The sequence below is a fragment of the Impatiens glandulifera genome, chromosome 3 (genome assembly GCF_907164915.1).
Source record: "Impatiens glandulifera chromosome 3, dImpGla2.1, whole genome shotgun sequence".
NCBI classification, from domain to species: domain Eukaryota; kingdom Viridiplantae; phylum Streptophyta; class Magnoliopsida; order Ericales; family Balsaminaceae; genus Impatiens; species Impatiens glandulifera.
Window position 1 is genome coordinate 45,252,301 of NC_061864.1, and position 72,089 is coordinate 45,324,389.

At 33.8% G+C, this 72,089-nt stretch overlaps 11 non-coding genes and 1 pseudogene across 11 annotated transcripts; all 12 read left to right on the forward strand.

Annotated features, from left to right (window-relative positions):
* The first annotated feature begins 4,155 nt into the window (after positions 1 to 4,155).
* Positions 4,156 to 4,274, forward strand: LOC124933169. Its single transcript, XR_007098880.1, has one exon. It is a non-coding gene; the product is annotated as a 5S ribosomal RNA (ribosomal RNA).
* Positions 4,275 to 5,888: 1,614 nt separating this feature from the next.
* Positions 5,889 to 6,007, forward strand: LOC124933111. Its single transcript, XR_007098827.1, has one exon. It is a non-coding gene; the product is annotated as a 5S ribosomal RNA (ribosomal RNA).
* Positions 6,008 to 10,834: 4,827 nt separating this feature from the next.
* LOC124933211 lies at positions 10,835 to 10,953 on the forward strand. Its single transcript, XR_007098917.1, has one exon. It is a non-coding gene; the product is annotated as a 5S ribosomal RNA (ribosomal RNA).
* Positions 10,954 to 11,737: 784 nt separating this feature from the next.
* On the forward strand, positions 11,738 to 11,855 carry LOC124933204 (annotated as a pseudogene).
* A 1,144-nt stretch (positions 11,856 to 12,999) lies between these two features.
* LOC124933193 lies at positions 13,000 to 13,118 on the forward strand. Its single transcript, XR_007098902.1, has one exon. It is a non-coding gene; the product is annotated as a 5S ribosomal RNA (ribosomal RNA).
* Positions 13,119 to 14,263: 1,145 nt separating this feature from the next.
* On the forward strand, positions 14,264 to 14,382 carry LOC124933265. The gene has a single exon (XR_007098962.1). It is a non-coding gene; the product is annotated as a 5S ribosomal RNA (ribosomal RNA).
* A 784-nt stretch (positions 14,383 to 15,166) lies between these two features.
* On the forward strand, positions 15,167 to 15,285 carry LOC124933100. The gene has a single exon (XR_007098816.1). It is a non-coding gene; the product is annotated as a 5S ribosomal RNA (ribosomal RNA).
* A 784-nt stretch (positions 15,286 to 16,069) lies between these two features.
* Positions 16,070 to 16,188, forward strand: LOC124933243. The gene has a single exon (XR_007098940.1). It is a non-coding gene; the product is annotated as a 5S ribosomal RNA (ribosomal RNA).
* A 1,145-nt stretch (positions 16,189 to 17,333) lies between these two features.
* On the forward strand, positions 17,334 to 17,451 carry LOC124933147. The gene has a single exon (XR_007098858.1). It is a non-coding gene; the product is annotated as a 5S ribosomal RNA (ribosomal RNA).
* A 788-nt stretch (positions 17,452 to 18,239) lies between these two features.
* Positions 18,240 to 18,358, forward strand: LOC124933254. The gene has a single exon (XR_007098951.1). It is a non-coding gene; the product is annotated as a 5S ribosomal RNA (ribosomal RNA).
* A 785-nt stretch (positions 18,359 to 19,143) lies between these two features.
* LOC124933123 lies at positions 19,144 to 19,263 on the forward strand. The gene has a single exon (XR_007098838.1). It is a non-coding gene; the product is annotated as a 5S ribosomal RNA (ribosomal RNA).
* A 14,586-nt stretch (positions 19,264 to 33,849) lies between these two features.
* On the forward strand, positions 33,850 to 33,968 carry LOC124933135. The gene has a single exon (XR_007098846.1). It is a non-coding gene; the product is annotated as a 5S ribosomal RNA (ribosomal RNA).
* The last annotated feature ends 38,121 nt before the right edge of the window (positions 33,969 to 72,089 follow it).

Here is a 72,089-nt window from a genome sequence, read left to right on the forward strand (position 1 = left end):
TTTTGTACGAGAAAAACACAAAATAAACGCGTGAAAACATATGATTTTAAAAAAAACGAATTTTGTGTTTTTATATAAGACAAAATATCATGAAAACGGAATTTATATAAGACAAAATATTAGATTTTGTGTTTTTATATTAGACAAAATACAAAATATCATGAAAACGGATCGATTTGAAGATTTTTTGTCGTTTTGTACGAGAAAAACACAAAATAAACGCGTGAAAACGTATTATTTAAAAAAAACACACGTTAATTTCGTATTTTTATTGGATTTTGTTTTTTATATAAGACAAAAAACAAAATATCATGAAAACGGATCGATTTGAAATTTTTTCATCGTTTTGTACGAGAAAAACACAAAATAAACGCATGAAAACGTATGATTTAAAAAAAACACGTTGATTTCCAACATTTTAATTGATTTTTAATGTTTTTACGAAAAAACACAAAATAAACGCATTAAAACGTACGATTTTAAAACAACACGTTAAATTCGAACTTCCTAATTTATTTTTGATGTTTTTAAGAAAAAAACACAAAATAATGGTGTGAAAACGAACGATTTAAGAAAAAACGTTAAGTTCGTACTTTTTATTTGATTTTGTGTTTTTATATATGACAAAATACAAAATATTATGAAAACGGATCGATTTGAAGATTTTTTGTCATTTTGACGAGAAAAACACAAAATAAACGCGTGAAAATGTATAATTTAAAAAAATGAATTTTGTGTTTTTATATAAGACAAAATATCATGGAAACGAAATTTATATAAGACAAATATTGGACTTTGTGTTTTTATATAATTCAAAATATAAAATATCATGAAAACGGATCGATTTGAAGATTTTTTGTCGTTTTGTACGAGAAAAACACAAAATAAACGCGTGAAAACATATGATTTACAAAAAAAACGAATTTTGTGTTTTTATATAAGACAAAATATCATGAAAACGGAATTTATATAAGACAAAATATTAGATTTTGTGTTTTTATATTAGACAAAATACAAAATATCATGAAAACGGATCGTTTTGAAGATTTTTTGTCGTTTTGTACGAGAAAAACACAAAATAAACGCGTGAAAACGTATTATTTAAAAAAAACACACGTTAATTTCGTACTTTTTATTGGATTTTGTGTTTTATATAAAACAAATAAAAATATCATGAAAACGGATCGATTTGAAATTTTTTCATCGTTTTGTACGAGAAAAACACAAAATAAACGCATGAAAACGTATGATTTAAAAAAACACACGTTGATTTCCAACAATTTAATTGATTTTTAATGTTTTTACGAAAAAACACAAAATAAACGCATGAAAACGTACGATTTTAAAACAACACGTTAAATTCGAACTTCCTAATTTATTTTTGATGTTTTTAAGAAAAAAACAAAAAATAATGGTGTGAAAAGGAACGATTTAAGAAAAAACGTTAAGTTCGTACTTTTTATTTGATTTTGTGTTTTTATATATGACAAAATACAAAATATTATGAAAACGGATCGATTTGAAGATTTTTTGTCATTTTGACGAGAAAAACACAAAATAAACGCGTGAAAATGTATAATTTAAAAAAATGAATTTTGTGTTTTTATATAAGACAAAATATCATGGAAACGAAATTTATATAAGACAAATATTGGACTTTGTGTTTTTATATAATTCAAAATATAAAATATCATGAAAACGGATCGATTTAAAGATTTTTTGTCGTTTTGTACGAGAAAAACACAAAATAAACGCGTGAAAACATATGATTTAAAAAAAAAACGAATTTTGTGTTTTTATATAAGACAAAATATCATGAAAACGGAATTTATATAAGACAAAATATTAGATTTTGTGTTTTTATATTAGACAAAATACAAAATATCATGAAAACGGATCGATTTGAAGATTTTTTGTCGTTTTGTACGAGAAAAACACAAAATAAACGCCTGAAAACGTATTATTTAAAAAAAAACACACGTTAATTTTGTACTTTTTATTGGATTTTGTGTTTTATATAAGACAAAAAACAAAATATCATGAAAACGGATCGATTTGAAATTTTTTCATCGTTTTGTACGAGAAAAACACAAAGTAAACGCATGAAAACGTATGATTTAAAAAAACACACGTTGATTTCCAACATTTTAATTGATTTTTAATGTTTTTACGAAATAACACAAAATAAACGCATGAAAACGTACGATTTTAAAACAACACGTTAAATTCGAACTTCCTAATTTATTTTTGATGTTTTTAAGAAAAAAAACACAAAATAATGGTGTGAAAACGAACGATTTAAGAAAAAACGTTAAGTTCGTACTTTTTATTTAATTTTGTGTTTTTATATATGACAAAATACAAAATATTATGAAAACGGATCGATTTGAAGATTTTTTGTCATTTTGACGAGAAAAACACAAAATAAACGCGTGAAAATGTATAATTTAAAAAAATAAATTTTGTGTTTTTATATAAGACAAAATATCATGGAAACGAAATTTATATAAGACAAATATTGGACTTTGTGTTTTTATATAATTCAAAATATAAAATATCATGAAAACGGATCGATTTGAAGATTTTTTGTCGTTTTGTACGAGAAAAACACAAAATAAATGCGTGAAAACATATGATTTAAAAAAAAACGAATTTTGTGTTTTTATATAAGACAAAATATCATGAAAACGGAATTTATATAAGAAAAAATATTAGATTTTGTGTTTTTATATTAGACAAAATACAAAATATCATGAAAACGGATCGATTTGATGATTTTTTGTCGTTTTGTACGAGAAAAACACAAAATAAACGCGTGAAAACGTATGATTTAAAAAAATGGATTTTGTATTTTTATATAAGACAAAATATCATGAAAACGAAATTTATATAAGACAAAATGTTGGATTTTGTATTTTTATATAAAAAAATATAAAATATCATGAAAACGGATCGATTTGAAGACTTTTTGTCGTTTTGTACGAGAAAAACACAAAATAAACGCGTGAAAACGTATTATTTAAAAAACACACGTTAATTTCGTACTTTTTATTGGATTTTGTGTTTTTATATAAGAAAATATAAAATATCATGAAAACGGATCGATTTGAAGACTTTTTGTCATTTTGTACGAGAAAAACATAAAATAAACGCGTGAAAACGTATTATTTAAAAAAAACACACGTTAATTTCGTACTTTTTATTGGATTTTGTGTTTTTATATAAGACAAAATACAAAATATCATGAAAACGGATTGATTTGAAGATTTTTTGTCGTTTTGTACGAGAAAAACACAAAATAAACGCGTGAAAACGTATGATTTAAAAAAAATTGGATTTTGTATTTTTATATAAAACAAAATATAATGAAAACGAAATTTATATAAGCGAAAATAATGGATTTTGTGTTTTTATATAAGACAAAATATAAAATATCATGAAAACAGATCGATTTGAAGATTTTTTGTCGTTTTGTACGAGAAAAACACAAAATAAACGCGTGAAAACGTATTATTTATAAAAAACACACGTTAATTTCGAATATTTTAATTGATTTTTAATGTTTTTATGAAAAAACACAAAATAAACCCGTGAAAACGTACGATTTAAAAAAAACATTTTAATTTCAAACTTACTAATTGAGTTTTGATATTTTTACGAAAAAACACAAAATAAAGGCGTGAAAACGAACGATTTAAGAAAAAACGTTAATTTCATACTTCTTATTTAATTTTTTTGTTTTTATATATGACAAAATATAAAATATCATGAAAACGGATCGATTTGAAGATTTTTTGTCGTTTTGTACAAGAAAAACACATAATAAACGCCTGAAAACGTACGATTTTAAAAAAACAACACGTTAAATTCGAACTTCCTAATTTATTTTTGATGTTTTTAAGAAAAAAAACACAAAATAAAGGCGTGAAAATGAACGATTTAAGAAAAAACGTTAATTTCGTACTTCTTATTGAATTTTTGATGTATTTACGAAAAAACACAAAATAAAAGCATGAAAACGGAACGATTTGAAGAAACCGTGGTTGTAAACGGCCTTTGGTTGTTTAAAACTAGTCCGTTTCGAATTACATGAAAAAATTATTTTTTTAAATGAAATTATGAAGTATCAAATGAATAAATTGTTTATCATATGACATGTGCGATCATACCAGCACTAATGTACCGGATCCCATCAGAACTCCGCAGTTAAGCGTGCTTGGACGAGAGTTATACTAGGAAGGGTGACCCCCCGGGAATGCCTCGTGTCACACTCCTTCTTATATATTTTTTTTTAAAACAACCCAATTAACGATTAAAATAACGAAATTGAATAAATGTTAATGTCACACTCAATTTCAAAATTTTCTACGAAAAAAAACACAAAATAAAAGTATGTAAACGAACAATTGAAGAAAAAACGTTAATTTTATATTTTTTATTGGATTTTGTGTTTTTATATATGACAATATAAAATATCATGAAAACGGATCGATTTGAAGTTTTTTTGTCGTTTTGTACGAGAAAAACACAGAATAAAAGCGTGAAAACGTATGATTTAAAAAAAACACGTTAATTTTGATTATTTTAATTGATTTTTAATGTTTTTACGTAAAAACACAAAATAAATGCGTGAAAACGTACGATTTTTAAAAAACACGTTAATTTTGAACTTCCTAATTCATTTAATGTTTTTATGAAAAAAATATAAAATAAAAGCGTGAAAACGAACGAGTTAAGAAAAACGTTAATTTCGTACTTTTTATTTGATTTTTGTGTTTTTATATAAGACAAAATAAAAAATATCATGAAAACGGATTTATTTGAAGATTTTTTGTCGTTTTTATAAGAAAAAACGCATAATAAACACGTGAAAACGTACGATTTAAAAAAAACAAGTTAATTTCGAACCTTCTAATTGATTTTTGATGTATTTATGAAGTAAAACACAAAATAAAAGCGTGAAAACGAACGATTTATGAAAAAACGTTAATTTCGTACTTTTAATTGGATTTTTGATGTATTTACAAGAAAACACAAAATAAAAGCGTGAAAATGTATGATTTAAAAAAAACGAATTTTGTGTTTTTATATAAGACAAAATATCATGAAAACGAAATTTATATAAGACAAAATATTGGATTTTGTGTTTTTATATAAGACAAAATACAAAATATCATGAAAACGAATCAATTTGAAGTTTTTTTATCGTTTTGTACGAGAAAAAACATAAAATAAACGCATGAAAACGTATGATTTAAAAAAAACACACGTTAATTTCGAATATTTTAATTGATTTTTAATGTTTTTACGTCAAAACACAAATTAAACGCGTGAAAACGTACGATTGAAAAAAAACACGTTAATTTCAAACTTCCTAATTGATTTTTGATGTTTTTACGAAAAAACACAAAATAAAAGCGTGAAAACGAACGATTTAAGAAAAAACGTTATTTTCGTACTTTTTATTTGATTTTTTTGTTTTTATATAATACAAAATACAAAATATCATGAAAACGGATTGATTTGAAGATTTTTTGTCGTTTTTATAAGAAAAACACATAATAAACACGTGAAAACGTACGATTTTAAAAAAACAAGTTAATTTCGAACTTTCTAATTGATTTTTGATGTATTTACGAAGTAAAACACAAAATAAAAGCGTGAAAACGAACGATTTAAGAAAAAACGTTAATTTCGTACTTAATATTGGATTTTTGATGTATTTACGAAAAAACACAAAATAAAAGCGGGAAAACGGAAAGATTTGAAACCGTGGTCGTAAACGGCCTTCGGTTGTTTAAAACTCTTCCGTTTCGAATTACGTGAAAAAATTATTTTTTTAAATGAAATTATGAAGTATCAAATGAATAAATTGTTCATCATATGACGTGTGCGATCATACCAGCACTAATGCACCGGATCACATCAGAACTCCGCAGTTAAGCGTGTTTGGACGAAAGTTGTACTAGGATGGGCGACCCCCTAGGAAGTCCTCGTGTCGCACTCCTTTTTATATTTTTTTAAAAAACAACCCAATTAACGATTAAATTAAGGAAATTGAATAAATGTTAATGTCACACTCAATTTTAATGTTTCTACGAAAAAAACACAAAATAAAAGCGTGAAAACGAATGATTTAAGAAAAAACGTTAATTTCGTACTTTTTATTGGATCTTGTATTTTTATATAAGACAAAATACAAAATATCCTGAAAACGGATCGATTTGAAGAGTTTTTGTCATTTTGTACGAGTAAAACACAAAATAAACGCGTGAAAATGTATGATTTAAAAAAAACGAATTTGATAGGATCGGCTTTATCAATAGAGACGGGGGTCTGGCTAATGAAAAGGCTTATGAAAAACGGTTTGATAGAAATCCTATTAGGGATTAATATCTCTTTCTATTCTACGCAAACTTGTGTAAACACTTGAAACAGATTCAAGGCGGAATTGTTTACTTGGGTTTGAAGCACAAGATGAAATATGAAAAGATGATAGAAAAGTAGAACACAGCAGTTTGTTTATGGATGTTCGGAGAAACTCTCCTATGTCACCCCTTCTTCCAACCACCGGAAGGATTCACTATATGATGAGAATCAAATACAGTTTACACACACACTTAGCTCACTATTGAACAGAACACTTTCTGTTCAATTACAAGAAGATGAAGAATATCACTCAGCTAATGTTGTTTTAATTCTAGCTCTCTCTCTCGATTCACACATAGTACAATCAGAAAGAAGTTTCATAAAATAAATTCAGTAAGCAAGATGATTGAGTAGTCTCTCTCTACAAAATCAGAATGCTTGTTCGTAAGATTGGTTTGAAAGATGATAAAGTCGCTACTTCGTCCGTTACTCTTAGGATTGATTAAATACTGAGCAAGAGCCAACGATCGAATCTTCAAGAATGATACGTGGCGCTCTTCCATTGGAAAGCCTTCATTGTACACAGCAAGATCTGAGCACAAGGATCGTGGCCGTACCTATCTGGTAGTGCGCCAAATATTCCATCAGAAATTTACCTGCAAAACGGGTAATGTGAGGAAAATTCTCTTACGTGGCATTCCTTGATTGGATGCATATAGTTGTTGTACTAATCTTCACAAGAACGTGGAGCAGGAGTAGGGTACAGCTATAGCACGTGGGTAGGAGAAATGCTAGATTCAAGCGTACTGCTTAAACAGAGCATCAGACGTATTTCAGTTAGACGGATTTGGGAAAATCAGTCAAATGAAATAAGTCAACTCCTTCTAATGAAAAACGTCTATTAGACCGCCTGGTCTAATATAATTAGACTCACGTCTAATTTACATAACCATTAGACGGGCACGTCTAACTCCACTGAGTTAGACTACACGTCTAATTCCGGTTCTACCTCAGACTAATCTGAAAGAGTTAGACTCATGTCTAACTTTCACTAATTAGACAACCCGTCTAATTATTACATAACCATTAGACCGCACGTCTAACTCCACTGAGTTAGACTGCCACGTCTAATTCCGGTTCTACCTCAGACTTGTCTGAAGGAGTTAGACTCACGTCTAACTTTCACTAATTAGACAACCTGTCTAATTATAATAACCATTAGACCGGCACGTCTAAATCCACTGAGTTAGACCGCCACGTCTGATTTCGGTTCTACCTCAGACTTGTCTGAAGGAGTTAGACTGACGTCTAACTTTCACTAATTAGACAACCCGTCTAATTATAATAACCCTTAGACCGGCACGTCTAACTCTACTGAGTTAGACTGCAACGTCTAATTCCGGTTCTACCTCAGACTTGTCTGAAGGAGTTAGACTCACGTCTAACTTTCACTAATTAGACAACCCATCTAATTATAATAACCATTAGACTGGCACGTCTAACTCCACTGAGTTAGACTGCCACGTCTAATTCCGTGCATTCATTAGACCAACCGTCTAATTCTTTACACATCTATTAGACTTACACGTCTAACTCCGATGAGTTAGACTACACGTCTAATTCTATTAGACTCACGTCTAATTCCGTGTATTCATTAGACCATCCGTATAATTCTTTACACATCTATTACACTTACACGTCTAACTCCGATGAGTTAGAATGTACGTCTAATTCTATTAGACTCACGTCTAATTCTATTAGACTCACGTCTAATTCCGTGTATTCATTAGACCATCCGTCTAATTCTTTACACATCTATTAGACTTACACGTCTAACTCCGATGAGTTAGACTGTACGTCTAATTTTATTAGACTCACATCTAATTCCGTGTATTCATTAGACCATCCGTCTAATTCTTTATACATCTATTAGACTTACACGTCTAACTCCGATGAGTTAAACTGTACGTCTAATTCCATTAGACTCTCGTCTAATTCATACGTCTATTAGACTGCCCATCTAACTCCGTTGAGTTAGGCTGTGCGTCTAATACCATTAGACCTGCGTCTAATTTTATGCGAAAGGAGATCAAAATCGGTCAAAATATCAGTGGGTAAATTATTTCAACACTTAGTCAAAATAATTTGACCCAACAATTTCCCCCTTTTTAATGAAGAAATTGCAAACCTGCATACACATAACACGACATGCATTCATCCAATAAATAAACAAACACCTTGTTCACTTACATCATTCATCCAAAAAGAACCAGTATTCGAAAAGCTTATCAAGAAACCATGTTCAATAAAATTAAACAGAGTAAAAGAAGAGAGATCATTATTCTTCCCTTTTTACTCGAGGATCGGTTAGACTCATCTCTTGCCCGGGAAGCATGTTCATAAAATGAGGATAGCCACGACCACCATGACCTCCTGCATTCGATCTTCCTCCACGCTCAGAACTACTTCGACCACCACCTCTCTTGGTTGGCCTAGGATTGTCATCAGAACTTAGGGCCCGCCTGGATCTGGTACCGGTTTCTACACCATCGTTCCTCCTGCTTGACTCACCTTGATTTGGTCGAGATTGGGCACCTTCATCATTGCATAAAGCATCTTCCTTAGCTTGAAACTTCATGGCAAGGTTCTCAGCAAAAGCTTGTCGTTCATTGTCATTTCTGTTCATGCACCCTTGCATTTCTACCAGCTGATTCTTCACCAGACTGAGTTCATCCAAGGTTTCCTTGTGGCGTTCGTCATTGATGTGCCTCTCAATGTCAAAAAGTTCACTTTGGTGGTTGAAGCTTTCCTGTTGAAATTTTGAAAACATTACATTCGAGACATGGGTCTCATATGTAATCATCTTCAGGGTCTTATCCAGCTCAGTTAGGATCTTAAAAATGTTGCTGAAATTCGCTATTTCCTCTTCCCTGGAGATCATTGATTGACACATAGTCTTCTGCATTGAGGAAAGCATAGACCAAATAGATCTTAACAATTTATTTCCTCCAGCGGATGGACCTTCGTGAGAAGATACTTCTTCAGATTCTGCAGCCATACTTTGAATAGGCTCAAAGTTTATATGAACCTGCAAGGATTGCTCAGGCTGATTTACTTCAGCATCTTTAGCCGCTTTCTCTTGTGCCTCTTCTTCGTCAATTTCTCTTTGTGCCCTTTCAAATCTTTCGAGCAAACTTCCAGAATAGTGACGGGGAGTGGTTATGTTTTCGTGAACACTTCCCACAACACCATCAGGAAATAAGTAGGTCTTAACAAACTTAGGTTGCTCATCCTGTTCCTCCTCAGACGAGTAACTTTCTTCTTCATCACCTTTTTCTTTAGAGGGTTCCCCCTCAGTTCTTGCAGTCTCTGGCTGAGTGACCTCGACCAGTTTCTTTTGGACACCCTCTGTTCTCGCAATAGGGGTTACAATGGCATCTTCCTCAATAGGAGCTTTCAAAGCCTCCTCTACTACATTTTCTAAGGTTACTTCTTCAACATTTGTCTCAAGAGCTTGTTCAGGCTCTTGAACATTCACCATTTCTTCTTTTTCATTAGGAAGCTCTTGGACGTGATGATCTAGAATACGTCTCTCTTCGGCAGACAGGGTTCCGAATTCCATCAGGAGAGCAGCATCTGATTCATCGGTGTTTGGAATATCCATGGCCTCTTCTTCGTTAAGCGGTTCTGCGCCAGAGCAATCGGCGCCATGAAAGTATCTGGATGCAACAGAAACATAGCCTTCCATGATATCATTCAACTTCTTCAACACTTTGACTTCAACATCAGCTCCTTTTGCGTCAGGGTTGAAGTTTGCTTTCCTGGCTTCATAAATTGGAAACAGGGCTTTTCCAAGAATGCAAGCTTCCACCAGTTCTCTTTTGTTCAACGCTTCACCCACATCTGAAGTTCTTGCCCACTTCAGAACTTTCTTCTCATTTGCTACTCTCTTCTTCCATTCTTTTGATATGGCGGCATTGGACAGAGAGTCGTTGTACTTAGATGACAGCCTCTCAGTACGCCAGGAATCAACACAAAATATTAGATTTTGTGTTTTTTTATAAGGCAAAATACAAAATATCATGAAAAAAGATCGATTTGAAGATTTTTTTGTCGTTTTGTACGAGAAAAACACAAAATAAACGCATTAAAACGTATGATTTAAAAAAACACACGTTAATTTCGAACATTTTAATTGTTTTTATGTTTTTATGAAAAAAACACAAAATAAACGCGTGAAAACGTTAGATTTTGAAAAAACAAGTTAATTTCAAACATACTAATTGATTTAATGTATTTATGAAAAAACACAAAATAAAAGCGTGAAAATTGAACGATTGGAAGAAACCGTGGTCGTAAACGCCCTTCGGCCGTTTAAAACTCGTCTGTTTCAAATTTCGTGAAAAAATCATTATTGTAAATTAAATTATGATGTATCAAATGAATAAATTGTTCATCTTATAACGGGTGTGATAATACCAGCACTAAAGCACCAGATCTCATCAGAACTCCGCAGTTAAGCATGCTTGGGCGAGAGTAGTACTAGGATGGGTGACCCCCTGTGAAGTCCTCGTGTCGCACTCCTTTTTATATATTTTTTAAAAAACAACCCAATTAACGATTAAAATGGACGAAATTGAATAAACGTTAATGTCACACTCACTTTAAATGTTTCTACGAAAAAAACATAAAATAAAAGCTTAAAAACGAACGATTTAAGAAAAAACGTTAATTTTGTATTTTTTATTGGATTTTGTGTTTTTATATAAGACAAAATACAAAATATCATGAAAACTGATCGATTTGAAGACTTTTTGTCGTTTTGTATGAAAAAAACATAAAATAAATGCGTGAAAACGTATGATTTAAAAAAAATGGATTTTATATTTTAATATAAGACAAAATACAAAATATCATGAAAACAAAATTTATATAAGATAGAATATTGGATTTTGTGTTTTTATATAAGGCAAAATACAAAATATCATGAAAACGGATCGATTTGTAGATTTTTTGTCGTTTTGTACGAGAAAAACACAAAATAAACGCGTTAAAACGTATGATTTAAAAAAACACACGTTAATTTCGAACATTTTAATTGTTTCTATGTTTTTATGAAAAAAACACAAAATAAACGCGTGAAAACGTTAGATTTTGAAAAAACAAGTTAATTTCAAACATACTAATTGATTTAATGTATTTATGAAAAAACACAAAATAAAAGCGTGAAAATTGAACGATTGGAAGAAACCGTGGTCGTAAACGCCCTTCGGCCGTTTAAAACTCGTCTGTTTCAAATTTCGTGAAAAAATCATTATTGTAAATTAAATTATGATGTATCAAATGAATAAATTGTTCATCTTATAACGGGTGTGATAATACCAACACTAATACACAAAATCCCATCAGAACTCCGCAGTTAAGCGTGCTTGGGCGAGAGTAGTACTAGGATGGGTTACCCCTGTGAAGTTCTCGTGTCGCACTCCTATTTATATATTTTTTTAAAAACAATCTAATTAACGATTAAAATGGACGAAATTGAATAAACGTTAATGTCACATTCACTTTAAATGTTTCTACGAAAAAAACACAAAATAAAAACGTGAAAACGAACGATTTAAGAAAAAATGTTAATTTCGTACTTTTTATTGGATTTTGTGTTTTTATATAAGACAAAATACAAAATATCATGAAAACTGATCGATTTGAAGACTTTATGTCGTTTTGTATGAAAAAAAACACAAAATAAATGCGTGAAAACGTATGATTTAAAAAAAAAAACGGATTTTATATTTTTATATAAGACAAAATAAAAAATATCATGAAAACAGAATTTATATAAGATAGAATATTGGATTTTGTGTTTTTATATAAGACAAAATACAAAATATCATGAAAACAGATCGATTTGAAGATTTTTTGTCATTTTGTACGAGAAAAACACAAAATAAACGCGTGAAAATATATGATTTAAAAAAATGAATTTTGTGTTTTTATATAAGACAAAATATCATGAAAACGAAATTTATATAAGAAAAAATACAAAATATAATGAAAACTGATCGATTTCAAGACTTTTTGTCGTTTTGTATGAGAAAAACACAAAATAAATGCGTGAAAACGTATGTTTTAAAAAAACGTATTTATGTTTTTATATAAGACAAAATACAAAATATCATGAAAACAGAATTTATATAAGACAAAATATTGGATTTTGTGTTTTTATATAAGACAAAATACAAAATATCATGAAAACGGATCGATTTGAAGATTTTTTGTCGTTTTGTACGAGAAAAACACAAAATAAACGTGTTAAAACGTATGATTTAAAAAAACACACGTTAATTTCGAACATTTTAATTATTTTTATGTTTTTATGAAAAAAATACAAAATAAACGCGTGAAAACGTTAGATTTTGAAAAAACAAGTTAATTTCAAATATACTAATTGATTTAATGTATTTATGAAAAAACACAAAATAAAAGCGTGAAAATTGAACGATTGGAAGAAACCGTGGTCGTAAACGCCCTTCGGACGTTTAAAACTCGTCTGTTTCAAATTTCATGAAAAAATCATTATTGTAAATTAAATTATGATGTATCAAATGAATAAATTGTTCATCTTATAACGGGTGTGATAATACCAGTACTAATGCACCAAATCCCATCAGAACTCCGCAGTTAAGCGTGCTTGGGCGAGAGTAGTCCTAGGATGGGTGACCCCCTGTGAAGTCCTCGTGTCGCTTTCCTTTTTATATATTTTTTAAAAAACATCCCAATTAACGATTAAAATAGACAAAATTGAATAAACGTTAATGTCACACTCACTTTAAATGTTTCTACAAAAAAACACAAAATAAAAGCGTGAAAACGAACGATTTAAGAAAAAACGTTAATTTCATACTTTTTATTGGATTTTATGTTTTTATATAAGACAAAATAAAAAATATCATGAAAACTGATCGATTTAAAGACTTTTTGTCGTTTTTTATGAAAAAAACACAAAATAAATGCGTGAAAACGTATAATTTAAAAAAAAATGGATTTTATGTTTTTATATAAGACAAAATACAAAATATCATGAAAACAGAATTTATATAAGATAGAATATTGGATTTTGTGTTTTTATATAAGACAAAATACAAAATATCATGAAAACAGATCGATTTGAAGATTTTTTGTCACTTTGTACGAGAAAAACACAAAATAAACGCGTGAAAATATATGATTTAAAAAAATGAATTTTGTATTTTTATATAAGACAAAATATCATGAAAACGAAATTTATATAAGAAAAAATACAAAATATAATGAAAACTAATCGATTTCAAGACTTTTTGTCGTTTTGTATGAGAAAAACACAAAATAAATGCGTGAAAACGTATGTTTTAAAAAAACGTATTTATGTTTTTATATAAGACAAAATACAAAATATCATGAAAACAGAATTTATATAAGATAGAATATTGGATTTTGTGTTTTTATATAAGACAAAATACAAAATATCATGAAAACGGATTGATTTGAAGATTTTTTGTCGTTTTGTACGAGAAAAACACAAAATAAACGTGTTAAAACTTGTGATTTAAAAAAACACACGTTAATTTCGAACATTTTAATTGTTTTTTATGTTTTTATGAAAAAAAAAAACACAAAATAAACGCGTGAAAATATAAGATCTTGAAAAAACAAGTTAATTTCAAATATACTAATTGATTTAATGTATTTATGAAAAAACACAAAATAAAAGCGTGAAAATTGAACGATTGGAAGAAACCGTGGTCGTAAACGCCCTTCGGCCGTTTAAAACTCGTCTGTTTCAAATTTCGTGAAAAAATCATTATTGTAAATTAAATTATGATGTATAAAATGAATAAATTGTTCATCTTATAACGGGTGTGGTAATACCAGCACTAATGCACCAGATCTCATCAGAACTCCGCATTTAAGCGTGCTTGGGCGAGAGTAGTACTAGGATGGGTGACCCCCTGTGAAGTCCTCGTGTCGCACTCCTTTTTATATATTTTTTAAAAAACAACACAATTAACGATTAAAATGGACGAAATTGAATAAACGTTAATGTCACACTCACTTTAAATGTTTCTACGAAAAAAACACAAAATAAAAACGTGAAAATGAACGATTTAAGTAAAAACGTTAATTTCGTATTTTTTATTGGATTTTGTGTTTTTATATAAGACAAAATACAAAATATCATGAAAACTGATCGATTTGAAGACTTTTTGTCGTTTTGTATGAAAAAAACATAAAACAAATGCGTGAAAACGTATGATTTAAAAAAAATGGATTTTATATTTTAATATAAGACAAAATACAAAATATCATGAAAACAATAATTATATAAGATAGAATATTGGATTTTGTGTTTTTATATAAGGCAAAATACAAAATATCATGAAAACGGATCGATTTGAAGATTTTTTGTCGTTTTGTACGAGAAAAACACAAAATAAACGCGTTAAAACGTATGATTTAAAAAAACACACGTTAATTTCGAACATTTTAATTATTTTTATGTTTTTATGAAAAAAACACAAAATAAACGCGTGAAAACGTTAGATTTTGAAAAAACAAGTTAATTTCAAATATACTAATTGATTTAATGTATTTATGAAAAAACACAAAATAAAAGCGTGAAAATTGAACGATTGGAAGAAACCGTGGTCGTAAACGCCCTTCGGACGTTTAAAACTCGTCTGTTTCAAATTTCGTGAAAAAATCATTATTGTAAATTAAATTATGATGTATCAAATGAATAAATTGTTCATCTTATAACGGGTGTGATAATACCAACACTAATGCACCAAATCCCATCAGAACTCCGCAGTTAAGCGTGCTTGGGCGAGAGTAGTACTAGGATGGGTGACCCCCTGTGAAGTCCTCGTGTCGCACTCCTTTTTATATATTTTTTAAAAAACATCCCAATTAACGATTAAAATGGACAAAATTGAATAAACGTTAATGTCACACTCACTTTAAATGTTTCTACAAAAAAAACACAAAATAAAAGCGTGAAAACGAACGATTTAAGAAAAAACTTTAATTTCATACTTTTTATTGGATTTTGTGTTTTTATATAAGACAAAATAAAAAATATCATGAAAACTGATCGATTTAAAGACTTTTTGTCGTTTTTTATGAAAAAAACACAAAATAAATGCGTGAAAACGTATAATTTAAAAAAAATGGATTCTATGTTTTTATATAAGACAAAATACAAAATATCATGAAAACAGAATTTATATAAGATAGAATATTGGATTTTGTGTTTTTATATAAGACAAAATACAAAATATCATGAAAACAGATCGATTTGAAGATTTTTTGTCATTTTGTACGAGAAAAACACAAAATAAACTCGTTAAAACGTTTGATTTAAAAAAACACACGTTAATTTCGAACATTTTAATTATTTTTATGTTTTTATGAAAAAAACACAAAATAAACGCGTGAAAACGTTAGATTTTGAAAAAACAAGTTAATTTCAAGTATACTAATTGATTTAATGTATTTATGAAAAAACACAAAATAAAAGCGTGAAAATTGAACGATTGGAAGAAACCGTGGTCGTAAACGCCCTTCGGACGTTTAAAACTCGTCTGTTTCAAATTTCGTGAAAAAATCATTATTGTAAATTAAATTATGACGTATCAAATGAATAAATTGTTCATCTTATAACGGGTGTGATAATACCAGCACTAATGCACCAAATCCCATCAGAACTCCGCAGTTAAGCGTGCTTGGGCGAGAGTAGTACTAGGATGGGTGACCCCCTGTGAAGTCCTCGTGTCGCACTCCTTTTTATATATTTTTTAAAAAACATCCCAATTAACGATTAAAATGGACAAAATTGAATAAACGTTAATGTCACACTCACTTTAAATGTTTCTACAAAAAAACACAAAATAAAAGCGTGAAAACGAACGATTTAAGAAAAAACGTTAATTTCATACTTTTTATTGGATTTTGTGTTTTTATATAAGACAAAATAAAAAATATCATGAAAACTGATCGATTTAAAGACTTTTTGTCGTTTTGTATGAAAAAAACACAAAATAAATGCGTGAAAACGTATAATTTTAAAAAAAAAATGGATTTTATGTTTTTATATAAGATAAAATACAAAATATCATGAAAACAGAATTTATATAAGATAGAATATTGGATTTTGTGTTTTTATATAAGACAAAATACAAAATATTATGAAAACAGATCGATTTGAAGATTTTTTGTCATTTTGTACGAGAAAAACACAAAATAAACGCGTGAAAATATATGATTTAAAAAAATGAATTTTGTGTTTTTATATAAGACAAAATATCATGAAAACGAAATTTATATAAGAAAAAATAAAAAATATAATGAAAACTGATCGATTTCAAGACTTTTTGTCGTTTTGTATGAGAAAAACACAAAATAAATGCGTGAAAACGTATGATTTAAAAAAACGTATTTATGTTTTTATATAAGACAAAATAACAATATCATGAAAACAAAATTTATATAAGATAGAATATTGGATTTTGTGTTTTTATATAAGACAAAATACAAAATATCATGAAAACGGATCGATTTGAAGATTTTTTGTCATTTTGTATGAGAAAAACACAAAATAAACGTGTTAAAACGTATGATTTAAAAATACACACGTTAATTTCGAACATTTTAATTGTTTTTTATGTTTTTATGAAAAAAAACACAAAATAAACGCGTGAAAATATAAGATCTTGAAAAAACAAGTTAATTTCAAACATACTAATTGATTTTTGATGTGTTTATGAAAAAACACAAAATAAAATCGTGAAAATTGAATGATTGGAAGAAACCGTGGTCGTAAACGCCCTTCGGCCGTTTAAAACTTGTCTGTTTCAAATTTCGTGAAAAAATCATTATTGTAAATTAAATTATGATGTATCAATTGAATAAATTGTTCATCTTATAATGGGTGTGATAATACCAGCACTAATGCATCAGATCCCATCAGAACTCCGTAGTTAAGCGTGCTTAGGCGAGAGTAGTACTAGGATGGGTGACCCCTGTGAAGTTCTCGTGTCGCACTCCTATTTATATATTTTTTTAAAAATAACCCAATTAACGATTAAAATGGACGAAATTGAATAAACATTAATGTCACACTCACTTTAAATGTTTCTACGAAAAAACACAAAATAAAAGTGTGAAAACGAACGATTTAAGAAAAAACGTTAATTTCGTACTTTTTATTGGATTTTGTGTTTTTATATAAGACAAAATACAAAATATCATGAAAACTGATCGATTTGAATACTTTTTGTCGTTTTGTATGAAAAAAACACAAAATAAATGCGTGAAAACGTATGATTTAAAAAAAACAGATTTCATGTTTTTATATAAGACAAAATACAAAATATCATGAAAACATAATTTATATAAGATAGAATATTGGATTTTGTGTTTTTATATAAGACAAAATACAAAATATCATGAAAACGGATCGATTTGAAGATTTTTTGTCGTTTTGTACGAGAAAAACACAAAATAAACGCGTTAAAACGTATGATTTAAAAAAACACACGTTAATTTCGAACATTTTAATTGTTTTTTATGTTTTTATGAAAAAAAAAACACAAAATAAACGCGTGAAAACGTAAGATCTTGAAAAAAACAAGTTAATTTCAAAGATACTAATTGATTTTTGATGTGTTTATGAAAACACAAGATAAAAGCGTGAAAATTTAATGATTTGAAGAAACCGTGGTCGTAAACGCCCTTTGGCCGTTTAAAACTTGTCCGTTTCAAATTTCATGAAAAAATCATTATTGTAAATTAAATTATGATGTATCAAATGAATAAATTGTTCATCTTATAACGGGTGTGATAATACCAGCACTAATGCATCAGATCCCATCAGAACTCCGCAATTAAGCGTGCTTGGGCGAGAGTAGTACTAGGATGGGTGACCCCCTGTGAAGTCCTCGTGTCGCACTCCTATTTATATATTTTTTTTAAAAACAACCCAATTAACGATTAAAATGGACGAAATTGAATAAACGTTAATATCACACTCACTTTAAATGTTTCTACGAAAAAAACAAAAAATAAAAACGTGAAATCGAACGATTTAAGAAAAAACTTTAATTTTGTACTTTTTATTGGATTTTGTGTTTTTATATAAGACAAAATACAAAATATCATGAAAACATATCGATTTGAATACTTTTTGTCGTTTTGTATGAAAAAACACAAAATAAATGCGTGAAAACATATGATTTAAAAAAAGGATTTTATATTTTTATATAAGACAAAATACAAAATATCATGAAAACAGAATTTATTTAAGATAGAATATTGGAGTTTGTGTTTTTATATAAGACAAAATACAAAATATCATGAAAACGGATCGATTTGAAGATTTTTTGTCGTTTTGTACGAGAAAAACACAAAATAAACGTGTTAAAACGTATGATTTAAAAAAACACACGTTAATTTCGAATATTTTAATTGTTTTTTATGTTTTTATGAAAAAAAACACAAAATAAACGCGTGAAAACGTAAGATCTTGAAAAAACAAATTAATTTCAAACATACTAATTGATTTTTGATGTGTTTATGAAAAAACACAAAATAAAAGCGTGAAAATTGAATGATTTGAAGAAACCGTGGTCGTAAACGCCCTTCGGCCGTTTAAAACTTGTCCGTTCAAATTTGGTGAAAAAATCATTATTGTAAATTAAATTATGATGTATCAAATGAATAAATTGTTCATCTTATAACGGGTGTGATAATACCAGCACTAATGCATCAGATCCCATCAGAACTCCGCAGTTAAGCGTGCTTGGGCGAGAGTAGTACTAGGATGGGTGACCCCCCTATGAAGTCCTCGTGTCGCACTCCTATTTATATATTTTTTTAAAAACAACCCAATTAACGATTAAAATGGACGAAATTGAATAAGCGTTAATGTCACACTCACTTTAAATGTTTCTACGAAAAAAACACAAAATAAAAGCGTGAAAACGAACGATTTAAGAAAAAACGTTAATTTCGTACTTTTTATTGGATTTTGTGTTTTTATATAAGACAAAATACATAATATCATGAAAACTCATCGATTTGAAGACTTTTTGTCGTTTTGTATGAAAAAAACACAAAATAAATGCGTGAAAACGTATGATTTAAAAAATAACGGATTTTATGTTGTTAGATAAAATCAGACCGGTTAATAGAACTTAACACAAATAAACTTCCTATGCAGAAACAGACAAAGAACCGGACCGGTCAAATCACTGAACCGGTTAAGAAACTCAACCGGTCAAACACCTAAACTGGCCAGAAACATGACCGCACAAAGAAGGCAAGATCGGTCAAAACAAGAAGGCCGGAAACACTAGACAGTCGCCAAGGAATAACCGGAAGCCATCCGGTTAACACAAATAACCGACCAGCATAAGAAGATACTTCGGGTATCTATTGAGAATGATACCAAAGGAACAGAGTGAACATTGCCATATCCATACAAGTCTGAGGACAGTCTGCAGGCTGCAGAAGACAGTCCTACAAGATCTTTCTACTTCAGGATAAATCAGAAAGACAATCTTCCAAGTACAGACAACTGTCTAACCGATAGTTACCACATTGAGTAAAAGACAAACCTAGCTGGTTTGACCTACATACTGGAAGACTAGACCGCCAGGTCTGAAGACTAGATAGCCAGGTCTGAATCACTGAACCTCTGCTCAACCAATCAAATTCAAGGAAATGAAATGTGACTGTTGGCACATTTCACCTATAAAGGGAGGAGCTGAAGAGGAGTAAATGCGGGACACAGTGGACAATTAATTTACAAGTGATAAGATTGTGTTCTATCTCTAGAAAGCTTAAGTGCTAAGTTGAAGTGTGTATTTACAATTTCGGTTAAAATTGTACGGGTGTTATCGAGCAGGAAATAAGTCTCGATCGGATTGTGTTTGTATTCCTTGGTGAATATCCTTCTCGCGGTTTCGAGAGGAAGGGGTGACGTAGGAGTTTTATCTCCGAACATCCATAAAAACCTGTCTTGTTATTTACTTTCTGTCGGTTCTACATTCTAACCAATCTGTACTAACCCATTTACACCGCTATAACCGATTCAACACTACCTAAACCGAATCACTAAGATCCAAAACTGACCTAGCAACTTCCAAACCTGTCTTATCCAAAACCGGTTCTGCCTATCTCGTGAGTGTGTTGCTTCAACTAGAAACAAACCTCTTCCGCGCTTGAACCTGGTTCAAGGGTTTGTGACAGTTTGTGTAGTATTGAAACCCCGGTGTTAATCTTTAACTGGATTAATCACCACCCTTTGAGTGAGACGCGCTAACTGGCCCAGATCCCGGTCCCCCAGCCGCGACCTAGATCCTAACAATTGGTATCAGAGCAGTTAGTTTCAATACTCAAACAAGCATGTCTTTCGATAGGCCCCCAATTCTAGAAGGTGGTGACTTTGCCAACTGGAAGGCACACATGCACCTACACTTAATCACCATGGATGATGAGATGCAGTTCATAATAGCCGAAGGACCGATAATCATTGACAAGGGCAGGAAGGATTGGACAGTTAAAGACAGGAGAAGAAATAATCTGGATAACCATGCCAGAAACCGGATCTCCAACGGTGTGGACATAAACACGTACTGCAAGATCAGAGACTGCAAAACCGCAAAGGAAACATGGGAAACGGTTATACAGATTCATGAGGGAAATGAAAGAACCAAGGAAAACAAGGTAATGGTAGCTACTCATAAGTTTGAAAGCATCAAGATGAAACCGGGAGAAACAATGAGAGAATTCAGTGACCGGTTCACAGGTGTGTTAGACGAGCTAGCAACTCTTGGCAAGAGGTATGATAATAAGGAGGTCATCATGAAAGCGTTAAGATCTCTTCCAAGTGCATGGGACATAAAAACAATGGTAATGAGGGAATCAAACTGCCTAAGTAATATGAAACTACACGATGTATTCGAAGACCTTAAGACATATGAGTTCGAAATGAGATCTAGGACTAAAGAAGAAGTTTCAGACTCAACCCCAACCAGAGCATTGATCACATCCACAGAACTGGTTGCACCTGCACCGATCAGAACCGCCGAACAGTTCACCGAGGATGCCATGGCAATGCTTGTACAGAAATTTGGGAGGTTCATGAAAAGGAGCCAACCGACAAACAACTACAACTATGGTGATAAATCTAATGTAAGATGCTATAACTGTAACTGTTTGGGACATTTCAAGTGGGAATGCAGAAAACCTAGGAGGGATGACCGGAAACCGGACAATCAAAATAACCCAAATAACTATCAACAAACCGGTGAAGAAAGTGAGGTTCATAAAGAACTGATAGCCGATGATGGAGGAAGCCTATGGCTCACAGTGACAGTGATGATGAACTTACATGTCTTATGGCAAATGAGGAACATGTATTTGACTCTCCTTGTGAAGAATTTACTAAAGATGAGTTATATAATGCATTGAATGATATGGTAGCAGAGTATAAGAACCTACTAACTCTATTACCTAAGCAACCCAATTTTAGAGTCGACCTCATAGTACCCATTCTGACCGAACCAAAGATCATACAACCTGATGAAACCCCTACCTTAGAAACCGAATTAGCACCTGAACTATCCTCTAAAACCGAACGGCTCAATGAGCCAGTTCAAGAATTGACCGAGAAAGAAAATGCCCGACTCCAGTATAGAATGGCCGCATTGAAGAGATTTAGTGAAATGGTAAGAAAAATGTGTAGTTATAAAAGACACCCTACTTGCATGTTTGGTCTAGGTTACAAAAACAATAGATCCCAAAGCCAAAAACACTTAGACAAAGTAAGGCTCACAAAGGATGATCTTCCCTTTGTAAGTTTTATAAGAAGCTCCTTAACCGCTGAAGAGGAATTAACTGCCTATTATACGGAAGACAAATTAACCTATGTAGGTCCGACTGATTCTGAGAAATGGCTTCACCCTGAGAAAAGGAAAGCCAACCTATTCAATAAAAGAAAAGCCAACCCACAACCGCATAGGACAAACCAAAGATTATCCCCACACAGGGCCTTCTTAGGAAAACAGAAAGACTCAAAACTGAGTGCAAGAAAAGTAGTTAAGACATTGACCAGGAAAGCTGTCCGGTTTGTCAAGGTCTGGATACCCAAGGGACTAATCGCATGTGGACCCAAGTAAATGTGGGTACCAAGTAGTTGTAAATATGTACATTTTGCAGGATTTAAAGAAACGGCTAGGTAACTCTGAATGGTACTTGGATAGTGGTTGCTCCAGGCATATGACCGGGAACAACAATCTTCTAACCGACATCAGAATAGAAACCGGTGCACTAATCACCTTCGGTGACAACTCAAAAGGTAGAACTGTGGGCAAGGGTAATATTGTCCATGGTAACCTTACAATTGATAATGTACTCTTAGTTGAAAACCTACGTTTTAACCTACTAAGCATTAGTCAAATGTGTGATGCTGGATACACTATAGAATTTCTTAAACATGCATGCCTAGTTAAGAATTCTCAATGTACCATACTACTAACCGAAAATAGGCTAGGAAATATCTACAAGGTAGACTGGAAAACTAAAGTAGAATATCCTGTTTGCATGATAGCCAAGACTGATAAAACTTGGCTGTGGCATAAGAGACTAAACCATCTGAACATGAAAACCTTAAATTATATTCGCGGTAAAAAGTTAGTCGACGGAATTCCTGACATAGTATTTAATAAGGATAAGGTTTGTTCAGCATGTCAAATGGGTAAACAAACTAGGTCAACCTTTAAGAGTAAAGGACACATTCAATCTAACTGATGCTTAGATCTTCTTCACATGGATTTATTTGGACCGATTCAGGTCATCAGTCTAGGAGGTCTGTTTTACACTATGGTAGTTGTTGATGATTACTCTAGATATACATGGGTAATATTTCTACCATCCAAACGTGAAACCGCATCAAATTTGATCACACTGCTTAAACGTTTGCAAAATGAAAAATCAACACGCATTAATAGCATTAGAAGTGATGGAGGTACCGAATTTACAAATAGTACTTTAAAGGCATTTCTTGAAGAATCCGGTATTAGACACGAGTTGTCTAGTACTAGCACTCCTCAACAGCACGGCCTGGCCGAGAGAAGAAACCGAACTCTCAAGGAAGCCGCACGGTCCATGATAGCCGATTCGGGTATTGCTCAAAAATTCTGGGCTGAGGCAATCAATACTGCATGTTACACACAAAACCGGTCTTTGATTAACAAGTTTCACAACAAAACACCTTATGAGGTATATTTTGATAGAATTCCCAACCTCAAGTATCTTAAGATTTTCGGTTGTAAATGCTATATTCACATAAATGGTAAAACCTATCTATCTGCTTTTGATGCAAAAACTGATACTGGGATCATGTTAGGTTACTCAGCAGTGAGTAAAGCATATAGAGTGTATAACAATAGAACCTTAACCGTGGAAGAGTCACTTCATGTTGTTTTCGATGAATCGGTTGAAAGTAATACTGCATCATGCTTTGATCTACACAACAGACTAGAAAATAACAATATCCATTCTGATAGTGAAGATGAAATTCCGGTTTTCAGGCGGTTTGTCCATGAACAATTGGGTAATGATGAAACCCAGCCGGATCAAGCTGTCCCACGACAGGAAGCTGACACTTCGGTCCAAACCGAGGAAATCGGTCGGTCTGACATCCTTGCTCAGCCTACCGATATGTCTAGCCTTGATCAAGTAAACGGTAATTCGGTAGACATCCCTGAACCGAACCTCAAAAGGAACACTAAACATCCTCCTGAGCTAATCATAGGTGACCCTTCAGAACCTGTTCGAACTAGGCGTCAAATTCTGGAGGAATACTTCAATTCCGCCTTTATATCCCAGATTGAGCCGAAAAGAGTGGATGAAGCATTGTCAGATCCGGATTGGATCTTGGGAATGCAATAAGAGTTAAACCAGTTCGAGAGTAATAAAGTTTGGTACCTAGTCCTTAGACCGAAAGATCAATCGGTCATAGAAACAAGATGGGTATTTAGAAATAAACTCAATGAAGACGGTTTGGTCACGAGGAAGAAAGCCAGATTAGTGGCACAAGGATACAAACAGGAAGAAGGCATTGATTTTGAAGAATCATTTGCCCCTGTAGCTAGGATTGAGGCTACTAGGATTTTTCTAGCTTTTGATGCCTTCAAAAATTTTAAGGTTTTCCAAATGGATGTTAAAAGTGCATTTTTGAATGGTGACCTACGTGAAGAGGTATATGTTGAACAACCACCCAATTTCAAAAATGCTGAACTACCCAACCATGTATACCGGTTAAACAAAGCTTTATACGGTCTAAAGCAAGCTCCTAGAGCCTGGTATGACACACTAACCGCATTTTTGTTAAAACATGACTTCATCATCGGTTCGGTGGATAAAACGTTATTTAAGTTTGAGAAAAAGGAACATATCCTACTTGTTCAAATCTATGTAGATGATATCATCTTCGGTTCAACCGATCCTAAGCTATGTGATAAATTCTCAACCCTGATGACTAACAAATTTGAAATGAGTATGATGGGAGAATTAAGTTTCTTCCTAGGTCTTCAGGTTAAGCAACTCGAAGAAGGAACCTTCATCAGTCAACCCAAGTACACTAAGGAACTTCTAAAGAAATTTGGGATGGATACATGCTCCTCAGTCGCTACTTCAATGAGCTCATCGGTCAAATTGGACAAAGATGATGAGGGTCAAGCAGTAGACCTGACCGCTTACCGAGGCATCATCGACTCTCTTCTATACTTGACAGCAAGTAGACCGAATATTCTATTTTCAGTCGGTGTGTGTGGAAGATTCCAGGCCAACCCAAAACAGTCTCACTACACAGCCGTAAAGCGAATTTTGAAATACCTTAAGGGGACTCCTGACGTCGGTTTGTGGTATCCAAATGATTCATCCTTTAACCTAACAAGTTATTCAGATGCAGACTATGCAGGTTGCAAGGTTGATAGAAAAAGCACCAGCGGAACATGCCAATTTCTAGGTGGTCGGCTTGTTTCATGGCATAGCAAGAAACAAACATCAGTTGTCACATCAACCGCAGAAGTTGAATACCTAGCAGCCGGAAGCTGCTGTTCACAACTTCTTTGGATCCAACAACAACTGAAGGATTTCGGTATCACAGCCGAAGAATCTCCAATCTTATGTGATAACACAAGTGCAATAGCAATCACCTACAACCCGGTTCTACACTCTAGAACCAAGCACATTGACATAAGACACCACTTCATTCAGGAACATGTCATGCTAAAGCATATCCGACTGGAATACGTACCAACAGATCAACAAGTGGCCGATATCTTCACAAAGCCTCTACAGGAAGCTAAGTTTTCTCAATTCAGACTCACACTCGGTTTAACCGACATTAGTCAGATCATCCCTAAGGATGCTTAAAAAAAAAAGGGAAATCGGTTCTGACAGACAAAACCGGTAGTTCCTCCTAAATTGTCGGATTTCAAATTTCCCAAGGTATCTAGGGAAGAACCGCCTGGTCTATCAGTCAGAGTAAACCGACCGGTTATTTAGTGCATGCACCAAATAACCGCATCGGGACGAACAGCTGATAACTGACCGGTTCAGAAATAGTTTATCTCAGATTATTTGGCCTTCGAACAAAAGTGGAATAATTACCTGCGTTTAAACTTGTCTGTCCTGAAAAATTACCTTTTCAAAGTAAAATGGTCACACCTCAAAAGACGTGAAGATTTGATATCTTTCATGGTCCAGGTCTATGACCAACATCCTAGGCTGTAGATATGCTTATTTCATTCAAAATACTTTATCCTATGGTTAATAGACATTATTACCTGTGACACATTGGATAATAAGATCCTCTCTCTACTAGTATATAAGTTAAGCAAACCTTAAACAAAACAATCACAAGATATAACTCATTCTCTCACTAAGACAAAATGTCTCAGTTTCCAAACATCCTTCAAGTGGACTTCAAATCTGCTCTAAGTACTGAACACTACGATGTCTTCAAGATGATCAAGTCACTTGAAGACACTGGTTTCCAACACTTTCTAGACGACAAACATGTCATCTATTCTGAATCGGTCCTGGAGTTCTTTTACAATGCTAGGGTTTTTTGTGGAACTCCTCACGTTGACACACATATTCAGTCAAAAGTGGGAGGGATTGTATTCGACTTTACCGAAAATGACTTTGCAAGATGCTTTGACCTACCAAAGCAAGGGCTGACCGACCTTAATGTACCGGCTGAACTAAAAGCCGAGATCTTCTTAGCCTTTGCCCGGTCAAATCAGCCAGTTGATGACCACGGTGCCAAGTCACTATTGAAAGCTGAATACCAGATTCTCAACGATGTGATCGATCGAGGCATCCTGGGAAGGGATGTGACCAACACGTATTGCACCGCTGCCTTCAACATCATGGTCGCTATAACCACTGGCACACCGGTCAACTGGATGATTGGCGTTCGAATAGTCGGTCTCGTTCCTCAACTAAGTTGTCTTCTTCTGGAGCTTGGGGTTCCAACATGTCCAGGCGAAGGGTTGAACCAAGTCCAGGTACTCACCAAGGAAGTCACCGACTCATTTTATGAGCGGTTTGAAAAGGCTTGGAAGAGGAGGAACCGCCACATCAACTCCAACGGTCACGCCAACTCCAGCGGATATTAAGTCACTCCTTCTTACAACCGGTCATTTTGCTGTACGCACCGGTTGTATCTTTGTTCGACTTCCTTTATGGTCATTTCGGACCAGTTTATGTTATCTTCGGTTTCAATCGGTTACTTTTCTTATAACATCCGTCATTAATGAAAAGTAACCTTCAATTAATGAAGTAACCCCAACTACATGAATAATTACTATCCAACTAACTTGGTTACTTTTGAACTAGATTCTTATCTCGAGCTCCGCAACCGGTCAAAAGTAACCCTTTCCCAATACGTTTTGGAAACATAAATATTCTTTTCCTTAATAAGACAAAACTAATCTTCAACACTAAATGCTAATATTTTCCCTCCAAATCCGGATCTATATAAGGAGTCACCCTCTAATCAACTTAAAACATCTCAAAACAAAATTTCTTGAACTCTCTCTCTTAGCAAAGTTTGAATTATGCCGAGCCGAACTCTAGGCAACTTCCTAAGCGTCGATTTTAATTCCTGTATGGAAAATGAGGACCTGGAAACCAAAGAACTCATGTTTGAATCCCTCGTTGACACCGGTCTTCGCACCTTTCTCGAAGAATCCGGTCCCATACTCCTTGAGGATGTCAAGACCTTCTTCAGAAGTGCTTGCATAAGAGGAAACTCCTTCACATCAGTCGGCTCGGTTATGCTCCTCACATCAGTCGGCTCATTCTCAAGTACCGTCCAGAATTTGGACCGGGCACACCGGCATCTCCTTCGAACATTCTTGATATGGATGGGGTGGAAGAAAAGTTTTCTAGGGTAGTTATTACATAAGTTGTATCTTTCTATCTTATGTATGTCTATTTTTACACCGATCTACTTTTCGGTTTCTATCCTTTTCTGTTCCTTCAATAAAAATCTATTTCAGTTTAATAATCGGGTCAAAAGTTGCAAAATCTAAACATCCATCCAACTAACCGGTCAATATCAATAAATCACTTTGTCTTCATTGAAAAATCCGGTTAAAGTCATAAACCGCATCTTCGCGGTTAATAGATCACATCTCTTTATAAACGGCTTTGAAAAGGAACCGCTTCATTAAAACTGAAATCAAAAGTCCACTCGAAATTTTTGGAGGGAAATTTCACGCCCAAAAACTCCCGCTCAAATATCCCGCCTTTGGTTTCCCGCTTTGATTTGCCGCTTTTTTTGTTTGCCGCCCTTGGTTTGCCGCCCAATTCACTTGGAGGGAAAATTCCCGTCTAAAGGTGATGGGACGGTTTGCGACGGTTGGGTTTCCAAACCGCAACTATAAAAAGGGTCCTTAGCCTTATTATTTCATTGTTACGCGACTCTCTCCACACAGCTCTCTTGCTCTCTCAATTCAATCATCACCAATGGGTCGTGATTCCGCATTGTTCAAACATATCGTCCAGGTAGACTTTGAAGAAATCAGAGAAAACGGTTCGGCTCCGGCAATGCGAGTTTTATCCCGGATTTCCGAGTCCGGCCTCGAATACTTCCTAGGTGGTCCGTTTGTTCTATACAAAGAAGCGGTTGAAGAATTCTGTAAAACCGCATCTCTCTCCGGCAGAACAATAACAACAACCGTAGGCGGTCAGCAGTTCGACCTAACCGAAGAGTCGGTTGCTGAAATCCTACACCTACCAATAGATGGACGCAACATTTCGACGGATCTAGATCGAGAAACCTTCGAGGAGGCTTGCCAGGTTCTCTCGGCAACCGCAGTTCCTATAGAAGTCTCCGGAAAGAAATCATCACTACGACCGGAATACATACCGCTATGTGACATCTTCACCAAGTCGGTCCAGGCGAGAGGGGGAAATTTCGACAACCTCACCAAGGCAAAAATCGAGATGCTTGCAGGTTTACTAAACGGCATAAATATTAACTGGGCAAAGGAGATTTTCAACAACCTAAAGGAAATGGTGATACCGGATTCCACCCGATAATGGGGATACGCCATCCCACTCGGGAAGATCATGCTCCACCACAACATCAACACCGGTCATGGTGTTCTTCTTTCGTCAAGCAAAATAATAAGATCCCGCCAATTTTTGGAAAAGAAGAGGACGGCCTCCGGTTCTACAGGTGGCCGAAGGAAAAAGTCTACCGCTAAGAAACTGGCTCCGGTAAAGGGCAGATCCGGAAGCAAGAAGGACAAAAAACCGACAGAATTTGCGGATCCGCTCTTTGAAACGCAAAATGAGGACGATTCGGCCTCCAGCTCCGACCGAACTACTTCACATTATACCGAAGAAAATGAGTCCGGTAAAGAAAAAGGACCGATAAACGAGGAACAATCGGCCAATCTTGAAAATGCCGGTGCAGACGGCCCTGGGGAGGAAGACGTTCACGATAACAACCACCAGGAGGTGGCCGAGAATATAGTGCGCAGAATCATGGAGGAAATCGATCTGTAGGCTCACGAGGCATCCGAAGTATACTGTGAGTGGTTCCGGTACCGGTGTGACAAATTATACAAACAAATGCTATCGGGACTAACCGCTGGACAAAGATTCGAAAGGTTGATGGAGATAGAGGAGGACGTCATCAACCTAACAAAAGCCAAGGATCCCAACGAAGCCTTGGACCGACACGCAATAGTGGAACCGCGTGCTCGGCTACAAAAGTTAGCCGAACATATTCGAAAACTTACAGAAAGGTATATTCCAGGAACACCGAAGTCTCAACTACAACTCTTGGTGCTGGAGTTACTTTCGGTCAAGAAAGGAGAGTTCATCGACGAAGTGGCGCGGCTTGAAGCGGTGCCCGACCAGCAAGATACAATGCACTCTCCAACTCATGAGAACGTTGACGGTCAGAATCCAGACGATACGTCTCCTCCAGCGGATCAGACGATCGACATAATCGACGATAGGACAGAGCCTCCTCTCACCGACAATCTTGAATCTGATCAAGTCCGGGATTCAGAACCGGCCATTACGGAAGAAAAGATCATGACTATCATCAACGAATTTGCCAACACAGTGGTTCGACCATGGAAGACGAAAATTAAGAAAGCCGCGGTTCAAGCAATCAAGTTGGCCGAGACAACAAGGGATGATCTTGGGAAGGCAAACGAGCGGATCACGTCGGTCGAAACCAACTACGGTCAAGCCAATGTTCTGTACGGCGCTCATCTTAAGCGAACCATAGCCTTGAAAGATACGACTTCGAAGTTGGTGGATGACTTCGAGTCGGTTAAACGAGGGATCGTAGAGATGGAACAGTTTCAAGAGAAGACCGAGCAACGGCTTACAAAGGTTGATGAGGTCCTGGGGCGGTCAAGTACCCAAGCCGATTCGACACTCGACAAGGTCACAAATCTTGAAGAAAGAATGCAAGTCTTGAGGAAAGGAACACCAAGTTTGAGGCCGACCTCAAGGCGGTCACCGAACATGTGACTCAGTTAATAAAGGCCAAGCTTGCTGCGGATAAGGCAATTGAGGAGGCGAATGCCCTCACGGCCCGACAAGTTCAGGATGCGTTGGACGAGGAGACGCGGAAAAAGAAGGAGGCACCACGGTCTGATGCGAACTTCAACGAACGCTTACGAATATTAACGGCCAAAAATCCGGAACTCGCAAAATCCATAGCAGTTCAAGAAGCCAAGGAGGCAAAGCGGTTCAACGCTGAGAAACAAATGTACGACGAATATGCCAAGGCTCACAAGAAGACCCAGGCGGCTCCCTCCTCTTCGGTTCCGGCGACACGAAAAAGGAAAGCTCCTTCAAAGAAGGCTCAAGTCACCGAGATGCTGGACAGAATCACCGAGACGGTTGTTGACCCTCCACTCAACCCGGCTTTGCACACCGAGGATAACTTCGAAGAAGATCTCCAGCCGCAACTCACAAGACAGCGAGTTTTCGATGCAGTTCCAGTCAGAACGATCGGTCAACCGTTCCCTACTAACACGGACACCTCATGAGCTGGGGGTTCTTCTTCAAGACCGGCTCAACCGGCTAAGGGACAACCAACAGATGAACTGATGGAAGACTTCCTGCCATCCAAATTGAACAAATAGGGGCTCTCTTTTCCACCTTTACTTATGTTTACTTCGGTTTTTTACATATATAGTATTTTGCCCTTCTGCTGTTATCTTTACTTATATATATATATAAAGTTTTTTTTGGAAACCATCATACATTTGCAACCTTACATGATTTTGAATATTTTAAATAAAATAATCAAAAAGGGAGAAAATGATAAGATAAGAGATAAAATCTTTCTCGAAATTTTTCAAAATTTTTCGAAAAATTCTCCCAAGTCAGTTTCAAAAATCCGGCCAAAACAAACCCTTAAAAACAAAACCGGCATACGTCTGCAACCTTACATGATTTTGATAATTTTAAATAAAATAATCAAAAATGGAGAAATTGTTAGATAAAATTAGACCGGTTAATAGAACTTAACACAAATAAACTTCCTATGCAGAAATAGACAAAGAACCGGATCGGTCAAATCACTAAACCGGTTAAGAAACTCAACCGGTCAAACACCTAAACTGACCAGAAACATGACCGCACAAAGAAGGCAAGATCGGTCAAAACAAGAAGGCCGGAAACACTAGACAGTCGCCAAGGAATAACCGGAAGCCATCCGGATAACACAAATAACCGACCAACATAAGAAGATACTTCAGGTATCTGTTGAGAATGATACCAAAGGAACAGACTGAACATTGCCATATCCATACAAGTCTGAGGACAGTCTACAAGGTAAAGAAGACAGTCCTACAAGATCTTTCTACTTCAGGATAAATCAGAAAGGCAATCTTCCAAGTACAGACAATTGTCTAACCGACAGTTACCACATTGAGTAAAAGACAAACCTAGACGGTTTGACCTACATACTGGAAGACTAGACCGCCAGGTCTGAAGACTAGATCGCCAGGTCTGAATCACTGAACCTCTGCTCAACCAATCAAATTCATGGAAATGAAATGTGACCGTTGGCACATTTCACCTATAAAGGGAGGAGCTGAAGAGGAGTAAATGCGGGACACAGTGGACAATTAATTTACAAGTGATAAGATTGTGTTCTATCTCTAGAAAGCTTAAGTGCTAAGTTGAAGTGTGTATTTACAATTTCGGTTAAAATTGTACGGGTGTTATCGAGCAGGAAATAAGTCTCGATCGGATTGTGTTTGTATTCCTTAGTGAATATCCTTCTCGCGGTTTCGAGAGGAAGGGGTGACGTAGGAGTTTTATCTCCGAACATCCATAAAAACCTGTCTTGTTATTTACTTTCTGCCGGTTCTACATTCTAACTGATCTGTACGTGTAGTTAGACGTGCAGTCTAATGGTTATTGGATAATTAGACGTGTAGTCTAATTAGTGAAAGTTAGACGTGCGTCTAACTCCTTCAGACAAGTCTGAGGTAGAACCGGAATTAGACGTGCAGTCTAACTCAGTGGAGTTAGACGTGCAGTCTAATGGTTATATGTAATTAGACGCGAGTCTAATCTTATTAGACCAGGCGATCTAATAGACATTTTCTATTGGAAGGAGGTGTTCTATTTCATTAGACTGATTTTCACAATCCGTCTAATTGAAATACGTCTGATGCTCATTTTAAGTAGTACGCTTGAATATAGCATTTCACCTACCCACGTGCTATAGTTGTACACTACTCATGCTCCACTTTCTAGTGAAGATTAGTACAACAGCTATATGCATTCAATCAAGAAATGCCTTGTAAAGGAATTTTCCTCACATTACTTGTTTTGCAGGTATATCTTAGATGGAATATTCGTCGCACTACTAGTGATGTATGACCACGATCCTTGTGCTCAAAACCTGTTGTGTACAATGGAGGTTTTCCAATGGAAGAGTGCCACGTATCATTCTAAGGATTCGACCGTTAGTTCCAGCTCAGTATTTAACAAATCTCAAGGACAACGGACGAAGTAGTGACTTTTGCCTTACGAATTTTTCAGAACGAACAAGCAATCTGATTTTCAGAGAGAGAAACTAATCAATCATCTTGCTTACTGAACTCATACTGTGAAGCTGCTTTCTGATTGTACTGTGTGTGAATCAAGAGAGAGCTAGAATCAAAACAACGTTAGCTGAGTGATATTCTTCATCTTGTAATTGAACAGAAAGTGTTCTGTTCAATAGTGAGCTAAGTGTGTGTGTAAACTGTATTTGATTCGAACCATATTATAGTGAATCCTTCCGATGGTTGGAAGAAGGGGTGACGTAAGAGAGTTTCTCCGAACATCCATAAACAAACTGCTGTGTTCTTCATTTCTGTCATCTTTTCATATTTCATCTTGTGCTTCAAACCCAAGTAAAAAATTCCGCCTTGAATCAGTTTCAAGTGTTTACAGAAGTTTGCGTAGAATAGAAAGCGAATTAAATCTATACCATGATTTCTTTCAAACCGTTTTTCATAAGCCTTCATCCTTAGGCAGACCCCCGTCTCTATCAATAAAGCCGATCCTATCAGTATGATTTAAAAACACACACGTTAATTTCGAACATTTTAATTGATTTTTGATGTTTTTATGAAAAAAAACACAAAATAAACGCATGAAAACGTAATATTTTTTTAAAAATAAGTTAATTTCAAACATTCTAATAGATTTTTGATGTATTTACGAAAAAACACAAAATAAAAGCGTGAAAATTGAACGATTTGAAGAAACTGTGGTCGTAAACGCCCTTTGAGCGTTTAAAACTCGTCTGTTTCGAATTTCGTGAAAAAAACATTTTTTTAAATTAAATTATGATATATCAAATGAATAAATTGTTCATCATATAACGGGTGCGATCATACCAGCACTAATGCACCGGATCCAATCAGAACTCCGCAGTTAAGCGTGCCTTGGCAAGAGTAGTACTAGGATGGGTGACCCACTGGGAAGTCCTCGTGTCGCACACATTTTTATATATTTTTTAAAAAACAACTCAATTAACGATTAAAATTGACGAAATTGAATAAATGTTAATATCACACTCACTTTTAATGTTTATACGAAAAAAACACAAAATAAAATTGTGAAAACGAACGATTTAAGAAAAAATGTTAATTTCGTATTTTTTATTGGATTTTGTGTGTTTTTTTTGGGATAAACGACTTAGCATCATTTCATTAAAAATTCCTAAAAACGGGAAAAAAAACCACGAGTTTAAGAGATAATTCTAGACAGGCCTAGAATGATTTTGAAGTCGTAACATTCTGAATAAAAGCTAAAAAGCTAAAAACGTAAATGAATTATTTGTTTATAATGTTTTCAATTCTAGTGAGTTTAAAAAACGGTAAATTCCAGTTCCTACAGATATTCCAGGTCTGCTCCGTGCTTGAAATTCTTCTCCACGTTCCCGTGAGGGCGCTGCAATCCGATACAATATCTTTCCATAACTCGTCAACGCTCCTGCGGGTTCTGTCATATACCCTTGCATTCTGTTCTTGCCAAATGTTATACACCATTGCTCCAAAGCCGCACTTGAACACGCTTGTTACAAATCTATTTCCCTTGACTTTGAGTAGTGTTGCTTCTTTGATTTCATTCCATTCGCTCGGGAAACTAATCAGCTCCAGGCTTTTATGGAATCTGTCCCAAAGCTCTGAAGCAATACAGCAGCTCCTGAATAGGTGGTCTATGGTTTTTTCATTTCCTATGCATAGAAGACAGCTCGCGTCCGGGATGCTCATATACTTGCTGATACGATCACGAGTGCTGAGTCTTTTCTAGAAGGCGAGCCATAGGATGAACTGGTGTCGAGGGATAATCTTCGTTGACCATACAAGAGGAGCCCATTCTATTTTTTGTACTTTTTCCCGGATTACCTCCCATATTTTCTTCAATACCACCTTCCCATTGTCCTCAGCTTTCCATTCATGAATATCCGGTCTGTCGTGTAGTTGTATGTTACTTATATGATCAAGTATCCTCTTTCCTTCTAGAATTTTTCTCAAGAGCAAGTTCCAATTCCCGTCTTTGATTTCTCTGATTTTCACTTTTGCGCAGTCCCTTCTGATACGAGTATTTTGAAACTCCTCTTTGTCGATGATAGTCTGGTTTTCGAACCAGGGGTCATCCCAGAATAGAGTGCATATGCCTCCCTCGTCCTTCGGTTTGTAGAGAGCGGTCCATTTGACTTTATTTCCTCCTCTTCCACTACTACCCTAGATAAAGTTTCTCATCAGCGTGTCTAGTTCCTTCATTACCTTCTTCGGAATGACCATTTGATGCGCCCAGTAGCCAACTATGCCCATAACCACGGTTTTGATAAGTTCGATCCTACCTGCATAAGAAATGTTTTTCGATGCCCAGCCAGATATCGTGTTTTTTACCTTTTCAATCAGCGGCTTGCAGTGTGAGATCTCGATCTGCTTCGCAGTTAACGGAATTCCTAAGTACCTTATGGGAAAGTTGCCTTCCTTGATGCCCATGATGCTGAAGATGTCTTGCTTTGTTTCGTCCTTCACGCCTCCATAAAATGCCACACTTTTGCTTTCATTAATAGTTAAACTTGTTACCTCAGAAAAGAACGTTAGTGCAACCCTAATAGTTTTAATGGAATCAACGTCTTCGTGCGCTAGAATGAACAAATCGTCAGTAAAGCATAAATGTGTTACCTCATCTACCTCACAGAATGGGTGAAAGATGTATAGACGATTCTTTCGGAACATCACGAAGATGCTCTCAAAGATCGCCATGATAACTACCAAAAGGTAAGAAGAGAGGGGGTCTCCTTGTCTTACCCGATTTTCACCCTTGAAATAGCCTCTGTTGACTCTATTGACGCTAACAACAAAGTAGGATGATGAAACGCATTGCATAATCCAATCGATAAAAATCATAGGAAAAGTAGAAACAACCAGAAAGTCTAGAATGGCTTAACATCTAACAGAGTCGAAAGCTTTCTTGATATCTATTTTGAAAGCCACTCTCAGGGATATTTTCTTTTTCCCGTAGCATTTTAAAAGGCTCTACATGAGAAGAATATTATGAGAGATTGTCCTACCGAGGATAAATGCAGATTTATTAAGATTTATTATTTTTCCTATGACATTTTTAAAACGTTTAGAAATAATTTTTGAAATTATTTTATAAATCACATTGCAGCAGGAAATTGGTCTGAAATCTTGTATTTTCTCAGGTACCACAGTTTTGGGGATCAAGGTTTGGACCGATGTATTTCATTGCTTTAGCATCTTCCTGTTTTTGAAAAACTCCAGAACCCCATCTGTAACATCTTTACTCACAACTGACCAATTGTCTTTGAAGAACTGTGCATTAAACACATCAGGACCCGGGCTTTTATTCCCAATAATACTAAAAAGAGCTTCTTTAACCTCAATATTCGTGACCACCCTTATCAACTCGCGACTATCTTCTGCAGAGATTTTCCTATCAATAATCTGATACAAGGTATTCAGGTGACTTTGATGCTGCTTTCTTGTACCCATAAGTTGCTTATAGAAATCGATAGCCAGATCTTGTACACCCTTTTGACCCTGAACATATTCACCATCATCATTCTTCAGCCTGTACACATTGTTTCTCATATTTCTAGCCTTGCATTTTCTGTAGAAGAAAGCTGTGTTTTTGTCACCCAACGAGAGCCAACTCTGTCTTGATTTCTGTCTAACAAAATTCTCTTCAAGCAGACTCAACTTCCTGAAGTTTTCAAACGCATACCTTTCTGTTTCATTGAGTTGTTCATCACTATCATCCCTTAATAACTTTCTTTGAACCTCTTCCAGTTCTTATCTAGCAGCCACAACTCTATTGGAGATATTGCTGAACTTCTTCTTGTCAAAGCTTTGGAGATGATTCTTCAGGAGCTTAAGCTTCTCAAAAACCCTGTACATGTTGGAACCTCTGACATCTGTAGACCATACGCTTTCGAGAATACCCTTAAATTTATCATTATCCATCCAGAAATTGAAAATTTTAAAAGGCCTTTTGAACCTTTCTTCCTTTTCCCAGAACAATTTAATATGGCACTGATCAGATATACCCGGATTCAGAACATGAAGTTGACTTCTTGGAGATTGGTTAACCCAGTTCTCATTTACCAGACATCTGTCAATTCTACTTTTTCTAATTTACCCATTCCCTCTCGTAGAAGACCAAGTGAAGAAGTTCCCAGAATTGGTAGGCTCGATATAACTCATATCTCTGATGCAGTCAATAAAATCAATCATATCCCAAGTTATTTCAGATTCTAGGCTACGATCAGATTCGTTTCTAGTTATGTTGTAATCACCGAGGACAGCCCAAAATTTATCAAAACCGATCCAATTTCTAAGACAATTCCAAAGGAGTCTTCTGTCAGTACTTGAGTTGCTACCATAGATAATAGCAAGATTAAACATGATTCTTGTGATTCTTTCTTTGACCTCCACCAGGATTGCTTGATCATTCGAAAAGAGAACCCTAACCTCAACAACTTTGTTATCCCAAATAACCCATATTCTACCCGTTTTGTCATTTGATTTGTGAATGATTTCCCAACTACTATCAATACACATTTGCTATCCTTCTCAACGTTCCGAATTTTGAGTTTTGTTTCAAGAATACCCATAATAGTGATCTTCTGATTCTCAATGATCCTCCTGATTTCTTTGCATTTAAGAGGGTCATTGAGTCCCCTTATGTTCCATGTCACTATATTCATGAATGAATATAAGTGTTGGGTTCCTGACATTCCAGACTGTCCTGGACCTCTTCATCAGAGAAATCGTAAGCATCACTTGCCTCGCTATCCTCAATGGCTACAGTTTGATTACATGGAATACTATTGTCATTGAGTGAGGGTTGCCTCATGTAGATCTCATCTTCTCCTGTGATAGAGTTAGTGGCTTCTGGATCTAGGAACTTTCTACTTTATCTTCGATTTTCATTTTGTTCTACTTTAGTAGGTCTTTTCTGACTTTGAACCTCTTCACTAATGGATTCATGTCTGTTATCGGTTTTAATTCGCCCTACTTCAGAACTAGGCTCACTGCCTTATTCAAGACCAAATTGTCTTCTTTTACACTTGATCTTTTGATTTCACAAAACCCAAGATTTCCCAGTCCATTCTCAAGAGCTTCTTTATTACTTATTCCAAGATTCTCCTATTCATCATCTCGAAAGGTGGCTCTAAGCCCAAGGATTGGGTCATTTCGAATTTTGATGACATTGTTTTTTCGGTTCCTGCTTGCATTCCTAGAACTGTGAAGAGTAGACTCATGACTTATTGAAGTTCCTTCAGACCCAATTTTGCTTGTTTCATATGGGCCAAGTATTCCCCGTCCCATAGATCTTTGAATTCCAGAAACTTTGGAACCAGGACATGTAGTTACATCAAGACCAGTTATTTGATCAGTATTGGGACCAGTGGAGTTAGGACCAACAATAGTATCATCCACAATAATAGGACTTGTGCCAGTATCATGACCAACATGGCCAGGATCAGCAATGGTTGCATATTTTTCATCAAGACCTGTAGTAGCAAGTCCGGTAGCTTGAGTAGTTTCATGATCAGCAAGTCCATGACCAGGCTTAATATGGTCAATATGGCTAGGAATAGTAGCTTTATGAGAAGCTCTAGGATCGGTGTGTCTATATCCAACTTTATTAGGACCGATACCCTGACTAGGACTGACGTTTTGAACATGACATATTCTTGAGAAAACAGAATCCCTAGGACCGGTGCCCTGAACATGACCAATATGATCAACATTAGTAGGGCCAGCTTGTACCCTTATCCACTTCATTCTTTTTCCTATCTTCTTCCTTACCCTTATCTATTCTTGCTTTTGGTTGCCCATCTTATCATCCTCAGTGCGTTCATTGCTGTTAAGTTTAGACATGTTCACATTTCTCTCAACCTGAGCCTAGTTAGAGTCATTAATATTGCCTACTTGAGTGTTGTTATTGGCCTTCGATTTTAGATTATTATTGATTGGACATTTATTCATACCGTGTGTGAAAGTGCTACACCATATACATCGATTTGGTTTCCATACGTATTGTACTCCAATGTCAAATAAATTTCTCAGTCTATCTTTAAGTTCAAGCTTGATTGGAAGAGAGCTACTTGGATGAATTTTGACACTAACTCTGGCCACAGATGCACGCTCGTATCCTTCCATTATTGGGTCAAACATAAGTGGTTTTCCTATAATACTTGAAATATAGGCCAGGCCCATCGGGTTGCACATGTGTGGTGGAACATTCTTGAGATTCACCCAAATTTGTTCAAGTTCAGGCGGTCTATGATTAGTAATAAGTTCCTCGCTCCACTTGTACAACTTGAATCTTTTTACCCTGATAAAAGTATACTCGCTCTCTATGATCGACTTTATTTCGTTTCCATTCCTGAAGGATAGAAAGTAGAATCCGTGATCATTAATTGTGATCTTCTCCAGACCAGGGGATTCCCACTAACCCATCAACATTTTTTAACCTCAGAAAATGGTGCCTTCATGTTGCCCATAAAATGACCAACTATGACAAACTCCCATGCCTTGACGCATTTTTCTTCAATTTCTGGTGGGAGCTCAAACCGGTGCGGATGATCAAGTGTAATTACCTTTGGGAATAAGGTGTCTATCTGGAATTTTCCCTTTTCAGGATCGCTCATGGAATTTCCATTCCACACATTTCCTTCTTGCCAGGTTTTATTTGGGTTTCTCATGATTGTGTACACCTTTGTTTTATTACATTTCAAAATTTCCTTCATGACGTCAACCGTCCACTTGATCACTTCATCATATTGGTCTTTGTTGAAGAGATTCCAATTTTTTAGATAGTGACTGTTGAACTGAGCATTCAACTGATCATTTCTTTCCTGGGCATCGTAATCTCTTGTTGATTAATTTGTAAAAATAGCTTCTTCATCTGGTTTCTCAGTCCTGACAAATTTGCTTTTTCGTTTTTCCTCATTAACCACATTGGACTAGCAGTAGGATCCTTGTTATCAGCCTGAGTATTTTCTTTGCCAGGAATTGCAGTAGTAGGAGGAGCTGAGGAGATGATTGTTTCAGGGATGCTATCTTTCCTGACATGTTTGTTCTTTTCGGCCCATCTAACCCTTGTATTTCCCACAAAACAGTTGTCTTCAATTGTTCCGATCTTCTTTAGAATATCCCCTTCAGTGCTCTTCTCTTGTGTATTAGTTTTCCTCTTTTGAATGCTATCAATTGACATTTCAGGATCCAGATTAACGAGTAGAGAAAACGCACCCAGGTTCAATATCTTAGGGTTAGCCTTGGGTGTCACGGTTTCCTTAGGATTTACTTCAGCATGCTTCTTAGAACTTGAGTTATTTGCCTTTATGTTTTTCCTTTCTTTGATTTTTGATCCATTCTTACCCTTCTTAGCTGTTTTAGAATTATTCGATCTGGTTTCTTGATCGATCTTTTCAATTTCAGCACTTGTTTTGGAAGAATTATGTCTTTTTGCTTTTGGTTTGATATTTGTTGCCAACATCTTCTTCATGGACTTATGATATTTGAGGTCGCATATTATTGTTTCAGCATAGTCAGTGCTATCTTCTGATTCCAAATCAACATATATGCTTTGGTTCTTTTGATTCGACTAGTGGCTCATAGCTTTGATAGTAGATTTATTATCTTGGCGATTAGGACCGGTAGAAGGTGGATATGTGATGTCAGGACCGACATTTAAAGAGATAGGACCGGAATTAAAAGAGCTAGGACAGGCATTAGAAGAGCTAGGACCAGCATTTGAAGAGCTATGACTGGCGTTTAAAGAGCTAGGACCGACATTTGAAGAGATAGGACCGCATTTGAAGAGATAGGACCAATGCCATGAGAAGTTTTAGTGTGTCCAGGACCGGCATGTTCAGGATCAATGACTTGAATATTCATGTTATCCACCCTTGTTAGACCCAACTTTTTAGCAACCAACTTATCTTTTTCAAAATCAACCAAGCGAAAACCGTTGGCTAACCCCATATTAGACCCAGCCAAGCAAAAACCATTGGCTAACCCCTCATCAGACCCGACCAAGCGAAAACTGTTGGCTAATTCTTCCACTTTCATACATTCTTCACCTCTTATACCCTAACTTATATTCTGACCCAACTTATTTGTAGCTTCCATGAGATCCATACCTAGACCCAGATTTTCAAACAGATTGTCATTCAAGATGCCATCAATAAATGAATCAATATAATTTTCAGCCAAACTTTAACCATTAGCTATACCATTCAAGTTCAGTTCATCATCCTTTAGATCTGTATTATTAGGCTTTTCTGATTTAGCTGAATTTATTTTTATGAATAGCTCCAACTCAGATCCAATTTCTTCAGTATTTCCAGATTCTGTTAGACTATGTTCTTTAATAGTTCCAGCTAGATGTACAGGATGTTTAGAAGATCCTGCAATTTTAGCCTCAGTTTTAGAATCCTGAGCACATTTAGTGTCTTCTGTCCAACCTTTTTCAAGCCTAGTACATAGTATGGATATCTGACTATCCATTTGATCCTTAGCAGGACAGGTAGACTTAGCATTCTGATCATTAATGGAACCCGAGACTTTTAGATTTGCAAGATTTCCCATTACATAACAAGACTCTGAAATTATATCCTTCTTTGGACCTAATAGACTTTAAGCAGTTGATATCTCCAACCCTGTAGAGGCAATTTTAAAATGACTCATTTTGCCTAGTTCAACATCCTCTTTAGTCTGTTCTAAAAAAAAAAACATCCTCTTTAGTAGGACCGGTAAAATTTGTTTTTTTGATCTTTCTCTGCACCTGAATTACTCAAACTGTCATGTTTTCCTGCTTCTGAAACTGACCCCGACCTTGTAATATTATTTGAACCTATTAATTCTCGACCAGTAGTCTTATTCAGCCCTGTCACACTTACCTCAATAGGAACCCCAATACCAACTTCAGTAGGATCATTCAAAACAGACATAAATCTAAGCATAATGTTTTCACCCGATTCAGAAACAGACCCCAATTTGGAGCTTTCAATAGGACCCAATAAACCTGTACAATTTATGTCATTTTCCTGCATTACCTTAGAGCCTTTTTGACAGATTATCTCCAGCATTGGGGCCGAATTTTCAGCACAAGCGACCTGATTGTCATCAATTTCAGCAAGAGAATATTTCAAATCCAATTTCCCAACAGAATGACCGGTCAGGACTAGGGTACCAACCAGCGTCCCTAATAGTCCATTTTGTGCAGAAAGTCCAGTAACAACAGAACTTTCTGGAATTAAAGTCCTATCATTTCTATATACAGTACTGTCTTTTCCTATCAATTCAATCCTAACATTTCTATTATGAACATGCATATCGTTACAGTATGAATCCCTAATAGAACTATTCTCATATAATTCATTAGCATGTGGAAAAAAACTAATGCCCGATGATGTATTTGGCATAGAATCAATAGGCGCATCTTCTCCATTGTTTAGGACTCCATCCATGATTTCTGGCTTCTACTTCTTGGGATTGTTAAGAGACCTGCGAGTTCTTATATCAGACATAGCCTTGCTACTTGTCGACGGCCCTTCAGCTGCCTTAAATCCAAGCTTTAAGGCATTATAAAAAGATTTTGAAATATCTGAAAGCTTGAAGCTTTTTTGGTAGATTTTCTATTAATCATGATTTGAAGATTGAGAGTGGATCTCTTGGCTTCATATTTGTTAAGGGGGCTATTTATAGCCTCCCGAAGTCGGTTTATACTGCTTAGTGGCTTGAATCATCCAAAATAAATTTATGGTATTTTGTTGTTTTTCTAGCCAATTGTTGGAATAGGCATCATTGCTGATGCCTAAAGATGTAGGAGAAATGATCATTTCACCTTTCAAATAAGCTGAAATGGTGGACTAACGATGGGGTTCCATCTATGAAACATCAAAGATGACTATCGTCCTTATCCTTCTAGTGATCGCGATGAAGAATACGACTATAGACAAAAAAAACATCGTTTGGGTCAAATTGGGCCATTGCGGAGCGTTCAGTTAGTGTTCCTCCAATGGGCAGGCATTCTGTCAATGCGTGGGCGTTCCGTTTGCATTGGATGAGACAAGGTTAGAGCGGTCGTTTGGTGATCCACTACATCACGTGCACGTCTTCTTTTGATGCATCGGACGACACATACTACTTTTGGGAGTTGGATAAAAATCCAACGTCTATCCGATGGTCCCGGCTTCGACTGTAACAATTCTTCCAAATTTTGGCTACACACGAGTGCAGATTTAATTTTTTTTAAAGCTTAAAGGTTTGTTTGAAATTGATATTTCTTTCACCATTTTGTCTTTATTTTTAATTCTTTTAAAATACACAAAATGTTTAAAATAAATATTACAATTATTTTCCCAATTTATTATTTATTTATTTTTGTATATTTTTGGGTTAAATAAATAAATTGTAGTGATGAAATGGGTAGCACATTTCATATTAAATTATTTGTTTTAATCTCTTTGATTTTTCTACAAATTATTTTAAAATAATATAAGTATAATATTTATCCCAAATAATTTTATTTATTTTGTGATGACATTATCCTTAATTATTTAGATTTTAATTATCACAATAATTAATATAATTAATTGTTTAATTAGGTTTTAGTCTTGGATTAATTATTTTAATTTTATTTATTTGAAAATAAATTTAAAAAATATTTTAATTTTATAAGTTGTGTATTTAGATTTTTAGTACTTACAAAATTATAAAATTAAGTGTCTACAAGTATGTATTTATTTTCATTATTTACGATACAATGTCCATCCCTACCATATAAGGAAATAATCTTATATTTTTTTATTATTTTTGGAAATCTTTGTTCATTGAATTAAACATATGAGCTCCTTATTTCCATGCTCCCACATGTTTGACTCTAAAATATTAAAATTGAGTTAATTAGAAAAAGACAATCTAAGAGATCAAAATATTACGGGTTCGATTATTATCGAAAGTGCTCTAAATGGAAGTGGAGGTCATACTAGTTCTCTTTAATTAAATTTTTTTTTAAAGTAAATGTCGATTTTTTTAAGTAAACATAACTCATATCTTATATCGTTAATTGTTTGTCCCAAATACTTTTAATAATTTCATTAAATCACAATTAATTACTTCTATCTTAAAATGTACTTGTTTTTTTTTTAATATTAAGACAAGATATAGTTTAACTAAAAATTCTGGTTTTATTTTAGTTTTATAAGAATATTTTGAACTTTATCTAAAAATATTATTTGATAAAAAAAAATTATTTTAGATTTGTTTAAGATAAATTATTAACATATTTTTATTTAATATTATAAATTAAATAGATGTTTTTTTTTATAATAATAATGATGTGAATCATGTAATGATGAGAAATTTGAAAAGAAATACCAAAAACCTAAAAGAACAAGCTAACAAAAAATGTTAGAAGCCGTAAGTTAGGAACATAATCATATGAATGGATTACATGCTTAGCAATGAAGTGGGATCAATGATAACCTTACCTTAGATTTATGATCATTATGGTTTAATTAAAATAATTGTTGTGAGAGAAGATCTACCTTATGTTACTTGCCTAACTATTTTGATTCTCTAAATAAAGTAGTTTTTTTTTTATGAGATAATCATACTTGTTGCTTCTAAAGAAGAAAAAAATTGAAACTCTAATTGGACATTTTAGTAAAAGTCATTTAGATTTTTAACCCAAGGACACATTTATGGTCCCACTCACTAAAAGATTTAACTAATAAAGGCTCTATCTGTCTCACTACTTGCTAGTAGCTACTAGCTACCCTATTCTATTTATATTGATTCAAATAAATAAATGTATATACCAATTTATTAGTGACTTACAATACTCTCATAGCCGTTTTCTCCAGAGTTCAGATCAAATATTATTAATCTTCTTGGGAAGAAAACTACAAAGGATTAGTGGATCAAACCACAAACTATAATGCTGCAGCAAAAATGTTTAAGAAGAAAAAACATTAGATATTCATTGTTTAGGCGATAATGGAAGTATATAATTAGATTTACCTGATTTATTTATATCCTAGTCAACCCTATAATTATAAAACTTAATTAAGATAAAATGTTATGTCTTTGACATAGAGATGAATAAATGTGTATTGGATAACTCAAATAAAATTTTAATGTTTTAAACCAAATATTTATAAAATTACGTTTATATATTTTTGATTCGTTTAATATTTGATTATGGGTTAACATATTTTGATTCGTTTAATATTTTTTAAACAACATGTTTTATGCTTTTAATTAATATGTTTTTGACTAATTTAATATATTTTTAACATATTTGTTTGTTTGTTTGTTGTGTAATAAATTTTGATTTGTTAAATAATTTTTTGATATTTTTGGCACTTTTTGATTGCGCCCCTCCTTTTTATCCTTTTTAGATTTGTATAGAAAAGATGGCCCAGACAAAGACTTTGCTTAGGCCTTGTCAAAGCTGCAAGTGTACATGAATTCCAAACTCATTTCGTAGGGAACTCACAGTTAGTTATTGTTGTGAGGACCATCCACTGTGGATCTGTCTTGTTCCAGCAAAGTTGCTATATTGGCGGCATCATCGAAGACTACTAATTGTTCATTTTCCAAGTGAAAGATTAAAAGTTCTACATGGGGTTTTGCATGATTTATCAGAAACGTAAAATTCTCAAGAAGATAAACCGACCATCAGAAAAAAAAAAAAATGGAACTATTTTTCTACAACAACCAAAGAACGCTTTTTAGATCATCTTTAATTTGTGAAACCACTACCTTATCTTATTTCCCTACAAATTTAGTGTAAGGTTTTCAATCAGGGTTGAAAATATAATATATATATATATAGATAGATGATAATGATGTTATTGAGAGTTTATATAATATGTTAAATTGTAAACTTTAATTTGTAAAACATTGTGTAATTCATTACCAGTAAAAACATGTATTATTAACGGCGAAATTTAATGGTGATGTTTATTTTATAATCCTTACAAGTCTTAATATTAGTGACGGTTTATTAAAATTTATAATGTCCTCAATTTAACAACAGTATATAAACGATAGATAAAAACTTACTATTAACGACAGTGTATAAAACTGTAATTAAAAGTCTTACTTTTAACGACAATTTATAAAACCACACTTAAAATCTTACCATATAGCCTAATAAGTCATAATTAAGTTTGAAGGAGGATAGTTAAAAGTCTTAAAGTTTTACTATTTAACAAAGGTTTATAAATCATAGTTAAAAGTCTTAAAATACTATAATATAACTTATAATATAACTGTTTATTTTTTTTAATTAAACTACTTAAGAAAGAAAACTTAAAATATGAGTTAAATTTTTTTTATTAATAAAGTGAATCAATAATTATAAATAACTTTGACTAATACATAAGATTATGAGAAGTCTTACCATCAAACAACAGAGATGATATATATGATGAAAATTTAAAAAACCTTACTATTAATTAAGAGTTTGTTAAGATTTTATTGACCATAAATTAAAATAAAGTAAAAAGTCCGTTTTAAAGTATTAATATATGGTAGACTTTCGATAAAATTATAACCTTCATAAATAATAAATCTTACCGTCTCGACTCAGGCCGAATAACTAAAGTAATAATTTCGATAAATTTATTAAGTAAGATATATAATTTTTTGGCACCTATATATTAGGTCATATCCACTCATCCAATATGGTAAGTTTCAATAATGAGATAGTTTGTGATTTGTTTTTGTAAGTAGATGGAAATTTAATAAACTATACATATTTTGATAGATAATTTTTTTAATTGATAATGAAAATTTATCGGTTTATTAATAATTTTTTATTTATCTCTATTTATTGTCAATGTTTATTATCAATTTATAAATATATATAAACTTTTTAATATATATAATTTTAATATTATTGTATAATAATTTAAAAAAATTATAATTACAAGTGTATAAAATAAAATTATATAACTAAATTTTAATATTAAGTCAAAAATTAAATATAATAAAATTTATTAATTTATTTAAGACAAATCAAATATATATAAAATTAATAATTATATAATTTTAGTATGAACGTAAGTATCTTACTATTAACTGCGGTTTTTAAATATCGATGTTTTATTGTTAAGTGCGATGAACGGTTTTTATTTACCGAAGTTAATTCCACGTCGATTGATTGAGTTTGATGTGTTACCAAATCAATAATCTAATGAATTGGATATAGTGTTTTTGTTGGCGTATAATATGGATAAGAGTAATGATAGGGGGAGCGAAAATATTGTAACGAAAGTGTAGCGAATGACGTGGGAAAGTTATCAGGATTGATAACTAGGTCTTTTTTAATATATTTATTTATCTCTCCTCCTTTCATTAATAATTTCTCTCTCTTCTCTTTATTTATATTTTTTTCTCCTTTTATCTATTAATTTATAATTGTATATTTAAATTAGTATATATATATATATATATTTAAAAGTAATAACTGTAAAAATTAATAAACATATATATAAAAAAGAATATATATAAAAAATAATAAGAAGTTAAATATGAATATGATTAATTTAATTAATTTTTTGTTATTAATAATTAATTAATTAATTTATGTATGTTTAATATAAATAATATTAAGGAGAATGAATAAATCAAATTAATAAAATATATAAATGCACATATTTTTTAAAATATATATTAAATTATAAATATAAATATATATAAAATAAAATAAAAATTAAATATATATATTCATAATTTGAATTATTTCTATTAAAAAATATTCATATTAAATTATTATTTCTCTTCTTTAAAACATTTTTATTTCTCTTAAAAAAAATAAAAAGTTTTTTTTTATTATTATTTAATTTTCTTATAAGATATATATTAAGATTCACCTTCTAAATAATATTATAACTTTCATTTTTATATAACGTTTCCTTGTGTATATATATTGAAGATTAGTAATTTGAATTTTATTTATTATAAATATTAATAATTTGTATTTTAAGTTAAAATTACAATTTTTTTTTTAATTTTAAATTAAGTAAATATTTATAATAATTTTATAATAAAATTAAAGAAGAGAAAATATTAAATAATTTATTTAAATAAAAAAGAATTAAGAGAGAGAAACTATTATTAAATGGTGACATGTACAATTTAAACGGAAAGAGAGAGAAAAATTGATACACGTCATATTTATTAGGTGACATGTACAATGTCACATCATTCGCTGCCTCATTCGTTACAATTTTAGAGAAAAATTGATACACGTCATATTTATTAGGTGACATGTACAATGTCACATCATTCGCTGCCTCATTCGTTACAATTTTTTCGCTACCTCTATCATTATTTATGAATAAATAGTTGTACTTCTAAAATTTTATTGTTTCAGAATCAGTATAAAGTTTTAATATAATATAATTTATATATTAAAAGTAGATAATTTAGATTTTTTAAATAATTCCACCCACAATTAAAGTATTATTAATAAAATATAATAATTGACTATTATTTTTATTTAATTAAAAATATTTTTTTAATTATTATTATATTTATGAGTAAGGATAGTGGAGAAAAAATGGTAACAAATGAGGCAGCATAACAGGTCACCCTATAAATAGACCCTAGAAATATGATCTCTTTGTTTTAAATTTTACCTGTTATTAAACCTTATTTATTAATTTATCTCTCTTAATTTTTATTTTTATTTAAATAAATTATTTAATATTTTTTCTTAATTTTATTATAAAATTAATATAAATATAACTTAATTTAAAATTTAAAAAAATAAATTCTTAATTTTAATTTTAAATACAAAATATTAATATTTATAATAAATAAAATTCAAATTACTAATCTTCAATAAATATATATATTCTCGTTAAAGATTTATTATTAAAGATTTATTATTAATTATGTAATTAAAAGTATGGTAGACACTCATTTTTCACTGCACAATTTTATAGTTTATATTTCGAAAATGAACAATTAAATTTTAGAGCAATTGAGTTTTTAAAAATAATTAATTTTAAAATTTTAATAATTTAAGATAATAATTATGTTTAGTTAAAAAATACAGAGCTTCTATTATACTTTAACCTGATGAAGATTATAATTAGTTTTTACTATTTTGAATATAAAATAATATATATATACATATATATAATTATGATTTTTTTATGTATTTTTATTTTAAATTAGTTCGGTTTAATTAGATTAATTAGATTAATTAGATAAAGTTATTTAGAAAAATAAAATTATAAATAAAAAGGTATAAGACTTTGATCTTTTCTATTTTTTTTAATTTTTTTAATTAATTTTAAATAAAAAATTAATTAGTTATTTTTTTAGAAAGATATTTAACTTTTTATTTTAGAAAGTTAGTTAAATTTTTATTTGGAAGAAGTTAGTTAGATTTTATTTATTAAAAAGTTAGTAAGTTTTTTAGCTTAATTAAGAGTGACTTAGGATTCAATTAATAATTTGTTTAATTAATACTATTATGATTTTATAGGGATTTTTTTAAAGTAAATTAAAATACGGAGAGTCATGGGTAAAAGAAGACAAAGATTATTAATAAAGATTAAGATTCATAAGGAATGACCATGATTCATGAAGAAAGACCCAAAAGAAAATCCAAATCAAGGAGTGGAAATCCCGAAATGCAAGCTAATGTCAAGGTCAAGTTAAGACATGAGTTAAACCGAGGGACCCAACTAGTGCCCCACCGAAGATCTAACCCAAATATAACCTAGAGAAAAAAACGATGGAGCCTCTTAGAACCTTTTTTTAGCCGTGTGCCATGAAAAGGAAAAGGAGGGAAACACTTGTCATTTGAATTCAAAATTCAAATGGCTAAGTCATGACACCGGAAACCTGATGTGTCAATTTTCCCAAGCCGGATCTTCTGCTACCGATTCCCGTGTTCCCCTGTTGCGGACCAATCAAATTGCAGCATTATTATTATATTAATAAATCAATCTGGGTAAGTGATGGAGAGAGGGAGAATCCGGAATCCGGGTTTCAATCCAAGTTCACCCCAGACGCCATTAACGGAATGGCCAGTTAACGTAAGAAATTAATATATTATTCATATGCTCCAGCGAAGATCACTTCTCTCAGAGTCCCATGTGAGAAGGAAGGGTGAGAAGCGAAGGGAGCGAAGATTTCCTCTCCCAGGATCCCTATGCTTCATGTAAACCCCCAAACCCACCCATGAAAAGACCGTTTGTCTGTCATGGAAGTACACTTACCCTTGTATGTAAAGACCAAAATTAACTTGAATTTTATATTTCGGTTTATTAAATATTAATTCAATTTATTAAAAATGACATGAAGCGAAGAAATCTTCGCTGCAATTACTTCACTCTTATTTTTTTATTTTTTTATTAAATTATTTTTACGGGGAGACGCTAAGGAGCGAAGAAATCTTTGCTTAAATTATTTTTAACCTGACCTTCATGTAAAACCCCCTACCCTCCCATGAAAAGACCGTTTGCTTCTCATGTAAGTACACTGACTCATGTATGTAAAGACCAAAATTAACATGAATTTTATATTTCTATTTATTAAATATTAATTCAATTTATTAAAAAGGACATGCAACGAAGAAATCTTCGCTGAAATTACTTCATTCTTTTTTCTAATTTTTTTATTAAATTTTTATTTACGAGGAGACAATTAAAAGCGAAGACTTATTCGCTTCAATTAATTTTAACCTGGCCTTCATGTAAACCCCTCACTCATGAGAAGACCGCTTGTCTGTCATGAAAATACACTTACCCTTGTATGTAAACACCAAAATTAACATGAATTTTATATTTCAATTTATGAAATATTAATTCAATTAATTAAAAATGACATGCAGCGAAGAAATCTTCGCTCAAATTACTTCATTCTTTTTTTTAATTTTTTTTGTTAAATTTTTATTTACTAGGAGACGATTGAAAGCGGAGACTTATTCGCTTCAATTAATTCATCTTTATAGCGAATACTCATTCGCCCAGGTTCAATGGAATGAATAGACGCTTTGTGAGAGAAGATTTGTTCGCCTAGACCAGGTGCCATGTATAATGGAATGAATAGTCGCTTTTCGAGAGAATACTTATTCGCCCCTGGTCCAGGTGTCATGTGAAATGGAATGAATAGTTGCTTTTCGAGAGAAAACTTGTTCGCCTAGGTTCCATGAATATATATACACCCTAATATGATTTTTTTATAATCATTTCCGCCCAATTCATCTCTCTCTCTTCAAGCCTGCCTCCTTTCACGGCGATTCGCATCCGGCTCCCCGTCGACCAGACCAGAAGCAACATCTTTACGTCTCCACAATGGTACGTACTCCTAAATAGTAAACTTTTCATATTTAGGATTATGAAACCACTAAAATTAGATTATGTTATGGGATGTCGTTGTCTCTTTAATCTTTAGGAAACCCTACTCTCAAAATGTCACGTTCAATGAAAATCCATCGTATTTAGGAAAACGTACATAGTGTTAGGGTTTTGTATATTATTTCCACGAAACCCTAGTAAATACTAACAAAGACTTTTTTTTTCATGCATGTGCAGGCAACCGACAATGCATCCGTCCAAAACTTTGGCAAAGACTGGATTTTATGCCCAAATCAATTAATAAGTGAAGATATAATACTATTCTTGACATATATCCCTTTTTTCCATATTGTGTAAGTTTTCATCATGTTTATCTGAAATATTTATTATTATTTTTACACAGCACTTGATGCAACAATATGCTAACACATGTGGTGCCACGGCGACAATGAGGTGGCGAGACGATGTAACCCACGTCATATCATCCACCGATGCTAATGGTGGATGTGGTCGAACTATCAAAGTATTGTAGGCAATATTGAACGGGAGTTGGGTCCTTACCATTGATTGTGAGACTTTATTATTCTTAACTCTTAACTGTTAACGCAATATTCATTTTCAAATATATGAAACTAAAAATACCAATTGCTTTTGTACAGGGATAAAATCATCAATGAGATCAAAATGTTACGTCGACGAGGAACCGTACGAGGTGCAACGAGATAATCATGGGACTGTGGGCGGTCCATGAGTTGACAGAATGCGGTATTTGAACAATGTAAGTTTTGTCTGATTCCTCCTCCTCCATATCTTCAATTCTCAATGATAACTGAAAATGTTTTGCATTTTATTTCAGCTGCCGAAACTGTTCGACAGTTACGCCTTTATGTTTGCAGGAGAATTCATCCCGGCTTACAAACAGGATCTGATGGGGTTTGTAATTGTTGGAGGAGGTACGACTAAAGAAATGGAGAATCCATTTGTTGAGCCCGAGGACGACAAAACTATAGTTGTATACGACGATCCTCGGCACGATGTTAATGAACTAGTTTGGGTATTTGAGGTAGTGAATCCTTTGACGACATATTTGGATGTATTTGGTGTTCCTCACACAAGCTTCCTTGAATCCATTGTTGCTTGTGATTTGCAGCCTTTGTTTACATAGACATGTGTTGGTTGAATTTGTTACTGAATATTCGAATATTTGGCATTCTTGAATTTGTTAATGTTATTTGTGATTTCAGATTTCGCTTTTTTTTTCTTAGAATTGTATTTTTTTAAACAGCAAAATTATCATAAACGAAATCTTTAAACATGAAATAATGTATAACTTAAAGTAAAGTATAAATTTCTATTAATTTATTAATACATAGCAATCTATGTAATAAGCGCCCCTAATGTGATAAATTTAAATATGTTTTTCAATTGTCAAAATAATATTGTGAAGCAATCTTCGCTTTCTAATGAAGCGCTTGATTGATTAATATTAATTCATAATAATGTTATTCATTTAATTATTAAAATCAAATATATTTTTTATCAAGTCACCTCACCGCCACCTAACACCACCGTTTCATTAAATGCTGGCATGCAGCCATGCTGCTAGATTTGTACTATTTTCTCTCTCACCTGTCTGAGAAGCAGTCGACCATTTCTTCGCCGGAGTGATACTCCATTGTGTACCATCGACCTTTCCTTCGCCGGAGAGTTCATTATAATATCAATCCATTTTCCTAAATTAAAATGGTACCTTTTTGAATGTCATATTCCTTCTCTACTTTTCTTCACAACGTTTTTTATGTTTTTTGAATACTCGACATGAATTGTTCTGTTCTTGTTGATTATCAGGAAGGAATACACATGAACGAGAATGATATTAATGATTTAAGTTATAGTTTTTTTGTTTAACTTCTCTAATACTATAAGATGTTTTCGTTCATATTTAAGCGAAGAGCTCTTCACTTATAGGATTGTTGATAATATCTTGTGAAGCGAAGCTCTCTTCGCTTATTGGATTACTGTGAATAATAGTGAAGTGAAGCGCTCTTCGCTTATATTTCATTCATTTTACAATCATCTATAAGTTTTGGTGAGATGAAGATTTATTTTCTACGTGTTCTAAAATTTAACAGCGAATCGCTAGTTGTCATCGTCAATTGAATTTCGATGAAAACGGCCAACCTTTGGAGGACATCGAAGCCAACTTAATTCCACATTTAGGTAGGGAATTTGAGAGTGAAGAAGAAGGCTACGAATTCTATTTAGCATACGCTAAACTAATAGGATTTGGTATAAGGCGCAGTTCAAAACATGTTGACAACGATGATAAAATACTAGATAGAATTTTTTGTTGTAGTGCATAGGGTGAACGAGTAAAAGACAAACGGGATGTCTATGTGAGACGAGGTTCGGTTGTGAAGCGAAATTAAGGATAAAGAGGACAGATAATGAATAGTTCCAAGTGGTAAATTTTATTAGTGAGCATTGTCATCCTCTTGTAAGTCCAAAGAAAACTCACCTGTATAGATGCCATAGGAATATTTCTGCAGTTGCAGGCTTACATATCGAGATTGCCACTAACGTGGGAATTCCTCCTAAGGTATCCCATGCTCTAATGTCTAAACAAATCGGTGGAAGGGAGAATCTTGGTTTTCTTCCTGAGGATTACATAAATTACTTGCGAACGAAAAGAACCAGAGACTGTAATTTTGGGGATACAGGGGGTGTATTAGAGTATTTGCAGAAAAACAATCAAATGATCCAGGTTTTAATAATCCTTTTCAACTTGATGCGGACGATTTAATAACGAATATTTTTTGGTGTGATTCCAACATGCGGTCTGATTATTCATACTTCGGAGACGTTGTCAGTTTTGACACGACCTACAAGAAGAATAAGGAAGGTCGTCCAGTTGCACCTTTTGTAGGTGTGAATCATCACAAACAATCTATTATTTTTGGTGCAGCTCTATTATACGATGAAACTGCAATAACTTTTGAATGGTTGTTTGATACTTTCACCAAAGCTATGCGTGGGAAAAAACCAAAAACCATTCTTACAGATCAAGACGCGGCCATGGCTAAGGCCTTGGCGTCTACATGGCCCGAAAAAAATTATCGTCTATGTATTTGGCACATATTTCAAAATGCAGCCATACATCTAAGTTCCGTGTTCCATAATTTCAGAGAATTTTCGAAGGATTTTTCTTCATGTATATATGATTTTGAAGAAGAGATAGAGTTTGTTGAAGCTTGGAATCAAATGTTGACAAACTATGGGCTTGAAAACAACGACTGGTTGAAACGTATGTTTTGCATTAGGCGAAAGTGGGCATTAGTCTATGGACGACAAATGTTTTGTGCTGATATGACGACAACACATAGAAGTGAGAGTATGAACAGTGTGTTGAAAAGGTACTACTCTTACAAACACAAGTTTTTAGAATTTTTCAAACACTTTGAAAGACTAATCGATGAAAGAAGAGATGATGTGTTGAAGGCTGATTTCAAATCAATTACCAGCCAACCAAGTCTGAACTATCCAGTTTTGATCTTAAAGGATGCCTGCAAAGTTTACACTCCAGAGGTATTTAAGTGCTTTGAACAACAATGGTTTATGTCGCATGATTGTGGTGTAGAAATGTTAGAGGATGTCGACACACAAAAAAAATATAAGGTAACCCACCACACTAGGAGATGCTCTCATACAGTTACAGTTCATAAGAATGATGATAAGAATATCGAGTGTAGCTACTGTAAATTTGAATTTGGCGGGATTTTGTGTGCTCACATCCTAAAGATTTTCACTATGATTGACGTGTCGAAGATTCCTCCTGCGTTGATATTGAAGAGGTGGACAAGAACAGCAAAAAATAGATTATTTGGAACTGATCCAATTGTGGACAATAGTAATGTTGATCCGAGTGAGCTTCATAACATAAGATACAGAGATTTGTGTGGCTTGTCCATGCATTTATTTACAAAGGAAGCCGTAAGAGATGACACGTATAGGCATGTCAAAGAAATTATGCTTAGCCAGTGTAAGTGTGTGGATAAAAAATTACAAGAGAGTATAAATATGCAAACTCCACCAACTGGTGTATCATGTTCTACCGAGGGTGCCCATGTTCAAGCGAAAGGAATCAAAACTAAGAAGCCAACAAAGTCTGGTAAGAGAAGGAAAGGTGGACTAGAGAAGAACTCGAGAAAAAGAAAATCAACAAGAATAACAAGCGAATCACAGAATCCGGTATGAATTTGCTGACTTAACTTCTTTAGTAATAATTGGATTATTACTCTTCATTTATTAACATACTTTTAAATTGATATACCGTTCCAGCCATCAAATGTAATGCCAACGACAACTCCTCAGTTCTCAACTCCTCAACAATGGGACAAAAGTTTCAGCATGGATGCCAATACTCCGTTCACTATTCTTTTGTCATCTCAACTATCGAATTTCAGTTTCATGTGAAATCTGATATGTATTTGTATGTATATTTGATTTGAAACCATGAACAAGGAAGAATGTATGCATGCGATGTTTTATGTAATACCAAATGAATGACAACACTAATTTCCTTCTAAAAATTAAAACATGTAAATGAAGCGAATAATTATTCGGTCCCAGTCGACTCCTCTTAATTATAATTTTCATTAAAAATTTAAAAATTAAAACCTAAAATTTAAGCGAATAATTATTCGCTACAATAAAAACAAATATTTGAAGCGAATATTTATTCGCTTCATGTTTCTTTCAATAAATTAATATTTTTGTAAAATTTGGCATTTACATGTTAGAGTAATTATAATTACATGTCAAGTAACCCGGCTTCTCATGGGAGGGGTGGGGGTTTTACATGAACGCCAGGTGTAAAATAACATGAAGCGAAGAATTCTTCGATCCAATTCGATTACTCTAAATTAAAAGTTTTCATATAAAATTGTAAAAATAAAAACAAGTAATTGAAGCGAAGAATTATTCGCTCCAATTCGACTCCTTACATTAAAATTTCATCAAAATTTATAAAATAAAAAATAGTATTTGAAGCGAATATTTATGCGCTTCATGTTTCTTTCAATTAATTTTTTTATTTAATACATAAATGAACAAGTATTATATTTTTTGTAAAATTTAGTATTTACATGTTAGAGTACGTGTAATTACATGCCAAGTAATCCGACTTCTCATGGGTGGGGTGGGGGTTTACATGAACGTCAGGTTTAAAATAACATGAAGCGGAGAATTCTTCGCTCCAATTCGATTACTCTAAATTAAAAGTTTTCATATAAAATTGTAAAAATAAAAACAAGTAATTAAAGCGAGGAATTATTCGCTCCAATTCGACTCCTTACATTAAAATTTCATCAAAATTTATAAAATAAAAAATAGTATTTGAAGCGAATATTTATGCGCTTCATGTTTCTTTCAATTAATTTTTTTATTTAATACATAAATGAACAAGTATTATATTTTTGTAACATTTGGTATTTACATGTTAGAGTAAGTGTAATTACATGTCAAGTAACCCGGCTTCTCATGGGTGGGGTGGGGTTTTACATGAACGTTAGGTTTAAAATAACATGAAGCGAAGAATTCTTCGCTCCAATTCCACTCCTTACATAAAAATTACCTGAAAACATTTTAACATGAATGTCACAGTATTGATAACAAATTAATTTACAAAAATCAAATTTCATTAAAAACAATATGTATATACATTTTCATTATTGTAAAAATGTCAAGTAAAATTATTTGAAAATTTTAATGACACAACATCTTCATTATTGTACAAATGTCAATTAAAATTATATGAAACGTTTAATTACACAATCTGTATGCATCTTCATTATTGTACAAATGTGAACTAAAATTATTTGAATACTTTAATTACACAATCTGTATACATTTCCAAATTTATTGACTAATCCATTTACTGCAGGAATCGTAGACCTTGTTCCTGGCTCTGTTGAGCTCTAAGCCAATGACACACCAACAATATATCATCTTCAAGGTCTTTATTTGTGCGCGCACATTTCTTTTAACAGCGAAGCCACTTTTCCAACCATTCATCTGACCTTCATACGTCTCCATGTGTCTCATACAAAAAATGTCGCAGTTAGTGTAATTCTTGGTATCCTGCCATGACAATTTCAAACATGTCTTTTCCAAACTGCCATACTTTTTAGCAAGAACGGGGTCTACGTCATTCATAAACCGTTGAATGTAGTCATCCTGATACATAATTACAAACAATATGATGTAATGTAATTTAGTGTTAACAGTAATTCAATCATTGAACTAGTTGAAAATCAAATTTTAGTGTCATACCAAGATTTTGACATTCTTATATCTTCTCTCGAAGGGCGATTGCATAGGTGACTCCCTGTTGTCAATTACTTGAATTTCCTTTTATATGAAGTTATAGAAAACCAAGTAGAAATGGGAGTCATCAATGATTGGGAAAAACATCTGTGAATAGAATTAAAACAAATAAGATTGCATAGAGGTGTACATGCTATTATAAGATATCACAGCGAGAAATGTACTTACGAGGTCCACATCTAAGAGGTCCCTTTTCGAAATCTTGAAAGCCCGACCTTCACGATAGAACCTCTCATCGAATTCTTTTTGGGAAGTTATCCCACTTGCACGAAAAATCTGTTTACAGCATAGTCTTTAGTGTCACACGAATAACATAATTGATAAACAATAGTGCTAGTACAACTTACGGTGAGCACGATTGTGTAGAAAATCTTATTGCAACGACATTTTATATTTCTCATACAAAAGTCGTTCAACATGTATGACCAAATGTCAATAATCATACTATCTACCCAGGTTTGATCAGCCATTGTAAGCATGTCCCCGCGCGTCACGTGTAGACTTAGTCTATCACCCAAAAATAATATTTCACTGCATAAAACCCGAAAAACATGTTTCCAAATGGGGTACAAAGTATATTTTTTAGGAATAAGTAAGAATGTCCAGGAACATTACCTTTTATCAAGTCCTGTAGAAAATATGAAACCCACAAATATCTTCTGAATGTTTGTCATTTCTTTGACATCCTTAAACATTTTACTGTAATATGGAGTTTTCAATACTGGAGGCAATTCCAATGCTCCAAGCCATTCATTCAATTTCATTTGTGGACGAGACGAGGCAGGTTGAAGTGGCGGTGGTAGACTAGAGATGCATTCTTCTTCAATTTTTACTATCGCTAATGAAGGGGAGTTGTTGTTGGTTTCGGTGTTGAAGACCTCGGTTAACCAATCCGTTTTCAAATTTTGGGGGACTTTTCTGCAGACATTTAAGGCCTTTGATGGTCTAGCTTCTTCTGTTTGTTGAATAATTTGGGTAGGAGGCAAGGCTTGGGTTGTTGGAGTGCTGGTTTTGGTGTTAGTTTCTATTTTGGGAGGAATGGTGTTGGCTTTGGCTTGGGCGGTTGGAGTGGTTGTGGTTTTGGTGTTGGTTTCTGTTTTGAGAGGAATGGTGTTGGCTTTGGCTTGGACGGTTGGAGTGGTTGTGGTTTTGGTGTTTGTTTCTGTTTTGGGAGGAATGGTGTTGGCTTTTGGCTTGGGAGGTTGGAGTAGTTGTGGTTTTGGTGTTGGTTTCTGTTTTGGGAGGAATGGTGTTGGATTTGGCTTGGGCGGTTGGAGTGGTTATGGTTTTGGTGTTGGTTTCTGCTTTGGGAGGAATGGTGTTTTGGTTGGCTTGGGCTGTTGGAGTGATGGTGGTTTGGGTGTTGTCTTGGGTGTTGGGAGAAATAGTGTTGGCTTTGGCTTGGGTGTTGGGGGTAATGGTGTTCTTGTTGGCTTGGGTTGTTGGAGTGGTGGTGGTTTTGGTATTGGCTTGGGTGTTGGGAGGAAGGGTGTTGGCTTTGGCTTGGGTGTTGGCTTGGGTGTTGGGAGGAAGGGTGTTGGCTTTGGCTTGGGTGTTGGTTTGGGTGGTGGGGTAATGATGTTCTTGTTGGATCCTGTTGTGGGAGGAATGCCTTTTTCTCTTGGTTGATGATGCTTTGTCTTGTCCAAGCTCCTTTGTAAGCCTTCCCTCAGGATTGAATGAGAGTTTAGTACTGTGGCAAATGGCTCAAAGGCAGATTGTACAAGTTCCATTGCGTTAATCTGGTGCATCTCATTTAGATATTTAGCCCCTTGTGCCAATTCGTCTATAGCGGCCGCAACCTTCCTCAAACATGATGCAAGATTTTGTGGAATTGGTGGTTGCTCAGTAAGATTGGATGTCATGTCATCCCCAACTTGTGGTAGTGGTGGCTCCACATTTTGTTGAATCGGTGGTTGCTCATTCGAAATTGCTATGCGAGCAACTACCCTAATATGTCTAAACCCCCCTGGGCAGCCTCATAATCAACCATGTCGTACATCTTCTTCTCGTCCCAGCATCCCAAAATAGGAAAATTCCTTGAGATCTGACTGTTTACCTTGAACTCAACCACCCTGTCCAAGTAGCACAACTAATACATTAGCATAAACAAATATATATTACGTTAAACTAAAGGAAAAATTATGAAGCTAGAACCTTCAGCAAATAAATTTTACACTCACCAAAAGAAACGTTAATTGTCCATGGAAATATGATGTCTTTTTTTCTTTCCACTTATAAACACTGTCAACTAGTCCGTCTAAAGTAAACTTGCACCAGTTGTAGTCTTTAATTTTAGATACATCTTGTAGGGATTTTAGTACTTTGAATCTGTATATAAAAAAGGAGTGCCCTTAAATCATTTAAGTTCGAAATGAAATTATAGAATTACTGCTAGGTAGTATACCTGCACTGTGGATTTTGGGATGTCCACAAAAAACTGGATACCACAAACACCACGAAGTCCATCTTGAAGTTACTGTCTCCGGCTGTATTCTGTAGAATTTTGTCCGGCATTTTGTAGGTAGAAGGACCTCCACTGTTCTCGAATTCTCATCTCCTACTCCACGCCGTGAGATGGTCCTTGTACTCCTTGTCGTCCGTGTGAATTCCTAAACACTCTTCCACTTCTAATTCCCCTCTAGGGATGTTCAATTCACATTGAACATCCTCTTCATCAATCTGCATCTCCTCTCCATTGTGTAGGACGATGCTCCTTCTTCTGGGATTGAAGAGACTCACAATGCACCGTGAAAAATCAAGTGGGCATTTTGATATGCCCCGTGAAGAAAGTGAACAAATCCTATGTCCCTCACAACATCCTTCTGTTCTTCGGATAACTTGTTAACCAAGTAATGAAGGCCCGATGGAGATGTTCTGCTCTTAAAATCAACATCAGGGTCACAAGTCTTTCTTCTTTTCTTCTTAACCTAGTTATCATTAAGTGCTTCATTAGCAGTTGTGGCCAGTATATCCAATGGTGTTGTGGGCGTGCCTGATGCCTCGGGTTTTCTTTTCCTTTGTTTAACCCTACATTAACATGTGTGTAATACGTTTATTCCAAAAATTCGATGAACTACATAATCAGAACTGAAGCAAATATGTAAATTTTCTAACATTAGCGTAATTACCTCAGTGTGTTAACTTCCGTCGTCGATTCAGTATATGGAACTATTTGCTTATCGGAATTCTGATTCTGAAATGATAAAGTCACATTTAGATTCAAACCAATTCAAATAAGCAAACGTAAAAGACCGACACATGTAACCGTCAACACTTCTTACCATTTTCGCAGCAGCAGAAGATACTAACCGGAAGAGAAAGGGATTTGGAGTCGAACGAACGGAGACGACAGCACTAGGTGAAAGAGCAGAGTAACCTGGGGGTATAACTGCCGGTGTCGGACTTGAGATATTATATTTTCTAAATACGTGCTCAGTGTGAATGTATTTTCATGAGTCCGTTTGGGTTTTTACAAACATGAATAAGTGGTTTTTCATGAACTTCATATGAGGCGAAGCATTATTCGCTCATGAAATCTAACATATAATTCAGCTTTATGAAAATAAAGGATATTCGAATAGGCGAAGAAAGCTTCGCGTTTAAAGCCGGATTGTGCAAAGTATTCTTCGCTTAGGAAATCTATTATATGATTCAGCATTATGAAAAAAAGATATTCGAATAGGCGAACAACTCTTCGCGTTTAAAGCCGGAAGAACCGAAGATATCTTCGCTCAGGAAATCTAACATATATAATACAATCTAAAGGATTGACATTTGATTGGATGGTAGCAGTTGAAATGTGACTTGCCGTATACAGGTTTCACACAGACTGAGACTATTTCATACAAGACAGGTGAATTGACATGACAATGTGGTTTTGGCGCTTCATTTTATTTTTTTTATTTTAATATAGTTTAAATCTTAATTGTATTTAATATATTTTTCTTTATATATAAATAATATTATATTTAATTTCATTTTCAACTTATGTATTAAATATAATTTTATTTATATAGAAATAATTTAATATTTAATATAATGTTAATTAAAATATTGAATTATTTGATTTATGATTAGAAGATTGAGCGTGTATTTGGAGAAATTTTGGGTTTCATACAAAAACACACAAAGATCAAACACCTAATGGTATTGTTTTTACTTTTTCATTAATAATATATAAATTCGTGAGCATGAGCATTGTTGTTGTGAGTGTGTGTTTGTTTAAGATATTTTGTTGGGATCTATCCTTTGGGAGATTCTATGTGGTGGAAAACTTCTTCAATGAAGATCAACTGGTGGAAAACATCTTCAGTTACTATAAATTCTTCATACTTCAAGTAGAAACTATTGATCAAATGAAGATCATACGTGTCCACCGCTGGTGGGAAGAGCCAGCTTTAGGAGATTCCCTGGGATGGAAAACATCTCAAGAGATATCTCAACAGGTGTATAACCACAGTTATGTGTGAGAGATCCGCTGTGGTCGCTTCAATGGAGATGCATTGAAGTTGGAGATGCAAATGAATATTGTTATAATGTAGAAATGTTTATGAAACGTAGAAATGTTTATGAAACGTTGTAATGAAATTTAGTTCATCGAATAATAAAAAATAATTTTTATATATATTTTAATTCAGATTTCATTAAACATTTATAAAATAACGAATGAATAAATAAGAAAGTATAGTAATATGTAATTCTGGCTAAGTATACGTTTCCCATAATTGCAATCATTGCCATAATTGTAAGCTGAAGGGACATGTAATGTAAAATGTTTTGGCGCTTTTTCAATCATTTAACCATGGATGGGATTTATTATACAAGAGAATCCATATTTGTTCAATGTTGTCGTTGTCAAATCTTAGTAACAAGCGAATTGGACTTCGTTTCCTAACATTGGTTGGTTTAATAAACAAACTAACAAGCGAATCAATCTTTGTTCATAAAATCATTAGAGTTTTACATGAACGTGTCACAAATACAATATTATTTAAATAAAATTATCAGGCGAATTATTCTTCGTTCTCAAGCACCTGGTTAAAAGTAATACACTAACAAACAAACGAAGATATGTTCGTTTAGATACGGTTATATGAAGCGAACAAAGCTTCATTATATCATTATAAGGGGTTTACATGAACAGATTAGGTGTTTTACATTATTGTTTGAATTGAAAATGACATCCAAATTGCAATCAAACAATCAAACATAACGACAATGATTCGATTTATATAACTTCAGAATATAATTACTACACAAAAACATTTCATAATCCGTTTACATAATTACAACACAGATTAAGAAACAAAAATGCAGTTCAAAAATATAAATGAAGCCCTAGTCTGATTCATCAGAGGATGACTCGTCAATCGGCATTGTCATCGACACGCCCTCTTGTTCGATGACGGGTGGAATGTATAGCTGAATTGCTTCATTCACAGCATTGATCCATCGATTGGGGAATGAAACCGTAAGAGAATTTTCTATTATTGAAGCGTACCCTAGGTAAAGATGATGAGAAATATGTATCAAGTCCTCCGGAGGATTCAGTCCATTCGAAGGTAGGGGATTCCGTAGGCCAAATTATCTATATATGACAGTTGTGCAGTAGGAGGTAGATCCCTCCAGGCCCAACACAATGATGAATGGAGAACCCCTCATCTCGTACATCATTTGACTAAAGAGATACCACGGAACAATGAACTGAATTGGCTGAATATCAGAAATAGAATTCTGAAGCACGATTCCAGTGACCCTTTGCAATTGCAGATTTCCAAAGGAAGGGTAGGGAATTGAAGGACGGGGCAACCAATGCAATTTGTCTAACAAGAAGAGGTAAAGAACCAAAGGTGATCCACTGTGGGAATAGTTATTTGCCTCTAGGACAAATTCGTTAAGACCAAGGAGTGTCTCAGCATGTACAAGGCTAGCCATGTTTGGGGCGTTTTCCATCAGTGCAGGAACTACCTCCAAGAGCCTATCCGAAGGCCGTCGTCCTGCAGCCGGACACAAAAAAAATGAACAAGAACCACAAGCATGATTAGTTTGCTTTGTGTGTGGCTGATGGTCCTCTCAGCTCCCTGGACACGCCAAATGTACTCGTCTATGTTTGTCATATTGAGAAATCCATGTTGGAGGTTAAACAAAACAACGTCAAACATTGTACATCCATAGAAGCTTTGGCAAATTTCGAATGCAATATTAGGTTCATGATTGACATGCAAAATCATGAGTGCAAGACTCCCACACCTAAGAATTGAAGCGAACTCCTCAATCGTCGGGCATATGTGCATTTCCCCAATAACAAAAGAACGAGTCTGCGTATTCCATATGCTTTGCATGTGGGCCATTATTCCGTCGTGAACGTTTATTCGTAAAAGAGGTAGAATCTCATCTACATGATAGACACTAAAAGGGATAGGGTCATCGTTAATCAGACTTAAGTATCGCTCCAGCTGTTGCTGCGATAAAACCAGCATGTCTGGGTCCATCTCTACCTCCATCTTATGAGTATTACACTAAATGAATGAAGAGAATGAATCTAGTATAGACACCGGTAGAGAGAGATTTGGAAAGGAGAGAGTCAAAACAGAAAGAGAGGTGAGAGTGAGAGTGGAGAGTAAGAGTGAGAGTGAGGGTGTGAGAGTGATGATGTTTATCAGCAGTAGTTGAAGTAGTAAATGATTTTTCATTCATGAATTCACATCCTTACATAACTCCGGTAGGGGCATTACATGTTGTGACGATATTTTCGTTTCTAAATTTAAAAATATGGCTTGTACCTAAGAAGACATAAGAAGATATCTTCGTTTTTGAATTTGAAGATATATAGTTAAGAAGATATCTTCGTTTATGAATTTGAAAACATATAGTTACGAAGATATCTTCGTTTATGAATTTGAAAACATGGGTACAAGAAGACATAAGAAGATATCTTCGTTTATGAATTTGAAAACATGTAGTTAAGAAGATATCTTCGTTTATGAATTTCAAACCATATAGTTACAAAGATAACTTCGTTTCTGAATTTATAAATATGGGTACAAGAAGACATAAGAAGATATCTTCGTTTTTGAATTTGAAAATATATAGTTAAGAAGATATCTTCGTTTATGAATTTGAAAACATATAGTTACGAAGATATCTTCGTTTATGAATTTGAAAACATATAGTTAAGAAGACATAAGAAACATGAATAAATTAATCAAGTTATAATTCCATAAAGTACATTAGTACACTAATGTCAATTGACCAGTTACACATAAGAATTTCTGTATAAGTATAATTCCGTATACACATACAAATCTCTAAAATCTTGATCTAATTGTCTTCTTTAACTTAAACCTATTGACATTATGCTCAGACATAAAAATTCTGTATAAATATTTGATCCTCAATGTACTCAAAGCTTCTTCGGCCTTCAAAAGAACAAGAGAAAGTATAAGAACATATAAAAATTTTAAATGTCATAGACTAACATATGGTATAACACTTACATTTTCTTCGTTGATGTCAATATCTCAATCGTTCACCGCTCCTCTATATGTTTCCATATGTCTCATTAAATATACACCACAGTCTTTCTTGTTTATATTGTCTTGCCATTTTAGCTTTGGGGTCGTTATCCTGTATTTTTTAATTTTTGGAGCAATTCTTTCTAGGCCTTGCCTTTCCAAGAAAGTCCCAAAACTATCGAGGTGTTTCTTCAACTTGGTATATTTGTCCAGAACTTTCATTTTATGCGGACGATGGGAGTTGTCTAGTATATCTTCTTATGGGAGGCTTTAATAGTCACAAATACAAGATAGAAATGACGGGCATGGACGACAGGTAGGAATATCTGTAAAAAGAACACAAACATTTATTATTTGATTGCATACTCGTTACTTGGAATTGAGGGATATGTACATACCAGGTCAGCGAAAATTAGGTCTTCTTTTGTGACTTTGAAGTTTATCATGTCTTCTTCAAGGGCTTGGCAAAATTCGAAGCAAGTAAACTGCATATTAACCTGCAAAATAAGTCTAGAGTATCAAAATCAAGTACATTGAAGGATACATAACACAAAAACAAGAGAAGCACTTACATGTGATATTGTTGAAAAATAAATTATTCGTTGTTCATGCCTTGGAAACCTACTGAATATGTAGTGCAAAAGTATGGCCCAAGCGTCCACCACTTCGCTCATAATTTATTCTTCCAGTTTCATTGTTAGAAATAGTTGACGGGTAATATTACCCGGAGGACCTTCGTACAGAACGTCACTGCAAAATAAATTCATTTAGAAGAACATAACTACTTTCATATTTCAAATTTCTAAAAGCATGCTAAGTAACTTACCTTTCAGCCAGGTCTTCAGAAAACACATAATCGGCCAATCTCTATTCCTTATTGGTTATTTTGTGGTCCAACTTATCCGCAATCTCTTTCATGTAAGGGGATCGAAGGTGCACTGGAATTTTTGTAATCTTCCTCCTAGGATAGTCTCTAATGTTAACGCGTCCCCCCATCATCTTCATCTTCATCTTTAGAAGATTGGTCAACTTTAGAAGCCTCACCCTCTTCCTTCCCTTCACCCTTATCATTTGGTTCAACAGTGGGTGACTGAGCTTTGTTTTCTTCACCCTCTTCCTTCCGTTCACCCTTATCATTTGGTTCAACAAGGGGTGACTAAGCTTTGATGGGCAGAACTGCATCCTCAAGATCTTTCTATTGAACAGGGAATGATTGATCTTCATGGTGCAGAACTGCATCCTCAAGATCTTTCAGATGAACAGGGAGTGATTGATCTTCATGGTGCAGAACTGCATCCTCAAGATCTTTTGGATGAACAGAGAGTGACTGATTATCTTCATTGTGCTCAACTGAATCCTCAAAATCATTCGGTGTTGCACGGGGTGATGGATTATCTTGATTCTCCTCACCTGCATTCTCACAGGTGTATTCAACTAGGGGACTAGTGATTTTCAAGCCCGCACTCTCTAAAGTGTCCCCAAGTGCCTCACTTGGAGGATCTTCCCCACTTACAAGAACCTCATCATCATTCACCACCTTAAAGTGTTTCATGAACCCTTCAAACTCTCTTAGGTTCAGGAAACCAGCATCAAAAAAAGGCTTCGGATCGATGTTGCGTTTCTCCAACTCCCCTGATAGGTAATTAAGTTGTTGGGTTGTATCTTTAAAAGTTTGTAGGATTTTGGATGTCAACATCTGTATATTATGAAGAACATATTTTATTAGTCTCGAAAACAAGAAACTATAGACAAATGTGAGTCAATTTCTTGTTTCCACATACCTCATCATCGTCTTCATTTACTTCCACCAAATGAACTGGATTCTTCGGTTCTTTATCTGCTAGGCGCGCCCTTGCCCTGCCCAGCCCAAAACCCCCAGCACGAGCTTCTAAGGTGGTAAACTCTAACAATGTGATGTCATTCCAACAAGAGATGAATGAAAATTTCCTTTCAAAAGGCTGACGTACACCTTCCACAAAAACACCATCTAGGTAGCAAATCTGGAGTAAAGGAATGTGAAACATGTTAGTAAATATTTGATACCTATAATTATAAATCATATACAAGAGAGGAATTATTTACCAATAAAAGAGTTAGAGGTCCATCAAAATATGGATTTTTATCTTTACTTTCTTTTTCTTTCCAACTTCTTACACTTTTAACCAATCGTTGTAGTGTGAAGTGGCACCAGTTCAGCTCCTTTATGTTATCAACATCCATTAAGGATTTGAGAATTTTGAACCTGAAATGAATAAAATACATGTGTGAGTAATCACAAATACAATTAGATATATAATAGGTTTGAATACATGTTTACCTGGCTCGTGAATTTTGAACTGGACATAAAAAACTTGAGTCAACAAAGACAACAAAGTCGATTTTGAAATCGTTGTCTACACTTGTGTTACTTAATATATTGGGTATCATAGAAAGTGTTTCAGGAGCTTTTGACTCTTCCCCGGTCCATCTGGTCTTCCAATCCCTCAAGAAATTAAAAAAATCAGGGTCCTTAGTCTTGTCCTCCCAGCGGACTCAACTACGTTCATTGGCCCTCTCGGGAGGTTCATCACGAGCTGGACGAGATCTTCATCGATAAGGATCTCCTCACCGTTGGCCAATACCAGAGAACTCTTATCCGGGTCAAAAGATCTGATTACGTGTCTCGAAAAATGCCCCGGGCAAGTGGAGACACCCAATGTAAGAAGAGAACCAAACCCGATTTGCTTCACAGCTTCCCTCTATTCTACGCTCAATTTAGGAATCATTTAATAAAGGCCATGAGGGGATGATCTTGTTAGAAATGCCACTTTCCTTTTTTTGATGGTTTTGGTTTTTTGGGGAGATGGTGGTAAATCTTCATCTACTGGTGTAGTAGATGGAGCAATATTAGTGGTTTCTGGGGGTGGTGCTGGTAACTCTTCATCGACTAGTGTAGTGGATGTAGCAATAACATTGGTTTTTTAGGGGGAGGAGGTGGTGGTAAAATTTCATCAAAATGTGTAGTACCTGCAGCAATATCAGTAGCTTCGACAACAACTGTGGAAACTGATTCATCAGTCGATGACTTCGTATTAGTATTTGTCTTCGTGTTCGTCTTCGTATTTCTCTTCCTCTTCCTTTCATATTTAAGCAAGTGAAACCTCGAAGTCATTATTTTCAGTGGGATAACATAAATCAGTATTCAACTAAATAAAAGGAATCAACGGGTGTAAAATTAGTAGAAAATATATAAACACAATAAGATTAACCTACCTCTCTAGTTTATTGCCGGGATTGACGTTGGATACAGGATTGGGGGCGGTTTCGTTTTCGTTTATGCTATTACAAACTGACAAGACGACCTCTCCAGAGTCGAAGGTATCATCCACTTCCATGTTGTTGCCTTGGTTTTCTGACATTTTCAGAAGAAATCCTTATAGAATAGAATAAATCTCTAGGGTTTCAACGTTGAATATTTGATGATCGCTAGGAGATATAGAGAGAAGAATATGAACAGTTGCTTATGAAAATGAAGAGTGGGATTGTAGCGGGAAATATATGTTTCAATCCTACAAAAATAAGATATTGAAGCGAAGAATTATTCGCTCTAGATCCTTGTAAATAAAATTCTCATACAAAATTTTAATTATAAAAATAATTAATCGAAGCGAAGAAATATTCGCTCTAAATCGTATCCTCGTAAAAAAATTCATAAATAATTTTAAATATAAAAATAAGTAATTGAAGTGACGATTTATTCGCTTCATGTAATTTCCCTCAATAAGTGTACTTACATGACAACAAACGGTCTCCTCATGGGAGGGAGGGTAGGGGGTTTTACATGAACGTCAAGTTAAAAATAATTGAAGCGAAGATTTATTCGCTTTAAACCGTCTCCTCGTAAATTAAAATTTGAAAATTTTAAAATATTAAATTATGTAATTTAAGCGAAGATTTATTCGCTCCAAAGAGTCTCCTCTTAAATAAAAATTACAACAAAAAAATTAAAAACTAAAATGAAGTAATCGAAGCGAAGATTTATTCGATGCATATTATTTTTAATAAATTTAATTAATATTTAATAATCCAACCCTCGTAAATAAAAATTTAATAAAAACATAAAATATAAGAATGAAGTAATTTGAGCGAAGATTTCTTTGTTGCATGTCATTTTTAATAAATTGAATTAATATTTAATAAATGGAAATATAAAATTCAAGTTAATTTTGGTCTTTACATACAAGGGTAAGTGTACTTCCATGATAGGCAAACGGTCTTCTCATGGGTGGGTTGGGAGTTTTACATGAAGGTCAGGTTAAAAATAATTTAAGCGAAGATTTCTTCGCTCCTTAGCGTCTCCCCGTAAAAAAAAATTAATAAAAAAATAAAAAAATAAGAGTGAAGTATTTGAAGCAAAGATTTCTTTGATGCATGTTATTTTTAATAAATTGAATTAATATTTAATAAACCGAAATATAAAATTCAAGTTAATTTTGGTCTTTACATACAAGGGTAAGTGTACTTCCATGACAGGCAAACGGTCTTCTCATGGGTGGGTTGGGGGGTTTACATGAAGGACAGGGATCTTGGGCGAGGAAATCTTCGCTCCCTTCGTTTCTCACCATTCCTTCTCACATGGCGCCCGGAGAGAAGTGATCTTCGCTGGAGCATATGAATAATATATTAATTATGTACGTTAACTGGCCATTCCGTTAACGACGTCTGGGGTGAACCTGGAATGAAACCCGGATTCCGGATTCTCCCTCCCTCCATCTCCTACCCAGATTGATTTATTAATATAATAATAATGCTGCAATTTGATTGGTCCGCAACAGGGGAACACGGGAATCGGTAGCAGAAGATCCGGCTTGCAACTTTCCATCTCATTTTTTTAATGAGATAACAAGAGGAGAAGGAATTCACTATGTATTTTACATGTCAAAAAGAGGAATGCAGCCCACTCTTGACAAAAGCATATATAAAGAGTTATCTAATAAACTCCTCTAACTTAGTATGGTAGTTAGGAATCGACCTTAGGCATTAGGATTTTCCTAGATATTCCCTATAAAATTCAATCATAAACCAAATAGGAACACACCTTTTTTTTCATTTTACTCACGCCCTTAGGCTACTCACATACATCGAAAAATTTCACTCTTACAAATGTTCGGTCATTCAATTCAGAAGGGGTTTAATTTTCAATTATTTCTACACTAAATGTTCTTATTTTATTAATAAATTAATTAAGTTTATAAGCATGAAAATTTGACTTACCCTATTTTCAAATAATATTATTATTTTTAATAATAATAAAATAATATTTTAAATTTTTATATTCAAAATAACTTAAAGAATGAATTAAAACCTAATTAAGAATTAATTATTGTGATAATTAAATCCTAATTAAGAAAATTGTTTAAAATTCTAAAAATAATTTAAGGATAAAATATTTATTTATTTTACCCAAATTAGACCAAGGAAGAGGCTAAACATATTTAATTGTGATTTAATCATAATTTATGTTTAATTCATGATTTAAAACAATTAAATAAAATACCCCAAACTTCCTAAAAATACCGAAAAAAATCATAATCATAATTGTTCTTATGATTCAAAAAATATTTTTTGTGAAATTTTTGGTAAGGAAATGAATTTAAAAGGAATTAAAAATAGATTTTAAAAAAACCTTTTAAATGAAAATAAAATCTGATAATCCTGTGTAGTTGAAATTATTTTTAATCTTTGCAGCAGGATTTACACCATCAGATGAGCGCCCAGACCTCACCCAACAACCCAAAACGCGCCAGACCTTCGTTACAACAGATCAAGCGTGCGCGTCCGCACACGATCAACTAACAGTTTTTTTCAAAACTTCCTTCGACGACCCCAGATTCGATCCATGCATCTAGATACCCTCTAACACATCCCATGAGTATTCTCCAAGTGTTGGTATGACTCCAGAAGCCCTGTATTTCGTTTTGTAATTGAAAATTTGAAATTTTTCAAATTTCTTACTTTGATTAAGTTTGATCTATTTTAAGCTTTGATTATGTGATTTATTTGTTAAGAATTATTATATATATCATGTATGAACTTTTTGTTGAAAGAATCTATCAAATCAACTTGAATCAAAATTTTTGAAAATTTAAGTTTGAAAACGTTTTTTTTAATCTTTGTGTTCTTGGTTTTAATCTGGATTTTTTGATCCAGTTAATTTCTATACATGTTTGTTAACATGTTAGAATAATTTTCAAGAAATTGTAATCATGTTTTGATCATGTTTGATCAAACTGACATTCTGAAAAATAAAGCTTGAAAATTAGATTTTTGAAATTATGTGTTCTTGCTTTTACTGCAGATTTTTTGATTGAATTAGTTGTTATACATGTTAACATTAGGATGAATTCCAAACAACTGTTTTCTTTGATCATGTTTGATCAAATCTTGTTTTTAGAAAAAAATTGGATTTTGATTCAATCTTTAAAAACTATTTTAATGATGTTATGATATTCTTGAAATGACCTAATTTAAAAGATAAAAAATTTGACCTATAAATGGTGTTTTAAAATTGATCCTTGTAAGGACTTCAAAATGGTGATTTATGTTAGGACTTTTGTTCTTCATGATCATATGTACTTATTGTAGCTTACAAATCATGATTTCATGATCTCAATCAAAAGTTACGAACTTCTGTAATTTTAGACCAAAATAAGAACATTCGGTCCTAAGGTTTTAGCCTAGGACTGGTGATCCTCAGTCCTGTTCTTCAACTAGGACCGAGAAAACGAACCCTGGATCCGATATTAGGACCGAGAAATTAACCTGGGACTGTGGATCCCAAATCTAAATTTTCT